Genomic DNA, 72,089 nt, shown 5'->3' with positions numbered 1-72,089 from the left:
ACCTGGTGGGCTAGTTGGCCCCTAGGGGACCTCTGGATTGAAGAGGAATGAATTCCCCAACTTAAAACGGGCCACAGGGCGTGTTTGCACTCATTTCACCTCAGGCCCCGCCCCCTACCTTCACCACTGTGCAAACGCGCCCCGTGGTGCGTTTTAAGTTGGGGGATTAAGTCCCCTTGAATCCTGAGGTCCCCTGGCGGCCAACTAGGCCACCAGGTACCTCCAATAAGCGCCACAGAGCTGTGTTGCAGAGAGGTGCAAAAAGGGGCACACCCCTCTGCAACGCAGCCCCCTGGCGCATACTGGAGGTTCCTGGTGGGCTGGTTGGCCCCCAGGGACCCCCAGTATTCAAGGGGAATTAGTTCCCCCTCAGCAAAGGTGCCAGGGAGCGCGTTTGCAGAGTGGTGTAAGAAGGGGGCATGGCCTGATCCCGTATTTCTTTTTTTTTTTTTAAGAAGGGGGCTGTGTAGCCCCCCTTCTTTTTCTAATTTATTGGCCCTGGGGACCCCATCCCCCAGGGCCTGCCCCCAATTTGTTTTAAAAAAAATCGGGAAGGGGGCTGCGTGGTCCCCCTCCCGAGGCCATAATTTGCCCTGGGGACGCCATGCCCCGGGGCATGGCCAACTTTTTAAAATCTTTTTATGGAGGGGGGCTGCGTAGCCCCCCCACTCCTCTGGCCACTTAAGGCCCCAGGGATCCCATCCCCCAGGGCCGGCCATTGATTTTTTTTTCATTAATGCGGAGGGGGACCGCGTGGCCCCCCTCCCAGGCCACACATGGCCCCGGGGACCCCAACCCCCGGGGCCTGGCCACCTCGTTGGGGACCGTGGGGGTCCCAATCCCCCCACGGTCCCAGCTGGCTCCCTGCCTCCTGCGTGAGCCGGCATTGCTTTTCCACATGGCTAGCAGCTAACATGCTGCTCCCCATGTGGAAAAGCAATCTGCTTTGCTTCATTGAAGCGAAAGCAGGTTTCCCTGCTCTCGCTTCAATGAAGCAAAGCAGTTTTCAATGGCAGGGTGGGAGCCATGAGGCTCTTGCCCTGCCATTGCAAACAGCAGTGTCCCGGGGGTGCGCACCCCGGGACACTGCAGGAGCCGGACCTGGGGGGTGGCAGTCCCCAGGGCCTGTACAAGGCTCCAGGAGGGGGGGCCACGCAGCCCCCCTCCCACATTTTAAAGTTGCCCCATGGGGTGGCGGTCCCCGGGGCGGGGGGGGCCTGAGAGTCCCCCCCACATTTTAAACAAGCCCCGGGGGGTGGTGGTCCCTGGGGCTGGGGGGGCCTGAGAGCCCCCCCACCTATTTTAAAGTTGCCCCGGGGGTGGCGGTCCCCAGGGCTAGGGGGGCCTGAGAGCCCTCCCACCCATTTTAAAGAAGCATTGGGGGAGTGGCGGTCCCCAGTGCTGTGGGGGGCCGTGAGCCCCCCGCCTATTTTATGTTAGTGCCCCGGGGGTGGCGGTCCCTGGGGCAGTGTGGGGGGGATTGGGACCCCCACACCTATTTTTTCAATATGCCACCGGGATTTGGCCCCCCGGGGGCAAATTAGCATATGTTGCAAATATGCTAATTTTTTTTTCTATCGGCAGGATGCGCGCATCCAGCAAGCATCCTCCCTGAGCAGGCCTAGGGGGTCAGGGTGTTTCTACCCTGCCCCCTTTTTGCGCCTTTTTGGGGGTTTCTTGTGCCTCTGTAGAACCGAGGCACAAGATGGCTGCCACCACTTCCTGATTCAGAGTGTTGGCAGCCAATTAAAATTCTGCTCGTGATCGGGAGGGTGCGCGCTGGGTGCGCATAGGGTGCGCGGATCCTCCGAGGCCATAGATATATATGTACTTTTAACTCTAATTGTCTCAGGAACTACTGAACGGATTTATACCATTTAAGCAAAAGGCACGAGTCTGAACTGAGGACTACCTCTTTGCCAAATTTGGTGCAATTCCGTTCAGCAGTTCGGGCTGTAGCTGCGGCTAAAGGTCCCATGGGAAAATGATTGGGGAAAACGTGTTTTGGGACCCCCCTTTTTTCTCTGCCCCCGCCTGACGAATCACCATGAAACTTTCAGGATAGGAGTGGACCGGAGCTGGCCAAATGTTTGGAAATTTTCGCGAAGATTCGTCAATTGGCGCCAAAGTTATTCCAAATAGAATGTTGCGGATTTCCTATGGAAAATAGGTCATAACTATATCTACCTACTATCGACCGCCAGTCGGTAATATATATATATATATATATATGTATTTACACTCTAAAAAGAAATCTAATCATTAAATGAGGAGTTGAGTACTTATGGGCAACATCAAGAATTAATTACCAAATATCGGGAGGAATCAAATTATGATTGAAGAAGCAATAGGATATCATTAAGGCCCGAAAGATACACACATTTGAACGAGACAAGGCAGATTATGAAACTGGCCACATTTTTACAGTTGCAAGAAGGTTTGATTCAATTGAAAGGCAATGGGCAGTGGAGAGTAATCAGGCCAAGCTGAATGATGGTTTAGGGTCTGTTACCTCAGCGAATGAATCCAATTCTGTGGTAGAGAGAGAAAGACTTTGAAGATGGAAGGGATTGCAGAGTTCAGTTTGATTCCAACAAGCCCTCTCTCATGACAAACCTTGCATCCAAGGGAACCGAGGACCAAAGGAGGGAAAGTTGAAACAAAAACCAGAGAGAACATAGGAAGTGCCGCAGGAGACACCTCATCAAAGAAACAGGTGTCCAAGAAAAATTGGTCAAGGAAATAACTGTGCCCTCTACTGCCAACAACAATACTGTCAATAATCTGTCCACTGTAACGCTTAATGAGGCAGAAAATCTATTTCTCTCTTTGGGACTCTCGTTTTGTCCAGAAAGTACTTTCAATTATGCTCAAATGAGAATTGATATTCTCACATTCATTCGCAAACTGAAATTGGCTAAGTTTCACCTCTTGAAAAACAAATAAATCCAATGCTTCAAACACCCCATCGGGACCTATTGAGAACTACAAGTTGGTGATTTGCAAGCACTAAGAGTTCTTAGTGAATTACAAATGTAAAGCTCCTCAGAAACTGTAGCCATGTCTACACAAACCATCATCAATGAACTATCGATTGACACCACCACCAAGAGACCTGCTACTCTTTTTAAGCCGCATTCCACCTTTATTCCAGTTATGCCTCATGATGCAATTGATGTCTTCAATGGCAAACTGGTAGAGGATGTGAGGATATTGAACTATAGCATACAAAGTAGACATAGGAAACATCATTACCAAAAGGTTCAATATCATAACCTCATTAAGAAACTTCAAAAACAAGACCAAGTTATTGTTTGCAAATCTGACAAAGGGGGTAATGTCCTTTGGTCCAGAACAGAATATTTAGAGGAAGCATACAATCAGTAGAATTATATGGCCTGTTATGAAAGGAGCAGTTGGGAGGTGGTACGTACAGTTGATCTAACGTACAGCGCACAATTAACCAGGTGGAGAGATCATGGATTTCTCAGTTATGCGGAATGGCAGTTTTTGAAGAATGATCATCCCAAATTGGCCAACTTGTATTTATTGCCAAAGGTGCATAAAACCTCTCTTTGATCACCAGGCAGACCTATTATTTCTGCACATCAGAGTACTTTTGAAAATACCTTACTTTATATAGATTTCTTTTTGCAGGATTTTGTTAAAAGCCTTCCATCGTTCAATTTGAACACTGGTGATTTTCTCAAACATATCTATGATCTCCCTTGGCATTCTTATTATTTTTTAATGACTTTTGATTTTCATCTTTGTATACGAGCATTCATCATCAGCATGGACTGTGGGCTATTGGATATTTGTTGAAACGTGGACCTAAGTGTATGCATAGTCATAATTGTATGCTATTATCTATGATACAATGGTGCCTGGACAGCAACAATTTTTATTTCAACAAGGAGGTGTTCCATCAAAAGCAGGATACCACTATGGGCACGTGCTTCGACCCCAGTTACGCGTGTTTACACACGGGCTGGTGGTAGGAGCATATACTCATGGCTGATTATGGTGATTGATGGGGGGAGCACATTATTTGTTGGCCTAGATGCATTGATGACCTGTTTGTTGTTTGGAAGGGGTTCTATTAATCAGCCAACAGGTTTGTTGAGATTATCAATAGCAATACTGTGACTCTCCACTTAGTGGCCCATATAAGCAACCAGAGCAACCAGGAGGTCGAGTTTTTGGACCTGAGATTTTACATCAGGGATAATATTATTGAAACCAGTTTACATAGAAAGTCTACGGTAGACAACACAACCCTACATGTGAGTAGCTTTCACCCCCAACAACTCACAGTATCCCATACGGAGAAATGCTCCAGTTGAGAAGGATCTGCAGTCATCCGGCTGATGTTGTTTAGATGCAAGATGATATGTCTGCTAGATTCTTAGAGAGAGGCTATACATGAACAGTTTTAGATAGGGCAATGCAGAAAGCTAATCTGAAGAGCAGGGAAGAATTATTGTTTAACCAGGGAAGAAGGCCCAAGAGTCTGTTATTAGACTCATTCCCACATTTAGTAAACGAGAGAAGGAACTACAGACCATATGTAAGAGACATTGGTCTCTAATTCAGGGGGATCCAGTCCTGGGGCCCATATTACCCAAGAGACCCTCCATTATTTTTCATTAAGCCCCCTCGACGAGGGATGCCTTGGTGAAGTCCAGTACTGAAGTGGTGAGTGTCAGTAGCTGGTTAAAGCCGAAGCATGGGTTTTACAAATGTTACTCCTGCAGGACTTGTAAATTTGGGAAAAACATATATCAAGTATATCATGAGTGTACAATTGCAGAACGGATTTGACGGTTTATGTGTTTGAATGTGATTGATTGCAAATTGCAATAGGTGGGGAGCACCAAACTACAAGTTCATAAAAGTGTGCTCCAACATTTGAGAGCCATTAGCAATAATTGCCGGGGCGCGAGTTATATTTAGCTCAGCTACTATAACTGTCGAATTTCTCTGGTTCTGTTCAAGTGAAATGTTAGCCTAACCATAACGTATCTGTAACCTTTGGTTTTTTCCTTTAATTTCTAAGGTTTCTTAAATTCTATTTCCTAACTATAATCTCCCTATAACCTTTTTTTTTCAATGAATTTATATGGTTTATTAACTAGTAGTGCTGTTTGCAGAATGGTGGAACAAGGGGGCTGGGCCTCCAACCAACCTTCAGGAATCCCACTCTGTTAGACCCACAGGAAGCACAAGGAGGGATTCTTGGCCCCTGAAGTCCCTCAGGAGTGAAGTGGTCTTCATCCCCCAACCAGTGGTGCACCACAAGCCGCATTTGCAGAGTGCTGGAGAAAGGGGGCATGGCCTCTGAAGATCTCTTAGTAATCCCCCTGTGTGGGACTTATTGGCACCTAAGACTCCTTAGGGGCCAACTACCCCTTCTATTACCTCCATTAAGTCCCACACAACAGGACTGCTAAGACCTGGTCGGAGACCATGCCCCCTTTCTCCACCACTCTGCAAACGCACCTCCTGGCAAACTGCTAGTTGGGGGATGAAGTCTCTTTGGCTCTTGTGAGTCCTTGCGGGCCAACTAGCCCTCCTGTTACCTCCAGTAAAACCAACACAGATAGATTGCTGAGAGGTGGTCAGAGGCCACACCCCCTTGTTCCACCACTCTGCAAATGCACCTCCTGGTACAATACTCATTGGGGAAGAAGTCCACTTCCCAGGCCGATTTCTGCCCCGGGGGAACTCAATCCCTGGGGCATGGCCATCTCTTTGTGGCCCGTGGGGATGCCTGAAGGCCCCTGCGGGCGGCCGGCATTGCTTTTTACCCCCAGGGAGCTGCTAAGATTCAGCTGGCTGGGTGTAAAAAGCAAAGTGCTCCACTTTAGACAAGCAAGAGCAAAATGCTCTCGCCTGTTCAAACCGGAGCACTTGTTTGCTATGGGATGGCGGGAGCAAACTGTAATGTCCCGGAGGTGCCCAACCCGGAACATTGCTGGAGCCGACCCTGGGGGGTGACGGTCCCCATGGACATTCAAGGCTCCAGGAGGAGGGCCACGTGGCCCCCCTCACATTTTTTAAAATAGCCCCGGGGAGGTGGTGGTCCCCGTGGCAGCGGAGGGGGCCTGTTACATTTTTCTATACTAGGTCCAGGGAGGTGGTGATCCCTGAGTCTGCGTGGGTGGGCCTAGAGCCCCCCCACACATCTTATTTCATTATAGCCCCAGGGAGGTGGCAGTCTCTGGGGCTGCATGCGTCTGTGTGGCCCCCCCCCATTTAAAAAATGCACAAAAAATTGGTACCTCCATTGCATGCAGATTTTTTTGTGTGCAGGAAAAGACACCTGCCATGTACAAAAACAATCCTAAAAGGAAAAACGAGGAGAAATAAACATATTTCTCTTCATTAGCCTTACCTCGGGAAATGTAGAGATTTGGCGCTTCCCCAGGTTTACATGATTTTTTTAAATCTGGGCCACTGTCAATATCCATAGGCGTTGTGTGAGAAAGCCCACTACATTGACCGCCTCCTGGCCACAGAGAAAGGTGACACAGCGATTTGCGCTGCATCACCCTACTTAAGATTTATGAAGCCCCTCAAAGCCGCGCATGGCTTCATAAATCGGATTGAGAGCCCTGCGTCAGGCACGCACCACTCATTGTGGTGCAAAGGTGACACAGGCTCTCATGAATAAGCCGCCGAGTCTTCAACTTGTGCACCAGGTCAAGTTTCCCTGCTCGGAATGAGTCTAAGCATGCTCCATTGGTAGTTGTGCATCTGCGAATGTTTTGCCTCTTTTTAGGCAAAAACAAAATCAGAACCGAAATGTTTCCATTGTATTAGAACCATACAAGTGCCGTTTCAGTAGCACAGTGTAGATATTGTGGTATTTTATGGTCACAACTCTCTTCCATGCGGAGATGCACTCGAGTGGACATATACGCTGGCCCACAAAAGCTGACTGAGTTTCGGTTGAATCAAAATTCAGCATTTTCATTTCACATTATTCACTTAATGTATTTTATAGAAAACCGCGAGTTTCCAATGATTACTTTCCTTGAGTTAAAACATACTAATGATTCAGTGAGTTTCTCTAAATGATCAGGCCCTAAACTATTATGGGCCCGGTGGTCAAATGTATGTTGTGGTCTCAAAGCCTTCGATTAAGAAACTTCCAGGGTTTGTGGCTGCAAAATACCTTCTTCCTATTTTAATAAGCCCTTTTACGAGTCGGAAATGTAAGGAATGTGTCAATAGCTTGGGCCACAATCTAATAATGCATGGGTCACATCGCAGATTTCTTTCCCATTTGGGAACTCGTCAGTGTGCAAATGTAACATTTGTGGTTTGCGAATGGAACTAGAACCTCAGAGCCTAAATGCTGCATTTGCAGAAATATGTGTATGTTTTAAACCATTAATCAAATGCTCAAATTATGATGATGTTTTCCGCTGGATATTTAACTAAAACATTAAAAATGTATATATCAAAGACGATTAAGTTGTGGTAAAAGACAGACAACCGCATGGCTTATTCTGTTCAGCTTGCTAGACCTAACTAGGAACACATGTCTAAAACTCTCATCCAAATGTATTTCCATTCATTTTACATTTCTTTTTCAAATACATTATATGTGCTTTTATTTATGGTAATAGGGGCAGATCATTTTGTTTCAGCTCAGCGGTGCATTTTCTAATTTCACTATTTGAAGTGGTTTTAACCACCATGCCCAGAGTAACTCATAAGTGGAATGAATACAATGAAAAAGAAGAACATCCTTGGTGATTGAAATGACACAATCACGTATCGTCATATTTTCCTATGATTTCCTCAGCATATTTTCCCTAGTTAAATCATGCTTTTTCTCTTTGACTATTGGCATGCACTCACAGAGTTTCATGCTGGCATGTGATCCTCTGCCACTGGGCTTCTCTGGGCAGAGCTCAAGGGCATTCACCCTCAGTGTCCGTGCAGTTGCGTGAGATATTGATGGAGATGGTCGGCCAGAGACACTTGGGACATACACATACCTTTCAGATGTTTAAATGCCTTCTTTATGATAAGATTTGGATCTGTCAAAGAATTGGCAAAAGAAGGGGAAGACAAAGGAAGAGTATAGTTGGTTTATGACTTTGGGAACTTGTGGCTTTCGACCGCAAACATGTTTTTACATAGGTACACAACACAAATTGTGATTCAGGAATATGTTACTAAATTGCAAGTTGTGTTTGCAATTCGGTATTTGGAAGGGGCGTGTTTAGGGTGTCCCTTCCAAATACCGAATCTGAATCTGATTTACTATGTTTTGCGACCAAAAACATTCATATTTTAGCAACTCCTGGAACGAGGTGCTAATCCATTCGCAAATGGGATGGGGTCCCCAGGGGACCCCCTTCCCCTTTGAGAATGGAAAAACAAATATTTTCTGAGATCAGGCAGAGGTTCAAAGAACCACTTCCCACTCTTAAAAAATGAAAATGAAAAGTGTCATTCTTTCTTTTTAAACGCATCCCATTTTCCTTTAAGCGCTGCATTTAAAAATAAATAAAAGATTGCTTTATGAAAAATAAATCACAGACATGGTGGTCTGCTGACCTCAGCAGCCCCCATCCCTGTGATAGCTGCGATTTCTAATGGGTCGCAAATGGCAATCTATTTAATTAATATGCATGAGGTAGGTCTATTTGCGACCCACTAGGAATCACTGATGAAGCTCAAAAGAGTTTCATAAATTAGGAATACCGATTTCCTTATTGTGATTCAGAGAGTATTTCAATTAGGAAATTGGTATTCCTAATTTTAGTACCTCTGGCTCATAGTCCATTAAACTATCCCATATGTAGAAATTAAACAAAAGCCTACGTCACAACATTAAAAAGGAACTAAATATATAATTTATGAAACATATGTTAAAATATGGATTATTAAACTCATCAAATATGTCAATTCCCACCCCAATTTACTTCCCAATTGCTTGTAAAAAATTTCCAACTGCAATTATTAGATCCACTGAGCTCATAGCAAATAAAATCTTTGAAGCTACATAAAATGCATAATATCGTGTTGGGCACTTTCATACCATACAATAACGGGTTAATGCCCAATCCGTATTTCAAGCAAGCGAGTGTTCGGTAGGCCTATACACAACCTCACTGCACTATAATTCCAATAAGTGGGCGACTGACATTTTTGTAGCTAGATACCTGTAGTTATCTTCTCTCAATAATGTCTTCATTTGCATATGCTTGTCCAAACTTGACATTTAAATGGGAATCCCACAGTGGGAGAGTCTAAGGAAAGCAAAGTAGAACATTTCTTTAAGAGTTTCCTAACATTAGATCACTATTTGGGAGCTCAGTTTTACAAAAGTGTGAAATTTTGTTCTCTCACTCCATTAAAAGTCTGTTCCAAAATGTTAAATAAAGTTTCATAGATGTATGGCACCAAGGGACAAGTTCAGGTTCTATCCTAATTGCTTTAACCATGGACGATTGAGGGAGACTTAGCAATCTTTTAAGCCATTGGCCTTCCAGCTTGTTCCAATCATAATATCCACTCATACAAAATATCTTTGTACCATAATGACATTTTGTTTGTACCATCCCCTTAAAAGCTTTCAGTGCTGGGGTCATGTCATGACCACTGAAGAACCAATAAAACTTGTGTAGCCCCAGGAAACAGGGATGCACTTGCTTCTAAATTTGACCCAATAAAGAGGCCAAGATACCTGTAAGAGGTAACTTTCTCTACCGTTGTCCCGTTAATGAGCCAGTTTGTCCTACTGTTGGCCAAACACCAATGTGTTAGTTTTGTCCATATTAATTACCAATCTTTTCTTATCACAGTATTCTGCAAAAGCTTCCAATTTGCTTTGTAGCCTGGTTGCAGTAACATCAATAATTACCAAATCGTCAGAGTATAGCAATCAAGGGATGTGGCGACCTCCGATTTAGGGAGAGAATGCTTGCACATTTGCCAAATATCACATAGCTCTGATATATAAAGGGCAAACAAAGTGGGCGCCAATACGCAACCCTTGTATAAGCCATTGCTAATCAATATTTATTGGGACAACAGGCCTTCATGATTTAGATTCACCCTTGGCCAATTTCTCTTATGAATTTCCTGCAGAATATTTACTATCCCTGCATTGATTTTTCAAATCTTCAAATGCTCCCACAATGTTTACCAAATTGAATGCAACCTTGAAGTCAACAAAGACAGTTACCCTCCCCTTCAATCGATTTTTTGGCTATTACTCACAAACTGAAACAATGATCAATGGTTGAATAGCCTTTCTTAAATCCCCCCTTTGTTTGAAGAACACCTTTAAACTCACATCGGAAAGGCTAATGAACCTATAACGTCTGGGGTCTTGCAGATCCCCCTTTTTAAGTATCGGTTTGACAACTGCCCCCTTCCAGCTTTCAGTCATAGTTCCAAAGGTTATCACTAAACTGAATATTTGATAGAATATTTAGGCCCACTAATCGCTATTAACCTTTATTGTCAAGGATGGCAAGTTATCTGGTCCCGCTGCCCTTGTGAACCTCAAGGTTGTGATTGTTTCAGTAATATTTTTTGTTGATATACTGTTAAGAAAGTCCTCATCATATGTGTACTCTGTTGTAAAATGATCAGTATACATATTACCATATCCCTGTTCAAGAAATTCTATCCACTCAATTTCGGGGGGACCACCCAATTTGCTTTTATAATATCCAATCCTGCACCATCTTGCAGTAGTATCAAGAACCTTTTAGCATTTTTAGACTTAATCACTTATATCATCTCTTGCCACTTCCTTACAAACAAATGTGCTTTTTGTCTCCTTAATTAATTACCTCTATTACTGTTTGACCCTACCAAACTCACTCTTCTAGTAACCATCTGAAGGACCATCTCTCCTCAGTCTAATCCTTCTCAATTTCCTCTTTAGTAGTTGGCATTGAAAGTTAAACCATGTTACTCCTTTCTTTTTATGGTAGGATTTTAAGCTATTTACCCAGTGTGCTTTCGCATATTCATCCTTCAAGCAGTCAACTAGTCTTATCATAAATTCTGTATACCAATTATAAACATTTTCTGTTGATAGTCTTAATCCATCAAGTAACGCTATTTTTTCTCCAAGACGAACTATGTATCAGGGCAGGGGATAGATAAACGCAAAGTCCCAGTGCATTTTCCATAGACCTCTTTAAAAAGCACTACTGCAAAAACTGCTAAATGGAATTAAACCAAATTTAGCAGGAAGCTAGATCTTGGCAGCAGATTGGGCTTTTTGTGATTTGGTGGAAATCCGTTCAGTAGTTTTTGAGCAATTAAGGTTTAAATATATTTGTGTATCTAAACGGTTAGGTTTTCCTCGGAGTATCTGTGCGCGGTACAAGTGTATATAACAGAACATAACATAACAAGAGAATCTTGTGAGAGTCCCTCAAACCCAATAATTTTTTTTTTAGCATTTTGATTGGCCCAGAGAGCTTTTCTTGATTGGGATATCTTGCTTCTGTGGGAGTCAGACTCTTGCCTTAGCGAGATCTTTGATTGGCTGTCAACAACTTAAGAAAACATTTTCTGGATGCTATTACAGGACTTCATATAATGGGGCAGGGTAGGGATATTCTGCCCCCTGTGCCCCATTGGGGTGACACCGAGGGACCCCCAACCCCCTGGGCCAAACTGTAAATAAAAAAGCAGTCTTTGATGCGATGTTGCAAAAAGAACCCAAAATGGCAACCCAGGGTCACTTTATTTAATTAAAGGGAGTTGGATGTGCATCCCCCCTCCTCAAGTCATTTTCATCCCCAGGGATCCCATCACCCAGGTCCTGTTTTAATAAATATTGGGAGGTTTTGTGTGGCCCCCCTTCCAAGCCTTTTTTAGCCCCAGGGACCTCATCCCCCCGGGTGCACAGTATTTTTAGAGGGGAAGGGGGCCGCTCGGCTACCCTCCCAGAGCTTCTGAAAGGACCTGGGGACCCCATCCCCTGAGGCTGGCTCGCATACGGTGTCTCGCAGAGCCCACCCCCGGGACACAGTAATTTCCCTGACTGCACTTGCTCAGGCAGGGAAACTTTTGTTTGCTCCCACCTGGTTGGAGCATTTCTCTATCTCCCGCCAAACAGGAGCAAACATAAAAGGGCCGATTACGATACGGCCTGTAAAGGCTCTGACCTGTGGTCGGAGCCTTTAGGGCTGCATCGTAATGTGACGGCCGGTTTACTTTCCGACCGCCTCATTATGTTGGAGGCGGTCGGAAAGTGAACTGGCCGGTCATTCCCGCTGGCTTCTGATGGGCTCAAAGAATCTGTCCGCCAGTCAGAAGCCGGCCTTTCTGCCATTGAGATTACAAGACACGGTTTCTGACATGGTTTCAATGCCGGCCTGTCTGACAAGGAAACCATGTTGAAAAGCATGTTTGGGTTCCCCCAGCAGAGCTCCCTTTGGTACACGGCCTCCGGTTGGGGGCCAAGGGGCATGTTGATCCCTCACCTTGTGGCAGGCACCTTTAGGTGCCTTTATACAGGACCGGCCAACAGGCCTTAAGGGTCGAGAGGTACTTCCACACAACATTAGTGGTTTACCGATACATCCTCCCAAGTAATATCCACAATCAATAAGTATCCTGCCCAAAAATGGAACTACAGTTTATTGTGTAGGCACAGTTCTCTATCAGAGGGGTAGTAATATGCTTTTACCACTGTTGGGAGCAATACCGCTTTGTATAGTAACCCTTACACACTCTAATAGTGTCATGCTTCATCATCGGGTTCACCCTGGCTCCTAAAGACCAGGGTGGGCTCAGCCGTATTTCAGGGAGCACTTATGAGAAAAGTCCAGGAGGGTTAAAGATTAAAAATTCACCACACACTCCAGGTATCCCTTTAATATGGAGAGATGATGGATGTTAAAATAACAAGAGTAGGGTGTTCCCAGGATACAATGGTCCTATGACCCTAGATCAATGCCAACATGTTTCAGCCAGTGAACGGCCCCATGGGTCCACGGCTTTCTTCAGGGCACAACTCAATGATAAATCCCTCCTTGGAATTATCAGCACAATACGTCAGTTTAAAAACCATTTAAACAACAAGAAACGCCGTATGGATATACTTATCCTTGAAGAGGCGTTCACTCTCAAGTTTGTCCAACTAGAATTCTGCGGACTGCACACTTCTCACGAGTGCAGAGTAACACGGGGCGATCCTCTAGTCCAACAGTCGTCATGGAGCCTGACCCCGTGGTGTGACCTAATTGGCTCTGCACCTCCTGCCATGGGGTGCAGGGATGACCGGCACCTCCCTTTATTAAATGGGAGCTTGTGTTGCGGCCAGTTTACAGCTGTAACACGAGCTCCCATTGAGGAAATGAACCATGCAACCAAACTGTGTTCAGTCGCATTGAAATCAGTCAAACGGGACTGCCAACTGGGTGCCAGTTGGTCCCATGGCCGAAATGGTGTCGGGCAGAAGTGATTCCGCCCAACATCATAATAAGCCCCAAAGTCTGCTGCCAACAGATTAGAGCTTTAAAAATGCTGCAGCCGGCTCAAAGCAAACTTGTATTCTATTTCCCTTCCCACACTGCTGTGGATAGTGAAACAGAACAAGATATTGCTTCTGCCCGGATGGAGCAGCATATATAGCTGCTCCCTCTAGGTGGGAGCAAGAATGGCTTCTGCAGCTATGACCCCCAGTGTGTGAATATTTGGTGTCCTGGGTGGACAACAGGGCACTCACCTTTAAATATTTCAGGCCCTGTGGGAAGGGATCCCTGGGGCCATAAAAGCCTTTGGGAGGGGTGCCACGCAGCCCCCTTCCCTTCGAAATAAAAAAATGTCCCTGAGGGATAGGGTCCCCAGGGTCTATTAGGGCTCGAGGAGGGGGGCTGCACAATCCAGTCTCCTTAGATTTAGCCCCTGGCGTTAGGGTCCCCAGGGCCCAAGAGCTTTTGGTTAGGGGGATCGCACTGCTCCCCTCCCATTTTTTATTGTCTTTGGCCCCAGGCGATTGGCTCTCCTGAGGCTATTAAGACTTGGGGAGAGGGGCTGCACACAGGGGACTGTTTAATTATATTTGGCCTCAAGGGATAGGGTCCCAGAGAACTTTTAAGGCTTAGGGAGGGAGGCCACATGGCCCGTTCCACTTTTTATTGAAAATGATCCCGGGGATAGGTTCCCCATCCCCAGGCCAATTAAGGGTCAGGGAGGGAGCTGCATGATCCTCCCCTTAATATATATATAAATATATTTTACCCCAGGGGTTGGGGGTCCCCGTGGCCCAAAGGCCAACCCTACCCTTCACAGGCTAAAATCTGTGTGTGGTATAGGGTCCGTAGCCTGATTAAGGTTTGGCCACAGGGCCTGAAGGCATGCCAAGCCCTGTGGCAAAAACCCCACTGCACACGGTCAAAGGCTCTGTGGCCAACCCATGCCATGAATGGGCAAAATCTCTGCGTGGCAGAGGGTGGCTTTACATATGGTAACAAATATTTATATATACACCCAAACATATACATAGATAGATAGATACAAAGATTCACTGAAAAATCAAAGGTTATAGGGAAGTTATTGTTTGGAAATAGAATTAAAAAAACTTAGAAATTCACTAAAATTCCAAAGGTTACAAGGACGTTATAGTAAGGTTCAGATTTTATACACCCAATATCATGGAAACTCGTGCCTTAACCTAACTATAACTCACACCCTCGCCATGCACTGCTAATTACCCCACATATTACATCAGTCATGACATCTTCTATAGCATCACTGATAATATCACTGTAACATTTGCAATAAAATTATTGATGAGAAAACTGTGCATGCTGGGGTACGAGTACTATTTACCATAGGGCATGAGTTATAGTTTCTTGAGATAGGCGATAAAGCTATTCGCCCAACAATAGAAAGAAGCAGAGACTTCCACTGTCTTAAAAGATTCTCAGCTTTAGAGAATGTTGATACATAATTAAGCTGAAAAAGTTGTGCAAATTAATATGAAATGAAAATTCCCAGATATCTGATTGAGCCCGTCTTGCAGACCTGAGTCCGGATATCTATAGGAAGAACTTGATCCAAACAATTAAACAATTATATTTAGGATTTTCACTGATTTATTCTTTACTGCACTAGATCTGAAAAAAGGTTTGATCTTACTAAAGGTTCTGACAATATTTTGTCCCTCGGCTGTCAAGTATTGAATTAGGTCATATGCAAACAGTTTAAGCTTGGGAGCCCCTAACAGTGGTGCCCTGATTTGGGAGTCTCAACGTAGCAGTGATGCTAATGGTTCTATCAAGAGTGCAAACTGCACTGAAGACATAGGGTACCCCTTCCGAGTTCCACATTTAATTTCTAGCAACCCTGCAGTATGGGAGTAAATTATAATTTTTGCTTTTACTTTGCTATATAGTTTCTGTAGAAGATTCACACATTTGAAAGGGAAGTTGAACCTCAGTAAATTAGCACACAAAATGTCCCACTGGACTAAATCAAAGGCTTTTTCAGCGGCGATCATCATAATTGCAGCTTCTACCTCGCTGTTTGTAAAATAATCGATCGCCTGAATTAAGAAATTAGTATTGTGCACCACTTCTTGTGCAAGTGGAAAAGTCTAGAGGCCATAATCTTAGTAAATAACTTATAGTAATTATTAAGTAGGCTAACTGTTCGTTAAGAGCCTGGCTCATTGGTAGTCTTGTCTTTTTGCAAGAAGCTTACTATAACTGCTTCTGAAAAGGATTTGAGAATCTGGCAACCCTCCAGGATTTAATTAAATAATTGCACTAGTAAACTAGCTAATTGAGGTTTGAACGTTTTATACAGTTCTATTGGCAATCCATTGCAACCATAAGCTTTCCCATTGGGGGGATTTTAATGGCCTCCTGAATTTCATTAATCATAATAATTTGAACCACTGCTTGGTCCTGTTAGTTGCTACTAAGTATAGGTAGATCTATTGTTCTGAGATAGTCCTTGATGGATTTGGAAAAAGTGGAAGATGGAGAAGTATATCGTTTTTTATAAAGTTTGAGAAATACCCTATTTATATCACCCATTTAGTCTACAGTTTGTCCCCTGTCTTCATTGTGAATGGACTTAATATTGGCATTATTACATCTTTTTTAACTGACCTGGCCAAAAATCTCCCAGCATGCAACGCTTTCCTCATAAATTTGTTAGAAGCATGTGCTCTGATTAACTATTGTCTGGGAGTCATATTGTTCCTTTAAGTTTTGTCTAGCTTTTCTCAATTTGGATTCAGTCACTTGAGAATAGTGAACTAGATGCATCTGGGTTGCTTGGTGTAGATCGCCCTGTAGTGCCATTATACTATCCTTCCTTAGTTAAGATATATTTATTTATTTTATTTGAAAAGTTTTCTAAAGTGCGAACAAGACCCTTATGGGTATCAGAGCACTGTACAGATTTGGCAGGAGCATGAGTATCTAAAACATAATGGTGCAGAGGGTATAGCTAAGTCATACATTGTCAATTAAAGGGGGGAAACCGACCCGGACAGCTTTAAAAGATATTGCCTCCCCCAGATAAAGGCCTTACAGGATTCCCAGACAGAAACATTTGTAGCTGATCCAATAATCTTTCAAGAAATTCATTGAGATTGGCTCTCATAATTGTGATCCACCCGTCCTCAGTTAGGAGGGTGCTGTCTAAAGGCCATCGAGGACTCTCAGCCTGAGTAGTCATAATTATTATTTCAGTCACTGGGACGGAGTGGTCCGAGAATGGATTTGAAAGGATGAAAGACTTCCCTCTGTCCCATTGGTAAGAGATTAAAAAAAATCTATCCTTGAGGTTAAGTTAATTCTCTTGGAGAAACAAGTATACTTCTGTGACAGTGGGTGTTAAACTCTCCAGAGATCAATTAACGCAAGATCTCAAATCAATATGGCCAGACTCCTGGCTGCTCTGGTTTTATTTTGCGCTCTGTTCTTACGAGACTAATCTAAATTTATATTCTCTAAAATGTTGAAATCCCCCCATGACTATATGGCCAGGAAGTAAGCGCAGCAGGCTCTCGAGCTCCTCAAGGATGACTATATCATCTTCTATTTGGCTGTAGAAGCTGGCTATCTGAAGGAGCTGGTTATCATCTTTTAAGCTTACTACTATCTATCTTGCTCTAGGATCTCTAATGACCTGCAAGACTCCAGAGCCCTACCCGTCAAGAGCTCACCCCCCCACCATCACCCCAACCCTTTGCCCACTACATCCCCCCTTCCCCCTAAGCGATTACCTTGGTATGGTACTCCGTGAGCTCTTTCCCGTGAGGAACAGTAAGATGGGCGTGGTATATTACACAACTTGTTTAACCCAATATTCAAAAATAAAAACTAGTATCTGTTGAATTCCACATGATTTTGATTTAGCAAATTTAGTTTGGTACTGCAATTATCATCGTATAGTGGAAAGACTCATCTCAGAAAATTACTGCCTCTGTGCCCCCCCCCCCACCTTATCTGAAAGTAGGAATTCTTTAGCCCGGTCAACTGACAAAAATATGTGCGACCGGCCTTCATAAAGAAATTTCAACTTGGGTTGGTGCATGTTTGAATTTTTCAATCAATTGGTGCATGTTTGAATTTGTCAATCAATCCAACAAATTCTCAACATCTTCGTGCAGTAGGATCGAGATGTCCGAGTAAATTCGAAATGTGAAGTTGTCCGATGTGGAGAAGGATTTCTTTCTAATTGCCTGAGTTAAAACCTGTTCTTTAATCCCAACATTGCCAAAATTTACCAGAATTGTTCGGGTGTGCTTGGCATTGGTGGGCCAGACTGCTGGAACCCTATGTGCCCGAGCAATGGTAAGAACCCCCCCCACTTCGGCTGCTCTTTCAGGAAGCGCATATTTGTGGCTCAGATCCATTATCAAGTTAGTGGAAGATTGGCCTGCCTCCTGGTCCTCATATGGCAACAAATCTTAAATTGGAGCGCCAAGCTCTGTTTTTGACATCGTCAATATTTAGTTGAAGATCTTCAAGCTCTGTTTGCATTCTTACATAAATTCCTTCCTGTTTGTTGCAGGTGTCTTTCAGAGTGGATACTTTCATTTCCACCTAGGTCATATGAGAGGCGAACTGTTCAATGTTTTTGTTGATTTGACCAAGCTGTTCATTGGTTTTGCTATGAGCGTTTTCTTGAGAGAGCTTCATTTTGCAAAGTTGACTTAAAATATGATTTAGAATTGTCTCAATTGAAAGAGGCTGAGAAGAGTTGGGAGTCGAGGAGCTGAGCATCCAAGGTGATTCAGACCCTTAGTTGCCAAAGATTCTTAATCCACGGCTATGAATAGTTCAGTTCTAACTTGTAGATCCACCCTTGTACAGCTCGGATCCAACCCATTTACTGCCTGAACCCCTTGGAGATCCAAATGGATATGCCTGTTTCCTTCCTCTGTAGTTAGCTTTCTGTATGGAGTGGTAATCCGGGTAGCTGGAGGATCTACTATAGCTGGGGTGGGAGGAGAAATGGCATCTGAGCTTTAGGTGGACTCCATTCTATCACCCACTTCTTGCGAGAGGTTGTGCCAAAATCTGTGGGGGGAGAGAGGCTGCAGGCTTGAGATATGTGGCCGGGTTTTGCTGGTCTGTTCTTTCACCTCCTGGCTGTGTTCCTTATCCCCTTTGAAGTTTTTTCTGGCCTTGTGAGGTTTCATTGAGGGGGTCCCTTGAAATGCGTTTCTTTGAAGTGCCAGGTATAGTACAATGTATACAGATGAGCACTTGAAATTTAGTTGTTGATTGGGGGACGCCAGATTTAATGCCAAGTAACCACAAGCCGCAATAGAGTGACACAGACCACCCTGCTGTCCCTCCACCTGAGACAAGACCTAACATCCCACCACAAGTTGCTTCAACCCCTCCTTACTTCCACTCTCTTAATCAAGAGCCCGTCTATCTTATTTTTAATTTTTCGTGGTTTGTCTATTAAAGATTTGGGCCAGCTATCCCACAAAGCACCATTCCTGGCTTACAGACGGCTATGTCTCTTCAGTAGGCGTTCCCTTAATTCAACTGTTGCCAATTGATATCAAACCTTTTTCCTTTTTAGAATCCTGCAAAAGGGAATACAGGAAGTCAATAGCAAGAGTTCTAATTTATTAAACAAGATACAGGGTGTAGCAGGGTGTTTATGCAGGATTGTGCTGGCCGGTAAGGAATGAAAACATCTGCGGTTTTCCAAGCGGGGCTATCTTGCCTTTTTCCGATCCACTTTCACCCCTTGGTCCCTGCGTTGTTTTAAACTAGTTGCTCTGGGCGAGTTGCTTTACAAATGTTTGGCATTAGACCTCTTCCACACCTCAGTAATTCCCAGTGTGCCCAGTGCGTAGAGCCAATGCATATGCTGAGCGTGAGCCAGAAAGAGCACTTCCAAGAAGACACGACTCACTGGGGAGGGCGATCTGAATTTGCCAGCACGAAGGTGCTGTTGTGCACTACGTCAAGCTTGACAGATTCTCCCTCATCTCAGCCTCCATAGTCTGCCACTAAGTCACTGAGCCGGTTACCGCTTGTCCTAATGTATTTGAGTAGCCTTTTCCAGGTCCATCTGCCATCATGCTGCCTCCAGAAATGAGCTTAGTCATGGAGCATGACGGGAGCTCTATGTGGCCACTGCTTATGACCTCGCATATTACATCACTCATGACATGGTCAGTGACATAAATGATAACATTTCAAATGCCATCACTCATGACCTCCATAGAACCACTCATTCACCCACTCACACCCCCATACAACCTTTTGTATGCTCACTTCCACTCCCACAGCCACACACCCACTCACATACAGATTCACAGACTCATAGCAGTACTCACAGACCCACTCACTCCTCCATAGAGCCCTTCACACACACACACACTCACTCACTCATACAGCTACTCATACAACCATTCAATCACCCATACAGCCACTCACACAACTATTCATGCACCCTTCACAGCCACTCACGCAGCCATACACTTACCCATACAGCTACTCACACACAGACTTATTCACCTATGCAGCCACTCTCATACCCACTTACACACCCATGTACCTGTTTTTTTGTGTGGGCAGGAGATGGAAGTATGTGTGAGTGTGTGTGTGTATACATATATATATACATACATATATATATATGCATACACACACACACACACACATATATATATATATATATATATTATCTACTGGCGGTCGCCAGTAGATAGTTATAGTTATTACTGTGTTTCCATAGGAAATCCGCAACATTCTATTTGGAATAACTTTGGCGCCGGTTGACGAATCCTCGCAAAATTTTCAAAATAGGTGGGGCGCTCCGCTCCTACCCTGAAAGTCTCGGGGGGGATTCGTCAAGCGGGGGCTGAGAAAAAAGGGGGGTCCCAAAACGCGTTTTCCCCATGCAATTTTCCATAGGGACCTTTAGTCCAAGGTGCAGCCCGAACGGCTGAACAGAATTACTTGAAATTTGGCAGAGAGGTAGTCCTCAGGTCAGGGATGTGCCTTTTGCAGGTCTGGTGTCAATCTGTTCAGTAGTTCCTGAGAAAATCAAAAGTAAAATCATATATATATGTGGGCGGAGCCTAACCACACATCTCATCCTGAGATCTGATTGGCTGTCAGCACTTCATCCAATAAGTGTTGGCAGCCATCTTGGGACCAATATACATGATAGCACCTCATTAAAAAGCATTGCAGTTAATAGAAGGTTTTAAGACTTTAGTTACATTATAAATCATTTGTTGATGGTACCATACTCATTTTAGGAATTGTGGTATGTTCTAAGGTGATTTCACCATGTGAAAAAGCCTTCTGCTGGGATATCATGATTGAGAGAAAAATATTTTCTCATGCTTTTCCCACAGAGGTTTGGAAGGTGATCTATAAGCTAAACTGAGAGCTTATTTTCTGTAAATTCACATTATCTTTCTCAGTCATGTGAGAATGAAGTCTGACATTCTCAGTAAAACATGTACATCCAACAAGGGCAGAGACAGTCAGTTGATTCCTTTGTGTTCTACTGCAGCTTCCCAGAGTGTTCCAAAGAACAACTAGAGCTCTAACAGTCCTACTTATGATAAACGTATGGCACACCTGAAGCCATCTTGCTTGGATTAAAGTGGTAACTCTTAAAACATTTAATTTAAAAAGGAACAAAATGAGGGGGTTCATTTTTCCATAAAAAGTATGATTAGTGCCGCAGAAAGAAAAATTAGGGCACATTTTGTGTGACTTCTCAAATCCTCTTCTATTTCATTAAAAAATTCTGACATGCAGACTGAAACATGCACTTTCAATACCAGCAGCAGTTTTCCCTGGTGAGCAGTAGCTTTACTACAGTGATCTAATGAGCAAAAAGAGTGCTAACATTCTGAATTTATGGCAAATGTGTGACACATCTGAATGCCTTTGGAATCAAAGTAAAAAACTGAAAGTATTTCCTACTGAGGAGACTGCAGTAAATGAGGAAATTAGGAAACTTCATAACAAATAAGTCTGCCAAGATGGCCACCAGAGACAAAAGAGCCCAAATGTAGCCCAAATATCACCCAGATGTAGCCCAAGTATAGCCCAATGACAGAATGTCCCAGAGTGTTCTTAAAAACAACTAGAGCGCTTACTGTCTTCATTATGACAAAAGTATGGCACACCTGAAGCCATCTTGATTGGAATAAACTGGTAACACCTAAAACATTTAATTTAAAAAGGAACACAATGAGGGGGTTCATTTTGCCATAGAAATTATGATTAATGCTTAAGAAAGAAAATGAGGGCACATTTTGAGTGACTTCTCAAATCCTCTTCTATTTCATTAAAAAATTCTGACATGCAGACTGAAACATGCACTTTTAATACCAGGAGCAGACTTCCATGGTGAACAGTAGTTTTACTACAGTGATCTAATGAGCAACTAGAGTGCTAACATTCAGAATTTATGGCAAATGTGTGACATATCTGAATACCTTCATGATGGAATCAAAGTAAAAAACTGAAAGCATTTCCTACTGAGGAGACTGCAGTACATGAGGAAATTAGGAAACTTCATAACAAATAAATCTCCCAAGATGGCCACCGGAGACAAAAGAGCCCAAATGTAGCTCAAAATCACCCAGATGTAGCCCAAATATAGCCCAATGACAGAAGTGTGCAAAACACTTATTATTTTGTGTTTTTGCAGTGTTATATAGTGCAGACTTATCAGGTATTGGAGTGCTTTACATGAGCATTGGTTACATCACACAAGAACAAATTCATTTTGGTTGTAGACATGGGGAGTCTAAGTGATTTGACCAGAATCACAGAATGTCGAGCTGAAGCAGAAACTCCAACCTGGTTCCCCAGTTGCAAAGTCTGCAGTTCTGGAAGTAACACCACATCCTCTCCCCTAAGTGCAACATTTAATCAAGTGGTCAACTGGATAAAAAAACATAAAGGTAACAAATAATTTAAAAGTGCTTTCTCGCTATTTGAAAACTCAGAAAATATGTCCTTATTTTAGTCTTTTAGAGCACTAACCATAATTTTGATGCCAATAAGACCCTCTCATATATGTAATTTCTAAAGGAAATGCTCTAGGTATTACAGTTTTGATTACATCAAGATGACGTCAGGCGTTCCACACTTTTGTAATAAATATAGAATGTTAGCAATCTAGTTGTTCATTAGGATACTGTTGAGAGGCAGAGGCCAGGGGCACGGACTCTGAAAATTGAAGGCAGGTAGGAGGGTGCAAAGGCAACAATTTAACCACACTGAGCAGGCCGGAAGGGCCGTGGCAGCACAACAGACTATGTTGGGCAGTGGAAAGGGGGGCAGGGGCAACAAACCAACAATACAGGACTTGCAAGAGAGGCTGTGGCAATGTAATAGACCATTGTGGGCAGAAGGAAGAGGCAATGGTAGTACAACCATACATGCCAACAGACCCGATTCAGCTAGGAAACGTCCAATGTTTTTAAGCTCAAATGGGCTTTATTTTATCTGTCTCCTGTCTACAATCTCCTCTTTTTCAATGTAACTCAAAGGGGAAAATCAATACCCCAGTTTTTTTTCAAAATCTCCCTCTTACCAAGTTCAAAATGTTCGCAAGTATGGTACATTGGATCATGGAAGGAAATGGGGTAGGGACATGGACTTGGATAACAGAGGACAGGAGGGACATGGAGAGGTGCACCAAACTGACCCTGCAGGGCAGGCATCAGGGTTTGCAGCAGCACAATACACCACACAGGGCATGCAGGACGGGAGTGCAGCACAACAATCCATAGAAAGCAAGAGGGAGGGGACAGGACCATGCACATGGACAACAGAGAACAGAGGGGCAAGAGGCAAGACCATAATGGACAGACAGGAGAGAAAGCTGCAGCATAACAGACCATAAAGGGCAGGAGGGACGGATCAGGGGCATTACAATGGAACAGACAAGCCAGGAGGGAGGGAGTAGGGGTCTGCACATGTAAACAGAGGGCTGGGGGCAAGGGGGCAGGGCAGGAGCAGCAAGATAGCCATGGAGGTCAGGCAGGATGGGCACTAGAAGCAAGACACACCATGAAGAGCAACAGTGAGACTGTGATGGCATACACACAGACCATGGAGGGAAGGTGGGAGGGGTTCAGGGGCAGCTAACTGACCACACAGGGAAGGTGGGAGGGGCCATGGCAGCACAGAAGACCATGCATGGCAAGTGGGAGGGTTAGTGGTAGCACAATGGCTATGATGGGCAAGAAGGAGGGTGCAGGGGCATGCACAAAGGACGATGGAGGATAGAAGGGAGGGTCAGGACCTGTGCACAGACAAGACCGCACGGGGCAGGCAGGAGGAGCAGTTGCAGCACAACAGACCAGGGAGGGCAGAAGGGTGTGGCAGTACAATGGACCATGTAGGACAGGACGAAGAGGATAGGGGCATGGCATGTGGGCAGGCAGGGTGGAGGTGGCAGGGACAGGTAACAGTCATCTGATAATGCTAGGCATGTGGGAGGGGAGTGGCAGCTCAACAGAACACTCAGAGTAGATAGGAGTGGCAGGTCCATGGAATATGGTGGGCAAAAAGGATGGAGCAGGGGCATGCACAAAGACATCGGACGGCAGGGGGGAGGAGAATAGGGGCAGCAAGCTAAGCACAGAGTTTAAGCAGGAGGTCAATGATGGGGCATAGAATTGGGCGATGGAGGGCAGGAGGAGTGGACTGGTACATCATACTAAATTGAGGGCAGTGGCAGCACATCAGACCATGCATGGCAGGAGGGAGGAGGCTAGTCCATGGATTCACACAACAGAGGATAGGGAGGAGGGGGATGGGGCAGCAAGCTAACTGTTTAGAGAAGGCGGGTATTAGGAACTTTATTGTTTTTAAAACGTGTGTCTGTGCGAACTACTTAAAATATGAACAAGTATGCAGCATAATCTCACTTTTATTCAGGAAGAAGAGGACGTTTGTGACTGTGACTCGGGGCTCACTTGGCAGAAACACCCCTTGACCCTCCACCCCCTCACATAAAATGTAATGCCCGTGAAAAGGGTAGGTGAACACAGTGTTATATAGAACATAGTCCTGAGAGCACGATTGAAAATGAAAACTAGATATAGTGTATGGTATAAACTATGCACCAAAAAGTGTGATATAAGATGAACCGGGCGTGAAATATAATATGCAATACATTGTGCGCAATGACAGATTCATTGGAGAGCGTGAGATAGCACAGGCACTGGCGCGTGCTATGCGATATGTGCCTTGGAGTGTAATATGCACAGGGCAGTGTTATGTAACCTAACTAGTCTCTAAAGTTGTAATATAAAATATGTGCTGGGGAGTGTAACGTTGCATATGCACTGTGACAAAGATATGGATCTCAGATTGTAATATGATGGCATAGCACTGTGTGTTATAACATAGGCATCGAGGAAGGCACGTTAGATGGGGCAATATAACCCGTGCGAAGACAAGTGTGGCATGACATATTCACGGGGTGGTGATACAGTGCACATGGGCTAGAGAGTGTCATAGCATCTGCACTAGCTAGTGGAATACAACACAGAGGTGTGTGGCACTCAGCAGGCAATGGTGGGTGTAACACAGCATTGGGCTCTGCCAGGAGCGCGCTGTGACTCTCAAGTGATGTTTGTCCCCTTTCCAGAGAGTAAAATAAAAAGTATTACACATCCGGCAGTGGATGTGTGTTTTATTAACCGTGAGGGGGGTTTCTTGCATAGTTTTGGTCGAACTTTTGTCGAATCCCCTTTGAATGTCTTGGTGAGCATGTGTATTAAATGTGCCCGTCAATAGCTACCCATGTTTGTATAAATAAACGACAAGGGTGTCCACCGGGATTAGGCACGGTAGGGCATCAGACATGTCAGAGCTTCACTAGTGGTGTAAATACATTCCACGTGGATTCATTGTATGCATAGTCGCCTTTTAATGAATATCACGCAAATCGTCATGGTGATAGGTACGTACGGTTTGTCCAGCATGTCCTAGGTGTGTCTATAAATATAATTTTTTTTTAAATAATAAAAAACAGTGGCCGGCCCTGGGGATTGGGGTAAAAAAAATATAATTAGGAGACAGGGCCTGGGGGATGGGGTCATCAGGGCCAATAAATTAGAATAAGAAGGGGAACCACACAGCCCCCCTTCTTAAAAAATTAAAATAAATAAAAGACTGGCATTGTGCCGGATGCCACGCCCCCTCCTTGCAGCCCTCTGCAAACGCGCCCCCTGGCGAGTTGTAAGTTGGGGAATTAATTCCTCTTCAATACTGAGGGTCCCTGAGGGCCAACTAGCCCAACAGGCATCTCCAGTATGCACCAGGGAGCTGCGCTGCAGACAGGTGTTCTGAGGCCAAGCCCCTTTTTACACCTCTCTGCAACGCAGCTCTGTGGCGCTTACTGGAGGTACCTAGTGGTCTAGTTTGACCCTAGGGACCCTTAGGATTCAAGGGGACTTAATCTCTCAACTTAGAACAGCCACAGGGCACGTTTACACAGGGGTGAAGGGAGCGGACGGGGCCTGAGGTGACGTGTGCAAACACGCACTATGGCACGTTTTAAATTGGGGATATCATTTTCCTATTTTCCTACAATACTGAGGGCCCCTGTGGGCTAACTAGCCCACCAAGTGCTTCCAGTAAGCGCCACTGAGCTGCATTGCAGAGAGGTGGTCCAGGCCGTGCCACTTTTTACACCTCTCTGCAACGCAGCTCTGTGGCACTTACTGGAGGTACGTAGTGGGCTAGTTGGACCCTAGGGACCCTCAGGATTCAAATGAACTTAATCTCCCAACTAAAAACGGACACAGGGCGTGTTTACACAGTGGTGAAGGGAGGGGACGGGGCCTGAGTTAACGTGTGCAAAAACGCCCTGTGGCCTGTTTTAAGAGGTAGTTTTAATCCCCCTGCCCTATGATATACTAGGGGCTTACAGAGGAGGTCATGCTAATCACAGGGGGACCCCAACGCATAATGTTCCCTAGTGTATGTAGGTGTTTTCACTGTATTCTAAGTGTCTTTTAACATAGCACTGGCTCTAGGACTGGTTAGTCAGACTCAGTTACCACCAGTATCCGTCTGAAAAAGTTGAGGGTACAGGATGATTTTGCAACAAGGCTTCTTTCTGCTCTTCTTTTTGTTCTTTCTGCACGTTATCCTTCTTCCTGCACTTTTCTTCGTCTTTGAGGACTTCTGTTGCTTCTTTCTGCACTTCTTTTTTTTCTTTCTGTGCATTTTTTCTTCTTTCTTCACATGTCCTATCTCTGTAGGCATAGTTAGAAATTAGCATTTAAAAAACCTTTGAAATTCACAGAAAAAACCATAGGTTTCAGGCACGTTATAGTTAGGAATTAGCATTTAAAAAACCTCAGAAATTCACTGAAAAAACCATAGGTTTCAGGGGTGTTATAGTTAGCTGGACTTTTCACTTCTACATAACCATTGAAATTCCCCCGTTATAGTTAGTTCAGCTAACTATAACTCGCGCGCCCGCAATGCACTGCTGATGACGTCACATATTACATCACTCATGACATGGTCAGTGACATCACTCATGACATCACTGATGACATCTCAAATGACATCACTGATGACATCATCCTTGTGATAGAGTGGCAGACTTCCTCTCACCCTAAAATAACCTTTGATACACACATTCAAAAATAGAGACTAAACTTTTCAAAACAATGGACATACCAATACCAGTTACAACAACCTCTTCAGTAATTCTAAGATCCACATACACATCCACTCATTCACCAACAGTCCTATACAGTCACTCATACATGTATTCACTCATCATATGTACTCATACACCTATACATCCTGTTACACAACGCCACTCATCCATAGAGTTACTCACACACATAGTCACTAATGCTAATAAAGAATCAAACATCCATTTATTTGCATATACAGTTATACACACACCACCACACTTACTTCTACGAAAACTTACACGTACTTAGTCTTTTAAACAATCACTTATAGAAACACATACTTATTCATACAGGAACTCTTTCAATCTCTCACTCTCACATATACTCACTTATATACACCAATAGTCACGTATACTAGTTTAAAAGATATGTAGTTACTCATAAAGACACTATTGAGACAGTCATTCACTCACTAACACACCCATACACACACTCATCCACCCATACAGTCCTGCACACATGCTGTCTTCAACACAGACAAAGAGTGAGTCACTCATTCATGCACCTATGCACTACGTAATACCCCCCACCGAACCATGCAGACACTCAGACTGATACTCAAAAAACCAACTAATAACCTATATAGACACCCATGTAGCTACTCACCAACCCATGCAGCCACTTATACACAAAGTGAGAGACTGATACAGATATTTACATATTTAAACATTACTCACTAAGCCATGTATTCATTATGATACACTTAATCAGTCAGTTACACAATCAATTTTTCAAAAACAAATCATCCATTTAGACACTTATATACCCATTTATTCTTCCATCGACGTTGAGATATACATATATAAAACATATTTAATTTTCAGAAAAACACACATTCACTGGATGATGTCATCAGTGATGTCATTTGAGATGTCATCAGTGATGTCACGAGTGATGTAATATGTGACGTCCTCAGCAGTGCATTGCGGGCGCGCGAGTTATAGTTAGCTGAACTAACTATAACGGGGGAATTTCAATGGTTTTGTAAAAGTGAAAAGTCCAGCTAACTATAAGACCCCTGAAACCTATGGTTTTTTCAGTGAATATATATATATATATATATATATTACCTACTGGCGGTCGCCAGTAGGTAGTTATAGTTAGGACCCCTTTTCCATAGGAAATCCGCAACATTCTATTTTGAATAACTTTGGCGCCGGTTGACGAATCCTCGCGAATTTCTCAAAATAGGTGGGGCGCTACGCTCCGCTCCTACCCTGAAAGTCTCGGGGGGATTCGTCAAGCGGGGGCTGAGATAAAAGGGGGGTCCCAAAACGCGTTTTCCCCATGCATTTTTCCATAGGACCTTTAGAACGAGCTACAGCCCGAACGGCTGAACAGAATTACTCGAAATTTGGCAGAGAGGTAGTCCCTAGGTCAAGGAAGTGCCTTTTGTAGGTTTGGTGTAAATCTGTTCAGTAGATTCTGAGAAAATAGCCTTTAAATCAATATATATATCTGAGCCCGCTTACGGTACGCTTACCGTACGCTTACCGTAAGCGTACGGTGGCGTGCGCGAGCGCGATTCTGATTGGCCCTTAGATCTTAGTAAACATTCGAATCGGCCGAAACCAGGAAGCGGCGGCCGCCATTTTGTGTATTTCACTCTGAAAAAAAAGAGTGAAAACAAGAAAAGGGGGCAATGAGGAGAGTTACAGACCCCCTAACATTTGTAAGGGGGTCAAAGAAGGACAGAAAAGTACAAAAAAACATTTATTGATTTTTAAAAAATCACGGGGTACGCGTACGGTAAGCGTACGGTAAAAAAAAAAAAAAAAAAAAAAAATGAAATGCAGAATTAAGAGTTTAGATATTAGGGAGCTCTAAAAAGAGCTGTTGTGTTTATGAAGTCATTTTTATAAGTGGTACTTACAAGTAAGTACCGATGCAGAGTCTAAGGTTCAAAAGGAAGACTCTGTTCCCTTCATCATTGAAGTGCACACCATCTCCTCTATAAATGTCTTGCATGTCATAACGCAAGTTGTTGTGGTAAATGGCACCCATACCATAGTCACGGAGGAAAGCAGAAACAGATTTGTTGACGTGCTTTCTTGCTTTGTCAATCTGCGGACAGAAATGATTGGACCAGTTCCATTTTTGCCTTTGGCATATGTTGGAAAACACAAAGGCAGTTTTAGGGAAAAGTGAAAACAGTTGTGCAAAGGTGTCCTTCATAAGCATTTCCAGACCTACCCCAGTCAAAGTGCCTAGGTCATTGCCACCACAGTGCACTATTATGAGGTCAGGGTGTTGGATTTGCATGAAGGATTTCACCAATGGCATCAATTGGTGCCACTTTAACCCTCTCTGACCAATCCATTTAATGTCTACATTTGGCAAAGCAAGGTCTCTCACCATATCTGTTTTCTCTGCAAACTTTTCACTCCAGAAGACATAGCTGTGCCCTACAATCCACACTGTGAACATCTTCAAAGGAGAACTGGATGCACTCAGGAGGTGTCTTTCAGTAGAATGGCAATATGAAAAGAAAGACAGTTTGGAAATGGAGGCATACATATTTTTTTCAAAACAAAAAGAACTGATTGGCTGTTTCATACCATTCTAGAATAAAAACTAGGCTGTATGTGTAAATTAATAGAAGCATGTTTTGTATTGGTACAGAAAAATGTGTTACCAAAGAACAGTACTATGGATTTGCTGTTAGGTTTGAAAAGTCAAGCACTCTTGCTCTGTGGAATTGAAACATTGTGTGGCGAACTTCTGACCTAACTCCACACAGCAGTGTTCCATGAGCTGTTGCTATGGTAGCAGGCAGAAGTCAAGTTGGGGGAAGGGTACTAGGCAGAAGTCAAGTTGGGGGCAGGGTACTTTTGGAAAAGGGTTGGTTTTCAACCAATAGAAATGTGTGATTACATTTGAAAAAAAGGGGGAAGCACTGAGATTTGAAACTTACATGTATATGTGTGGAAAAATAGAGGGAAAGTTTGCCATTATCTGGTTCTGCTGAGAGGAGAGAGGTGAACACAACAGAGATCCTGGCTCTGATAATCTGCTGTTTGAGTGCCACATTTCTTTCACAACTAACTAATTTTAAAGGTGAGTTATGAGTTTGAGAGGGGATGTATGTGGTAACTTAAGAAATGAATAATAGAAATGGAAATTCTTTTTGTTGAAGTTGCGTTTATCATTTTCTGTTTTGGGAGAAATTTAAATGTGAGGAACATGTAAAATAATATGGACTATGTTTTCACAATAAATTATGGTGTACTGGAAAAAAAAAGAATAGTTTAAGGGTTTGAGGTTGGACTCAGTAATGCAAATACATTCAGCATCACTAAGGCTGGTTGCCCTTGCTGGAATGTAGGCAGCCACCCAGGTTACACATGGTGGTGGTCTGAAAAAGCAGTTTGGACATGTGCATTTAAGAAAATCAAAAAAGTGGTTTCATAATGTGTCAGTCTGTAAAAGTGATTTTCACTTGCCAAAAAAAAAAGAGCAGTAAGTGTGCTTTCAAATTGGCAAAGAAATTTCGTTTTGTGACTAATGTGAAAACATGACTCTGTGTGCAAAGAGGAATTATAGGCAGAGATTTATTGCGTTTTTTTCTGGTGATTTCACAGTTGCATTAGTAGGAAAAAGGGGGAGCGATTTTTTGGGGGAAGAAGCAGACTCTTAGCACACACCCATCTGCTTGCCATGTATAATCATGCACAGTATTTACAAGCCAGTGGGGTTTTTAGGTTTCAGACTGTAATGCAAATACATTCAGCATCACTAAGGCTGGTTGCCCTTGCTGGAGTGTAGGCAGCCACCCAGGTTACACATGGTGGTGGTCTGAAAAAGAAGTTTGGACATGTGCATTTAAGAAAATCTAAAAAGTGGTTTCATAATGTGTCAGTCTGTAAAAGTGATTTTCACTTGCCCAAAAAAAAAGAGCAGTAAGTGTGCTTTCAAATTGGCAAAGAAATTTCGTTTTGTGACTAATGTGAAAACATGACTCTGTGTGCAAAGAGGAATTATAGGCAGAGATTTATTGCGTTTTTTTCTGGTGATTTCACAGTTGCATTAGTAGGAAAAAGGGGGAGCGATTTTTTGGGGGAAGAAGCAGACTCTTAGCACACACCCAGCTGCTTGCCATGTATAATCATGCACAGTATTTACAAGCGAGTGGGGATTTCAGGCAAAAATATTTTTTGAAAAATATATAAATATGTGTACTTTATTATAAAATGTTTTAAAAATATTAATACTTTTTTCTTTTTTTTCAGATTGATATAGAAAAATTTCGAAAACTAGAACCATTTTTAAAGCTATTTTTTTAAAAAACAAATGAATAAATATTTTTTTGAGTGGGTATGGTAAGTCAATAATAATAATTGTAGTCTCTCAAGGACCTTGTAATGTGATAATTGATTTTTAGTGTTTTTAAAAAAAAAAAAAAAAAAGTATGCGCACCGTACGCGTACGGTAAAAAAAAAAAAAAAGTTTTTAAAAACATATGTAAAAAAAAGATGAAAGATAAGGTTGGCTCTTAAAAGAACCGTTGTGTTCATGCAGGGACAGAGGAAAGAAAGCATGGGAAAATTATTCAAAGCGACAAATGTGCTGATCTATTTTGTTGTTCACTAGGGAAACACTGGTCTCCCTATGGCAAATTAGATCTTGACAAAAGGCGCATCGAATATCAACCCTTCGAAATCGAGGGTTCATTTCCAGAGGGCCAGCAAAAGGAGATTCTCCCCCCACAGATGAAGGGCTCACCTGACCTGCAGAAGAAGGAGTCAGCTCTGCAGATGATGGTCCAGGCTGAGCTGCTGTGGATGTACTTGCTTGTCTTTCTGAAGAGTTACCTCCAAAAAGATGACCATGTGTCCTTTTGTGTACATCCTTGAGGTGTCTCTTCATGGTGTGATTCCCAAAGGAATACTTCCTGTCAGGATTACCTCTAGAAAGTACACGCTGACACAGCCTGCAAGTTACTAAGGGTGCATTCACCTTTTGCTGGCCTTCAGGAAAAGTAAAATAATCCCATACATAAGAGGGCTTTTGTTTCCTCGATCTCTGCCTCAAGACAGTGCTGCTAGTGCTAGCCTCACTCTCAGAAGAGCTCTGCTGTTCTGCCATCGTATCCCAAAGACAAACCAGCTCCTTCTCCTAAGGGATCACAAGCAGAAATGAGGGGAATGGGTGTGGTGTAGGAGAGTTCTAGAACTGAAAGTAGTTTCAACCAATCAAAAGTTGTGTTTCATGATCACATGACCTACCGTACGCTTACGGTACGCTTACGGTACGCTTACGGCAGAAGTGCGCATGCGCGTAAAAAAGACACGCGCTTGCGCGCATGCGCATAACAGACACTACCCGACACTTCCGCGTAACGTGCGCGTGTAGCGTACACGCGTACGCGTCCCACGCGGAGTACGCGTGGCTACGCAAATTGCGTAACTATACGCAAGCAGCGTGGATAAATAACGGACGTAGCGTAAACCGTACGCTTACCGTGAGCTTACGGTACGCGTACTAAAAAAATATTTAAAAAAATAGAAAAAAAGTACTGCAAATAAATTTTACATGTCTATTTTAAAAAATATATTAAAAAAAACATATTAAAGAATTTTAAAAATTTAATCATAGTCTTTATAAAAGGTAAGAAAATTAAAATAAAAATATGTTAGAAAAAATAGAAGAAAAAAAAAAAATTAGCATTTAAAAAACCTTGCAAATTCACTGAAAAAACCATGGGTTTCACACACGTTATAGTTAGGACTTAGCATTTAAAAAACCTTAGAAATTCAGTGAAAAAACCATAGGTTTCACACACGTTATAGTTAGGAATTAGCATTTAAAAAACCTTAGAAATTCAGTGAAAAAAACCATAGGTTTCACACATGTTATAGTTAGCTGGACATTTTACTCGTAAAAAACCATTGAAATTGCCACGTTATAGTTAGTTCAGCTAACTATAACTCGCGCGCCCGCAATGCACTGCTGATGACGTCACATATTACATCACTCATGACATGGTCAGTGACATCACTCATGACATCACTGATGACATCTCAAATGACATCACTGATGACATCATCCTTGTGATAGAGTGGTAGACCTCCTCTCACCCTAATATAACCTTTGATACACACATACAAAAATAGAGACTAAAATTTACAAAAGAATGGACATACCAATAACAGTTACAACAACCTCTTCAGTAATTCTAAGATCCACATACACATCCATTCATTCACCAACAGTTCAATACAGTCACTCATACATGTACTCACTTATCATATGTACTCATACACCTATACATCCTGTTACACAATGCCACTTATCCATAGAGCTACTCACACACATAGTCACCCATGCTAATAAAGAATAAAACATACATTTACTTGCATATACAGTTATTCACACACCACCACACTTACTTCTACGGAAACTTACACATACTTAGTCTTTTAAACAATCACTTATAGAAACACATACTTATTCATACAAGAACTCTTCCAATGTCTCACTCTCACATATACTCACTTATTTACACCAATAGTCACATATACTAGTTTAAAACATATGTAGTTACTCATAAAGACACTATTGAGACAGTCATTCACTCACTAACACACCCATACACACACTCATCCACCCATACAGTCCTGCACACATGCTGTCTTCAACATATACAAAGAGTGAGCCACTCATTCATGCACCTATGCACCACGTAGTACCCGCCACCGAACCATGAAGACACTCAGACTGATACTCAAAAAACCAACTAATAACCCATATAGACACCCATGTAGCTACTCACCAACCCATGCAGCCACATATACACAAAGTGAGAGACTGATACAGATATTTCCATATTTAAACATTACTCACTAAGCCATGTATTCACTATGATACACTTAATCAGTCAGCTACAGAATCAATTTTTCAAAAACAAATCATCCATTTAGACACTTATATACCCATTTATTCTTCCATCGACCTTGAGATATACATAAATAAAACATATTTAATTTTCAGGAAAACACACATTCACTGGATGATGTCATCAGTGATGTCATTTGAGATGTCATCAGTGATGTCATGAGTGATGTCACTGACCATGTCATGAGTGATGTAATATGTGACGTCATCAGCAGTGCATTGCGGGCGCGCGAGTTATAGTTAGCTGAACTAACTATAACGTGGCAATTTCAATGGTTTTTTACGAGTAAAATGTCCAGCTAACTATAACATGTGTGAAACCTATGGTTTTTTTCACTGAATTTCTAAGGTTTTTTAAATGCTAATTCCTAACTATAACGTGTGTGAAACCTATGGTTTTTTCACTGAATTTCTAAGGTTTTTTAAATGCTAAGTCCTAACTATAACGTGTGTGAAACCCATGGTTTTTTCAGTGAATATATATATATATATATATATATATATATATATATATATATATATATATGATGCAACAATATCAATAGGGAGGGTTTTGCATGTGATAGCATTGCATGATAATTACCTACACTAAACATTGAACAAGGTGTACAACATTTTGAAGAAAAACTGAAATATTGTTATTTGTGACAATACCGCTTGTAATCACATTTTCCACAGCCCAAGGTAACATACTGTAAGAGGTAAGAGTAGATCATTACGGGACTGGCTGATGCAGAACATTATCATAGAGCCAAAAGGGAGACATATTGGTGATTTGGGCCTTAAAGGCTTCTTTATATGTGGCAAGCATATGGCCTGTAAAAATAGTAATAATATGAAAACCTTCTTTGTACCCTTTGGCATGGGCCAAAGTGAAATTGATAGTTATCGCTTGCCGTACAACATATGAAATCTATTTTCTTGTGTAATAAACTGCCTTTTGGTACTACCATTCACCCATTAGAACAACTGATACTCAAACACATGAGGGCATTGATAAAGTAGACACCCACTATCCTGTGGCCCATAATGTTTCCAAATTCTATTCTTCTGATCACAATTTGCTATGTTACTATGAGTTAGATAAAGTAGATCTGTGTATCCCGAGAGGTAACTGAGTCTTACAGTAAAAATTGAGAGATTCCAAATATATCATAGACCTGGAAACAAAGTCTCCTTGTGGCCTAAACTTGGACGAGTGCACTTAGGAGATTGAGTGTGGAGTGCAATGCATATGAATTTTGTTCTGCATGTGTCTGAGTAACATTAGCTCTAATTAGTGATAATACTACCTGTTCTTAATTTTAATGGGGTCTATTTGATTTTATTTTTAAGGAAACGAGGAAGGGATTCTCTTGTGAGAAGTGGTTGGCACCCCCTACCTTTGTCGTCAAGAGGCTCAAAGCTTCTGGTTGCAGAACAGGTACATTTATAAACATGTTGTTTCTATTGTTATTTGACTAGATAATTGTTTTGAGTACGGCCGTAGTAAGCCCACATGGGCGTGCCTTGGGGTCTGCGTTAGATCTTAGCAGGACCACCATCATTCCACCGCAGTGGCGGTTCCAAGTACTCCGTCGAGCTGATGGTGTTCCATCTACCATATTTAGATGTGGCAACAACTGCCTGCGGTCCGCAGTTTTGGCAATCTTCTCTGGTGGCTGACAGTATTCAATCACCATCAGGCCAGTGAGATTGCACTGAGTCGATTTAAATGTCCCTCCTATGCTGGCAGTGTCCTGGCTGCCAAGGCCATGGGGGTGTGGAGACAGGTAAGTACTATTTGTTATGGATCTGTCAATATGTACATGTAGGTAATGTGCAATGCACCTTTTATAAACATATAACATGGCACACCAACAACATGCACGCACTGTTGAATGTACACCCACAGATTCCGGTGACAACAGGGTGACTTAGAGTTGTGGCTAAGTAGTAGCAGTGCAGGAAGGACCTGCGAGATAGGGTTCAAAATGGAAACGGGAGTAGGAACGCCAAAAAAGTAAGTTTTCATCTCTTTATCTTCCATTCTGCCAACTCGAGTATGGAGGTATATCAGCTACAGTTGCTTCAACGGCAAGGCACATCGTAATCAGCGATGTTCTTGTCAGGACTCCCTCCCACAGCCTATGATGCTGTCAAGGCAGGAGGATGATTCTGGCGTAGTCAGCGGGACTCGGGCAGTCTTTTGCCCATAGACCTGACAACATCTAAATACGTCAGGTGAACCGCTTAGTCGGCGGGAGGGAAGACCGTAGAAAAAGCAACAGCAGGACCCAATCTGCCAAGATCTAAATCAGGCCTTTAGTGTTTGAAACTGTTTTGGTATGAGACTGTTCATAGAAACTGTATTTCATAACTGAATGCCATGAATCCTGGCTAAATGAATGAGAGAATTTCCTGTCACCAGAGGAAGGATATTGTTAGCTTTCTATCACTTTTAACTCACTGGGTTGTCATTGTGACTCACACCATATACGTAGTAGGGAGGATGAAATATGAGGTTCAAGTTACATTCATAAAATTAAGTAGATACCAGAGATTATGGGCCATGGAAAGGTCTCTAAATAATAAATAACAAATATTTGTGATAATGTATACTTTTGTTATGATGCATATGAGTTTATTTTCATATTTGAATAAGAGATTTCAATCTTTATTTATCCTTGGTACTTACTGTAATGGATTATTGTTATAATTCATTTTAGTTTTTTGCTTTACTTTTCACGTTTTTGTTATTATACATTGTTAACTTCAGTGACTTTGACCTGTTGCAAGATGGTGCTTATTGTGGAATTTGTTTTAGTCCATTTACTATGTTGATGAACATGGTGTTATGTAAATCTGTACATCACTATTGTTGATATGTGATCAAGGCCCTTTGAGGACGAACTGCATCATGGTGAAGAAAGAATGAACACTCTATTGCACCGCTACTCTCTCCATCCATATATATGTGGATTTATTACGCAGAGGCAGTCACCACTGGGCTGGGTAGTTATAGTTAGGACCCTCTTTCCATAGGAGATGGTTTTTTTGATTTTCTAATAACTTTGGTGCCATTCGTCTCAAACCTTTCAGAAAAAAGTACGTCCACCTCAGCTTCTCCCTGGAAAGTTTCAGAGTGATCTGTCAAGCAGGGTCGAGAATTAGTGGGGGTCCCAAAATGCATTTTCCCTCTACAATTTTTACTGCAAAAATGGCTGAATGGACTTCAACGAAATTTGGCAGAAAGCAAGATCTTGGTACAGAAAGTGTGCATTTAGTGAGATGGTGTACACCTGTTCAGTAGTTTTTGATATATTAAGTTCAAAATGGATGTATATATTACACTGCGGATGATCTGCAGATCTGACAGATCAACAAAGATGCAGCAGCAGCCATTTTAGGACATGAGGACTCAGTCCCCTGTTATATGAAAATTATTTAAAAGAAAACATTAAGGGGGCAGGAGAGGGATATCCTGCACTCTCAGGCCTGGTAGGGGGACACACTTAGAGATTCCCCCTGGGACCAAACATTTTTTGGGGGGACTGCTGTGGATCTATGGATCAGTGTGTCTGTGGTCCCTTGATGGTCACATGGTCACTTTTAATTCCCCTGGGTGGTTCGGTGTCAGAGCAGTTGTATTCAATTAGGACATCCCCCTAGCCATTAGGAACAACCAGTAACTGCCCCCTCCAGCTGCATCACATTAAAGGGAGGGGCCTATTCAAACTCCCTCCCAGTGCCATTTTGAGGCCTCGTGGACCACATTACCTGCGGCTGCACCATTATTTACCAGGGAGGGGGGATGGAGCCTCACTCCCCGGGAAATGTGTGACCCAAGGAAAGCCATCCTCTGGGATGCAATCTGTTGGAAATTGCATGGGTGTCCCAGTCCCATCTTGGACACCCACAGCAATTTCAACCTTTGGAGTCATGGGGGAGCCCCGGGGTCCCTGCGGCCCCTTCTGGCTCCCGTGCCTGCATCCATCAAACAGCAGTAAATGTGAAATGAGCAGAGTGCTCGCTCATTTTATATTTACTGCTTGAGCTACTGAGTGCCATTACATGCCCTGCAAGGATTTCTTTCCAATATTGTTTGATGCTGGTGGTGCCTCAAGAAAGGGCAGGGGCACCACCAAGCTTTTTGTAAATATTGTTGAGCACAGCAACCCCCTGTGACGTTATTGTTAGCTTTAGTAATAATATCTTACTTTACAATAAAAAAAATTTAAACTATATCTTATGACCTCACATCAATCAATCAATCAAGTGGCTTGTATAGTGCGACAACTCATCTGTCAGGGTCTCAAGGCACTGGGGGAGGCTGCTTGTCCGTCGAACGCGCTGTGGTTCAGTCAAAGAGCCCGGTCTTGAGTTCCTTCCTAAATTGAGAAGTGAAGGTGATTGCCTGACGTGGAGAGGGAGGGTGTTCCAGGTCTTTGCTCCGGCTGTGGTCTTGCAGATATGTGGGACGGTAGCCAGGGCCATTATGGCGGAGCACAGAGATGGAGAAACAAAACGTGTTTGCTGGGCTGATTGCAATTTGTTTGATACTATGATTGAATTAAGTTGGATTCTACTACACATGCAAGCCTCCCAGAAAATGTTTCTTCACTTGAACTGCCCACATGGGATACCCATTGATTTCTTAAGACATGGAATTTTGCAATGCTCTAATTGAGAAATATGTATGATTGATTCAACGCTCCTTTTCAACGGTTGTATTTGTTATTGGATTAATTGTGGCTCCTAAGCAGTGTGGTCACAAAAAGTTAAGTGTAGGCATACATATATTATTGAAATAATACACTGGTGCGACACCTAATAGGACTACACTGCTTTTGTTTAGTTCTCATCAATTATATCACTTGATATGTCATTAGTGATGTCATCAATTATGTCATTTAACTTGCCATGGGTGAGGTAATATGTGAGATCATAATCAGTGAATGGTAAGGTGAATGTTATAGTTTTGTGAGCACATTATAACTGGTGAATATCAGTGCTTTATTGTTTTTAATCATTAGTTTTTAGGTCAACCCTAGCGCAGCGTGCATGCACTGCTCTAGGAAAACGACCTCTTGTAATCACTCTGGACTTTCCACACGCTCGTGTGTGTGTGTTTATTTTAGCTTTGTTTCTATTGGGCTTTGCGTGCGAAAACAGCACGAAATTGGGCAAAGGCGGGTGCATGTCCCACCTTTCCCAGGAAATGTATCCGCCCACGGCCTATGGCTTGCGGTTACGAGAAGCGGCGAGCAGTGGCGCCATCTGTTTCGAATTATCGCGCCCGATCTTGTTTCCATTTGCCATGTCTCGCGGTTGCGTTAATTGTAAACAGATGGTGGGTGCGTTCACTTTTGCAGCTGTGCGTTTCCTGATCATTGTCATAGAGGTCTCCAACAACGATTGATACCGCACTTGTTTATAAAGTGGGGGTGTGGGAGCCCCGCAGCCCATTCTTAGGGAGAGAAGTGTTTTCTGAAGGTGACGCTCCTCCTTGTCATGTAAGTCCGACCAGCCTCCCCTTCGTGCACAATGAGGTCATCTCCACCCGACGACTTTACATCATGAGAATGTCATGTGTATATCAGTGCCCTTAACCTGCACTGCCCCCCCCCTGTGAACCCCATCTCTCACAATGCATGTGGGCACCAAGACAATTCCACTGTTCCCTGCCATGTGCACACCAGTGCCCTCAGCCTGCCCTGTTCCTCATAATACTCCTATTCCATCTACCTGCGAGCTTGCCCCTCCCACGCGTTTATCTTGCACGATGTGGGCACCTACACCCCTCCATACGCTGAACCTGACACTACTACGTAGACATCGGAGTCCTCTACTACCCTCCCCATGCTCGAATCTCACCTTCCTCAGAACATACCCTTGCACAACGTGCGCACGCACCTTCCAGCACCTCGGTCTTCCTATGCAGTGCGCTATAGTCCCCTCACACTGCTCAGGTACGCATGCTACCCTCCCACCTACAAGCACTTCCTCCCCTGAAAGTGCGCACATCCTCATCCCTCTGCTGTTCCCGGACACAGGCACCATCCACCCCTCCTCTTGCAACAATGTGCACACTATCCTAGCCCCTGATTAGAAATATCCTTCTGTTGATAGATGACGTGCCAGCATAGCGCCGCTCAGGGTGCCATCATCAGCTCCCCACACCACAGGCATATCAGCCCCACAGAACTCAAGCACGCCCATCATTCCCTTCCACTGCCTTAGCCTTCCTCTTCGCACATCAAGCAATCCCCATCCTCCATCCCTCTGCACAATGCTCACCTCACAGCCGGATGTCCTTTAGCAGCCCTCCACTCGCGAACAGCCCCTAACACAAGCAGCACAGGCCAGCAAAGGCCCTTTCACTCTCTCTCCAATAACTTAGCCTCCCTCCTCACCCGCCGCATGCTCTCCATCTTCCACACCCTCCCTTTCACACTGCCCATTTCATGTCTTGCTGTCCTTCGGCAGTCCTGTCCTCGCGAGGAGCATCGTCACTGTCTTCAGTCCCTAACACAAGCAGCACAGGCCAGCAAAGCCCCATTCACTCTCACAGCCCAACGCAACACTCACCTCATACCGAACCAACTCCACGTCCTTGTCCGTCCTCTCACCGAATCCATCGCACTCCTCAAATGATCTTCCTTCCATACTTACATTCATCCTCTGTCCTTTCACCCACAGCCCTTCACCCTCTCCATCCAATCTCCTTTCACTTGTCACCAAGAGCCCGGCGCTCTCCATTGCCCGTTTACCCAGAGCCCACGGCTCTCCGCTTCACCGGGTAGCTTCTCTCTCCTCTTCACTTTTCACACAAAAGACAATCCCTCTCACCCTGTCCCCTTTCTTTTCACGTTGATTACGCTGCTCTGCGCATCCTGAAATGTCACTGACAACACACCGCTCTCATCCTTTCATGCTGAGCCCTGGGCCTTTCTCGTCTTGATATTTCCCCGTGAACACATCACTCTCATCCATGCCATTTCTCGCAGGGCTCATCGATCAGCTCACTTTGTCGATCCTCCCGGACAGTGGGGGATAATGTACTGCAGGCGAGACCTATTGGCTATGCGAATGCTTGTTATCTTACTTCAACACCTAAAGACATAACTATAATCCCACTTTAAAGTTTGGCTTTTTCAATGAAGTTCTGCTTTTTTATCATATCCTGTCACCCCCCGCTGCGCACACCATTATGATTGTTTACCATCATGTAGAATACGAATACGTCTTCAGGCCTTAATTTGATAAGATTGGGATTTTGTACGGGATCCAGAAAGATTGCGATTTTGTATGGAATTTACAAAAATGACACACTCATGGAAATTTAAGCCAGTTGCATATATGAGTGACCCCACTGCCTCATACTGAGGCCTGAACATTGTCCTCAGGGAGTACAGTGTGCATGGATATATGCAACAGAAATGGCTATTTCTACATACAATTCAATTTTTCTTTATTTCTTTAATCCTCATTAAATATGCCTCTGTTCTCTTCCCTTTCACAACCTTAAAATTCTACTTTTACAGTACTTATTTCTTATGCTTTCTGGGTGGGAGACACAATGGAAAGCTTTTTGCGTACCTATGAAGTTCTGACTTTCTGAATGCTTTAAAGACTGCATGGCTTCCCTTCTTTTACAACCCCCTTCTCCCACTCCTGATGCAGTTTACTATTCTGGAAAATCCACAAACAAGTTGTTCTTTTTTTCAAATGTAAGTGGATTTACATCAATAGAAATCTTGAAATCCTGATTCTCTGGATCAGGATTTACATTTTATAAATAAAATTCCCTTTTTTGAACACCTAAGTTGTGCAACAAATGCATGACTTGAAGTCAGTACGCCCCCTCAGTTTTATTCTCCTATTTTTCGCAGACATGAATCAATCTTTCTCAGATTTGTATCGCATAATTGGTAAAACTAAAAGTGACTCTGATTTCCTCACTATGAGTAAAACATTTCCTCAGACCATTGCACAACTCACTTCTCTTTAATATTTGTTTTAGATACTCTTTTCACCATGATAACAGCTGTTGTCGAGACAGAAAAACGCTACTAAGAGAAGAGGGTGACTCACATCATCTGAACATTGAATACTGTGGCAAAATCTCTTACATGACGGATTATCACATTGTGCTGGGACTTCCTCTAACGTGAGTGACCTTTCCCCTGATCTTGTTCCGCCTTGCTGCAGCAGCTTCCATGATCTTAAATGTTGCACTTTTGGAACTTGATTTAGGGTTTGGTTTACAGATTAAATTATGGTGCACATTTTAATAGGACCATTTGCCAGAAGTCCTCACGATCGTAAAGAAAAACACGTGGCACACTTGCGGTCAGCATCAGAATCTGCATTATAGTCTTTAAAGTGAAGCAAATACAGCAGCCTCATAGGATGCCTCAGTGGGTTATACTGCTATTAAAAGCTATTACCCAAGTCAAAGGCAAGGGCCAATAACATAGGAGCAAGGCTTTAATGTGTACTATGTAGGAAACAATGGATGTTTGAACATAGGTGTTGTAATCTGGTCCCGTTCCCTCTTCCCGGTTTCCCCCCTCCCTCACCTCGCCTGATGGGTTTGCCCAGCTTTAGAATGTTGGAGCTGGAGCTCCTGTTAGAATGTTGGTATTACACAGCGAGGCTGAAGGATCCGCATCAATAAACCCACATCCCTCAATCTTGTGGAGTTTGGTGAATTCTTTACAACATTAATTTGGCGACGAGTCATCTTACCGTGCTGGGGACGGTTTGGATCCTTCCCCCAGAGTCTTTCCGCCTTTCGTTGGACTTTCCTGGCAGTGGTGTCTCCCCTTGCGCCATCATCCGTTTGGGTGTGTGACTGTTGAAGAGGGGGATCGTTCAAGCATCTCCGCGCAGCGCTGCTGACTTTGTGCTGGTGAGTCTTTGGCTGTCATGCCCCTCGGCGATGTTCCCTGACTTTGTTGTCTGCCCTGCTGGACGCTGGAACGCCTGCCGTTTGCACCATTGTCTCCCGCAGTTCGCCCCAGAGGAAGCGCTAGCGACTCCGTGCTGTGAGTCCCTGGTCGTTATGGTTTTCGACACTGTTCCCTAGTCACCGCCTGCCGCTGCTGCTCACTGGGACGCCTGCTTGTGCTTCCGTTGACGTTGCGGGCGGCCAGTGCTTGCACTCTGGGGAATATTCACCGCCAGTGGTCGTTTGTGAAGGAAGCTATTTGCCGGTGAGGTCTTTGTGTTCCTGTCAGCGCGGAGGCGACGTTGTTTCCTATTTTAAACGGAGGAAATCCGCTTCCTGGTGTTCCCGCCCCTCTCCTGACTGAATTCCACAGAGTCTGCCTCCTCAGTAAGACACTGCTCCCCGTTTTCTCCAGCGCTGCTCCACCTGCTGGATAACATTAACACTGCGCTTCAAACTCTCCTGCTTCGTATTTATCGCTGACAAGCTCAGCTTAGTGTCATTATCCAGTACTCCACCCACCTAGTTCCATTATACAGTGTGCCTAAGGAGTGGGATTACTGGTGCTTTACCATTATCTCCTTGTTTTCTGTTTCCAGGTATCGCCTTTCGTTTCTTTCTATTCCCCGCCTCATCTACCTTATCTTCTTTCCACTTACGCTTTGCTTACCTGTTTCCTGTCACATCTTCCTCTTTCACGCTTCTCCACCATGTCCGCATTCGCAATGTCTCAACCCCCTCCATTCCTGGACGAGAGTGGGGATCCTGTGATCCCATGGAAAAAATGGGTAAACCTGTTTGAATCTTACCTTATTGCCATTGGGGGTGACAGGTTTTCTGCAGTGCGTAAACAACATGTCCTACTGCATAATCTGGGAAAGCAAGGGAGGGATATTTTTGATGACCTGCCTGATTCTATTATTGAAAATGCAAATGAGGGAGCTGGGGGCGAGGGGGATGTCCAATATGACGTGTATCAGTTAACATTATTGAAACTGGAAGCTCAATTTGGTGACAAAATTAATATTGTGTTGGAACGCCACAAATTTGTTTTGCGCATTCAAGGGAAAAATAAAAAGGTGATAAATTACATTGCTGTTCTGGGGGGTTTAGCCTCTACGTGTGAGTTTGGTATGTTAACTGAGTCACTAATTAGAGATCAGCTAGTAAGATGTACCTGTAACAAGAAGATCAAAGAAAGACTTCTTGCAGAAGCCCCTGATTTAAAACGTGCTATTGATATTGCTAAGAGCATAGAGCATACAGCTTATTGTATGAACGAAATGAAGGAAGCCGTGGAGGTAAAACAAGTTGCGGAGAACAGTGTACACAAGATCTCCAGTAAAGACTACAAACACAAACCTTCACCTTCCAGTCCTGAAGTACATACTGCATCAGGGAACAAACTAAAATGTTACAGGTGCGGAAATCCTAATCATCTGGCCAACAGTGTAAGCTGTCCTGCAAGGGGCGTTGTATGCAGCAAGTGTAAGAAAAGGGTCCATTTCTCTAAAGTATGCCACAATGCAAAAAACAGTGTCACCCACATGATAGGCGGGATCTGGATCCACAACTCCCTAGCGAGGATATAGTTTTCCAAGTATCCAACTTTTCGGAATGCAACAGCACTTCCTACCCCAAGTGTGAAATATTTTTGGACAATGTTAAGTATGAGGTCTACGCAGATTCCTGTTCCCCATATACACTCGTGAATGAAGCTAAGTTTCTGGCTAATTCGGGGACAAGGGTGTATAGTCTCTTACCTCCAGACGTCAAACCGGGGGGTTATAATCAAGATCCCATACCACTGGTAGGAATGCTACTAATGAACATTAACTTTAAGGATAGATCGACCGTGGGAAAAGTCTACATCACAAGGAATGGTTCCAACCTACTAGGGCGGAAACACCAAAAGGATTTAGGAATCAAACTAGACCCCAACGCGCCGGAACCTGTGTACCTGATTGACAGGGCCAATATTGGGATGGAAATCTGCAATCGTTTCCCAGAGGTGTTTACAGACAAACTCGGACTCCTAAAAGGCTTCCTCCACAAAATCAAACTTAAATCCAATGCCAGACCTATCATCCACAAACCAAGGTCTATCCCACTGCTGATGAGGGAACCGCTTAAGAAGGAGCTGGACAGATTGGAAGAGTGCAAGATCATAGAGAGGATTGAGAGCTCTGAATGGTTGGCGCCCATCGTCGTAGCAGCCAAAGGTGGAAACAAGGGGATCCGTCTATGTGTTGACCTTAGGGACTTGAACTCTAACATTTGGGTGGACCGACACCCCCTCCCCAACATTAATGAAATGCTGTCTGCCATCCATGGAGCTAAAGTCTTTACAGTTCTAGACCTATCCTCGGCTTACCACCAAGTCGCTCTCCACCCAGATTCTAAGCCCCTCACTTCTTTTATAACCTCGCATGGGGCTTATCAGTTTTCCAGATTGCCTTTCGGCCTGGCATCTGCTGCGGCAGTGTTTCAACGCGTCATGCAACATATACTGCAAGGTCTGGGAAAAGTTCTCTGTTTCCAGGACGACATCCTGATTCACGGTTCATCAGCTGAAGAACACAATAAAACTCTGGAAGCAGTGTTGACCAGACTTAGTAAGGCAGGTTTCACCACTCAGAAAGACAAATGCAAAATCGGGGTGGAATCTGTAGTCTATCTCGGTCACACCATCTCAAGCGAGGGAATCAAACCCAAATCCAGTCTGGTGGACTCCGTTAAACTAGCCCCTGCACCCACCAACAAGGATGAACTCAAATCGTTCCTGGGGCTGGCGGAATACATGTCCAAGTTCGTCAAAAACTTTGCGGATCAGGTGCGTCCCCTCAGAGAGTTGCTGAAGAAGGGGTCTGAATTTGATTGGAAGCAAGATCACCAATCAGCTTTCCAACTCATCAAGGAGGCCATCGTTGATGCACCTATCCTGAGTGCTTTCGATCCCAATGCTAAAACCACCCTCACCACAGACGCTAGCGCGAAGGGGTTGGGAGCTTCACTTACGCAGAGGACGAACGGTCAAGAGACAGTAATTGCCTTCGCTTCTAGAACTTTGAGAGATGCCGAGCTGAACTACTCGACAATAGAAAAAGAAGCTTTGGCGTGCTACTGGGCCATAAACCACTTTAAGTATTTCTTGTGGGGCATCCCGTGTGTTGAGAACGGACCACAAACCCTTACTACCGTTATTCTCCACTAAACGCCTAGAAAATACCACTCCACGAATATCTAAATGGGTGCTGAGTCTACAAGGGTTCAACTACACCATGATATACGTCCCAGGAAGTGAGAATAGGGTAGCGGACTGTCTCTCCAGACTACCAATGACCAATGGGAACCCGATGCAAAACCCACCGGAGGAGACAATTCTTTTGGTTGAAATTCCGGCCATCAATCGTGAGGAGTGGGAGAAATCCATAAGAGATGACAGTGATTTCGCTACATTAAGAAATATGATTCGCAGTGGTTGGCCTGTTAACAAGCAGGAGGTGCCGGATTCTATTCGCCATTTCTGGCCGGTGCAAGATGAATTATCCATTGTTGCGAACCAAATTTGTAGCGGAAGTAAGATCATTCCTCCGAAAAACATGTATGAAAGAATAATACAGATTACCCATGAGGGCCACCCGGGGAGGAGCATGACGAAAAGCAAAACCAGGCAGCACTATTGGTTCCCCGGGATGGATTCGCGAGTGGAGGATCAAGTAAAGAATTGCGCAGCCTGCGGCTCCTGTGACAAAACCAAAGTTGTCCGTAAGTCACCGCTATTCCCGGTGGAGGTCCCCACCGTACCCTGGGAAAAGTTGGGATTGGATATAATTGGTCCCCTAAACCTACTGAACCAATCTCATAGGTTCATGTTTGTTCTTATAGACTACCACTCTCATTGTATTGTAACGAGAATGGTATCTTCCATCACTACCGCGTCGCTATTGAATTTTTTGAGAGACACCTTTTCTAAGGAGGGTATACCAGGTGTCATAATAACTGACAACCGAGTCCAATTCGCTTCAGAGGAAATGAAGCAGTTTATGTCCACGCTGTCCATCACACATCTCAAGTCCCCACTCTACTGTCCCAAAGCCAATAGACTGGTGGAAAGGGCGAACAGGATGTTAAAGGACACCATCCAGCTTGCATTAAGCTCCCAGGTTCCGGAGGAGGAAGCCATTAGGAAAATGCTGTGGTCATATCATACATCGCCCAACGCTGTCTCAGGAGTGTCACCGTTTGTTTCTCTCAAAGGTAGGAACCCTGGTTCCAAACTTACCCCTAACTGGCTGAATGGAGGAACCCCTGTGTGGGTGGACAGGGACGCTATGAGGGAGAAAACTCAGAAACATCAACAAGAGTACAAGCTCAGGTACGACAGTCGTTGGGGAGCATCAAAAAAAGGTGGAGAGAAGGCCAGTGGGTAGTCGTTAAGAGGCCTTCCCTGTCTAAATCTAAGACCTCCTCATTTTCCAAACCACTGAGGATAACTCGGGTTAACAACAATTCAGTAGTGCTGGAAGATGGTGGCACGTGGAGCATGGACAACATAGCCAATTGCCCAAGCACTGCGTTTTCTAAACCCGCCTGTGAGAAAGATCAAAGTCCGGAAACGCCCAGTGGTGGGGAACTCAGGGTGGCTAGGTTACGTAAACCCCCAAGTTGGCAGGCTGACTACAAAATGGGACCCTAACCTATCTTGTTTCTCGTATTCTCCCCATCCACTGGTGTTAGAGAGTGTTACTAGTGTAGGAAATGTTGTGTAATTGCATTTTCATGTTCTTCTCAATTCAACTGTAGACTTGGGGGAATGTTTTCCATTTGTGCACTGTCGGCGGGAAAAATGTAAATTCTTAGGTGGTTCTCCTATTGCTTTGTCTTGGGAAATGTTTATCTGAGCAGTTATGTAACTTTGTAAAATTCTCTGTTGTGCAGGGAGATGTGTTGTAATCTGGTCCCATTCCCTCTTCTCGGTTTCCCCCCTCCCTCACCTCGCCTGATGGGTTTGCCCAGCTTTAGAATGTTGGAGCTGGAGCTCCTGTTAGAATGTTGGTATTACACAGCGAGGCTGAAGGATCCGCATCAATAAACCCACATCCCTCAATCTTGTGGAGTTTGGTGAATTCTTTACAACAATAGGTTCTGAAAAAAGGGGTCTATTTGAGTGGCAAATATATACCTGACAACCTCTTGATCTAAAATTGTGGCTCGTGTGAAATCTTGAACAGGGTAACCCTATTAAATTAAGGTGAACAGAAAAAGGTCCAGAGGATTAGCATGTTGAATTACTTAAAGCTGTGTGAGATGGTGTCACAATGACTGGATGATATCATCAGTGATGTCATCAATTATATCACTGGGGATGTCATTGGTGATGTCATCAATTATGTCATTTAACTTGTCATGAGTGAGGTAGTATGTGACAAATGCAAAAAGAACAATTGATGGACAGAATGCAGAACAAAATCATACATTCACCCCAGTACAGAGATCTCGGCCTAAATCCATCGTTTTTTTGCTCACCATGCCATTCTAGTTTGGATCCAGCCATATTCAAATCAGTCTTGACCCTGAACAGTCCAGCCCAAACTGCCAGGCCAGGTCCTCCCTGGAGTGGAAACAAGCATCCTAGGACCAGTTTTGGGCTATCAGCCCTCATCAGCCAGGAGAGCTTGACTCCAGTGGCATAAAGAGCACTGACCCACGTCTGGGCATACCCATCCCACGCGGGAGAGGATGTAGCCTTATGGCTAGAGCGTCGACCTCGAAGCTGGGGACCCGGTTCGAGTCTCGGCAACAACGCTAAAACATCTTGCGATTCTGGGCAAACCACTTAATCTCCCTGTGCTTTACAAAAAAAATGAATGTGTTCTTCTGTAACGAAACTGGTGCTTGTGTAAAGCACTCTGATACCCGATTTCTCGGGTCTAGTTCGCACTATATAAAACTCTAAAAAATCTTTTTTTTTTAAAAAAGAACAATTGATGGACAGAATGCAGAACAATGTAATACATTCAACCCATAGCAGCTATCTGGGTCTAAATCCATCGTTTTTTTGCTCACCATGCCATTCCAGTTTGGACCCAGCCATATGCAAATCAGTCTTGACTCTGCGCCCAATGGGAACAGTCCAGCCCGAACTGCCAGGCCAGGTCCTCCCTGGAGTGGAAACAAGCATCCTAGGACTGGTTTCGGGCTTTCAGCCCTCATCGGCCACGATAGCTTAACTCCAGTGGCATGGAGAGCACGGGACCCACGTCTGGGCATACCCGTCCCACTCAGGGTGACAAATGCAAAAAGAACAATTGATGGACAGAATACACAACAATGTCATACATTCACCCCAGTACAGAGATCTGGGACTAAATCCATCGTTTTTTTGCTCACCATGCCATTCCAGTTTGGACCCAGCCATATGCAAATCAGTCTTGACCCTGAACAGTCCAGCCCGAACTGCCAGGCCAGGTCCTTCCTGGAGTGGAAACAAGCATCCTAGGACCGGTTTCGGGCTAGTATGTGACGCCATAAGCAGTGAATTGCGAGTTGCATGTTATAGTTTTCTCAGCAAATTAGAACTGGTGAATTCCAGTGCTTTTTTGTTTTTAAAATTGTTTTTTATCTTATTTCAACACCTAAACACCTAGCTATGGCTTTTTCAATTAACTTCTGTTTTTTAGCATAGTCTGTCAACCCCCCGATGCGCACATCCTTGACTGTATGCCATCATGTAGAATACTAATACGTTTTTCAAGCCTTAATTTGATACGATTGGTATTTTGTATGGGATCCAGAAAGATTGGGATTTTGTCTTGGATTGACAAAATGACACACTTATGAAAAGTTAAGGAAGTTGCATATATGAATGACCCCACTGCCCCATACTCAGTCCTGAACATTGTCCTCAGGGAATACAATGTGCATGGATATATACAACAGAAATGGCCTTTTCTACATACAATTCCATTTGTCTTTGTTTCTTTAATCCTCATTAAATATGGGTCTGTTCTTTTCCCTTTCATTTCCTTAAAATGCTACTTTTACAGTACTTATTTCTTATGCTTTCTTGGTAGGAAACACGATGGAAAGCTTTTTGCGTACCTATGAAGGTCTGACTTTCTGAGTGTTTTAATGACTGCATGCCTTCTCTCCTTTTACAGTCTCCCTTCTCCCACTCCTGATGCAGTTTACTATTCTGGAAAATTCGCCAACAAGTTGTGCTTTTCTTCAAGAGTAAGTAGATTTACATGAATAGATATGCTAAAATCCCGATCTCTAGATCAGGATTTACATTTTTATGAATAAAATTCCCATTTTTGAACACCTAAGTTGTGCTGAAAATGCACGACTTAAAGTCAGTGCACCCCCTCAGTTGTATTTCCCTATTTTTCGCAGACATGAATCATTCTTTCTCAGATTTGTATCGCATAATTGGCAAAACTAAAAGTGACTCTGATTTCCTCGCTATGATTAGAACATTTCCTCAGACCATTGCACAACTCACTTCTCTTTAATATCTGTTTTCGATACTCTTTTCACCATGATAACAGCTGTTGTCGAGACAGAAAAAAGCTACTAAGAGAAGAGGGTAACTCCCATCATCTGAACATTGATTACTGTGGCAAAATCTCTTCCATGACGGATTATCACATTGTGCTGGGACTTCCTCTAACGTGAGTGACCTTTCCCCTGATCTTGTTACCCTTTGCTGCAGCAGCTTCCATGATCTTAAATGTTGCACTTTTGGAATTTGATTTAGGGATTGGTTTACAGATTAAATTATGGTGCACGTTTTAATAGGACCATTTGCCAGAAGTCCTCATGATCGTAAAGAATAACACGTGGCAGACTTGAATTCAGCATCAGCATCTGCATTAGAGTCTTTAAACTGAAGCAAATACAGCAGCCTCATAGGATGCCTCAGTGGGCTATACTGCTATTAAAAACATTACCCAAGTCAAAGGCAAGGGCCAATAACATAGGAGCAGGGCTTTAATGTGTAATATGTAGTAAACAATGGATGGTTGTACATAGGACCTGAAAATAGGGGTCTATTAGAGTGGCAAATATATAACTGACAACCTCTTGATCTAAAATTGTGGATCGTGTGAAGTCTTGAACAGGGTAACCTTATTAAGGTGAACAGAAAATGGTCCAAAGATGTGGCGTGTTACAACACAATGGTAACTAAAAACAAAAAAATGTCTTTCAGAATGTATTTTTTTTTGTTTTGTGAATGTAAAATTGAGATGAATAATGTTTTTCAACGTAGACAATTATTATGTTACAAAAACAAAACCATCATGACAATGTATGATTACAAGTTCCATAGTTCAGCAGTTCAGGTTGCCTTGCCAAACAAATGTTGGTATTTTCAACAAAGTCAAAGACGTTGTTAGCCTAATACTCATCCTTTAATCTTTGTAATCCTTCTTAAGACATGTCCTTCTGTCATCTGCTGGGGCACTGGAAAGTCATTGATGGATACGTTGGAATGTTGCACAGATATTAGTTTGCAATATCGGCTGCTACAGGACTTGGGTGGTGGGGCAAGAGCAAGGGCAGGGGCTGTGGGGGTGTGAGGGGCAAAGAAAACTTTAAAAAAACCTCTTACCTGTGATGGCCAGTGGGTAGGTGGGCCACCACCTCTCCTCCATCCTTTTCTTCCTGCTCCAGTCTTGCAGCAGGATACAGTAAGCAGCAGGATAGCCAATCATAACGCTGCAGGTCTGAGCACCATGGATTGGCACTCAGCCAGGGAATGGGGGCCTGGGCATGTTCTCCATGCAGGCTTCATTACAGCCTACATGGAGAACATGGGAAGTGCGCATGACTATTTTGGGTTGCCAGAGAGGGCTGACCAAACAGTCATGTGCACTTAGGAGTGGGCAAACTACTACTCCCCTGCACCTCTGGCCTCGGAGCATCCCTGCCCGCCCCGCCCTGCCCAGAATGCTGCTGCAGCAGAAATCTGCCACAGAAGAAAGAAACATAAAATGATAATAACAAGTAATTATCATTTTATCTTTCCTGCTGCGGAACAGTGGGGCGACGCTACTTCGCCTTTTAAGAAGAGCGGCCACTGTTAGTTTGTTACCTGACCATTGTTGGAATGGTGGTGATTCACTTTGCGGTACACTGCCTCTCAATCATGGAGTATTACTAATGTACATTTTCATCAAAGGAGTCAGATCTACACTTACTAATGTTGTGTATTCTCTGCAAGATCTGTATTTAGACAAATGTACTTTAACATTGCTGATGTGTCCTTCTCCTTTGCTGGGCTTTTGGATATCCACAGCATGTTAACTAACTGCTTTAATTACCAACAAAATTATTACTATCATTGTGGTCATGAAATGCCTATTGTCTGCTTAGACTACATGATTGAGAAACATTCATTTTGATGGGAAGTATTTTCGGAATGTGTCAAAATATATTTTTTGCCACATGAATTCAAAGAAGGGGGTTGCTTACAGACATTATTTGAATTCAGAATTGATGTTATTAATATTCAAATACATAAATTTGAAAACAGTTTGAAGCTTAGCAGCTGTAAGATTCTTAAAAAAATAAGGTAACATGCATAGTAGGATGAGAAAATTAGGATTAGACAACAGTTGTTTAGAGTCCTTTTCCTGATAACAGTACATGACCAGATGCGAAATGGGTGGCCATTAAGTTGATAAAGAGAATACTCCTGACGCTCACAACTGGACAATACTTTTTGTCTTTTGATGGTAGGTTTCTTGGTATAGTCTTCAACTGGGCCTTATGATCAACTCCTCCTAAAGACCTCTAAAACAGCCTCAGTGTGAACAGGGGGATTGTGATGGGGCCTTTGCAGGCAGCGGTGTCCCACTTTCTGGGGTGCTGCCACCTGGAGATATTTAATTGACAGAGCTTGCAGCATAGCGTGGTTGACCACAGAAAGCAGCAGCTAAATAGGGCACTACCGTAGTCAGTCTTTTGAAACCATCATGCACCACTCCAGAGCATTTGTATACTCAGGTGATGCTCTAGGATATCATTCTGAGCCCTTAAGAGTTCAGTATTCTGACCCAACTGATCCTCCTGCTGCGTAGCAGTACCCATCATGTCTCTATTCATAGTGCTAATATTGGTGACCGCAACCTGAGCCTTCCTACTCACAAGCCCTTTACAAACAACTCTCTGAGTTTGACTCTTTGGCCACATACGTAGTGTTTCCTGACTGCACACATATGGCCGTGGTTGTTGCTGGAGTTAGGAGAGGGTTGAACACAGTTGTTGGGGGGCAGAGGAGACTTATGGGAGCACTCCCCAACCACACGGGAGGAGGCCTCACCATTGCCCACAAGAGCACCCTCCGCCTCACCACCTCCAGCCTCCACCTCAAGCAAAACCTTCCCCTCCGCCGAACACCTGCACTTCCAGATCCAGACCAGCCCAAATGCCACACTACGAGGAACCCTTGTCTACAGACCCACCGGCCCCCTGACACCCTTCACCACCACCATCACAGACATCATTGCACCCCATGCCATTGCATCACTGAACTCGTAGGAGACCTGAACTTCCACCTCGACAACCCCAATGACCCCAACTCCACTATCCTTCATGACTATCTCGCCATCATCGGTCTTAAACAACTCGTCACATCACGCCTACCCACAGAGTGGGACACACCCTCAACCCCATCTTCGCTGCAGGAAACAGCGTTCACTTCAGCCACACAACGCAACCATCATGGACCGACCACCTCAGCGTACACTTCACCGTCTACAAACCCAAGGCACCTATACCAGCCCCACGTCCACCATGAAGAAACTGGATCAAGGTTACTGACAAGCAACTTAATTCCACCCTTACCTGAGACAACTACACCTGGGCATCCGTCGCAAACATCACAGCCAGAGAACTCCACACTTGGATTTCCAACTACGCAGACGAGCTCGCACCACTACGCAACCCCAACAAACAACGCCCCAGGAAAGCTGCCTGGTTCATCGCCGATCTCCAAGAAGCCAGACACACCTGCAGACACCTGGAGAAGAACTGGAGAAATACCAAGACAACTGAAAACGACTCCATCTACAAGAACGCCATGATGGACTACCAAAACAAAATCAGAACCACCAACAGGAACTTCATCCACAACAAAATCATTGCCAACACAGACATCACCCTCTCCTAAGACCTCTGCAACAAGCTTGGAACCTACTTCCACCTCAAGATCAAAACCCTCTACGACAACTTCATTGACCATCCACCAGACGCCACAGCCAGTCCACCGCCCTCCGAAGGCACCAGCCAGCCCACCATCTCCTGGACACCGACCGAAGACACCGTCTCAACCATGAAAGGCACCCACTCAGGAGCCCCCACCTACCCCTACCCCCTCACATCTACTACAGAGCCGCAACCGCCATCGCACCCAAACTCCAATGCACCATCGACACCACCTTCAAAACAGGCACCTTCCTCGACAACTGGAAGCACCGACCTCAAAAACTACCGGCCCATCTCGCTCCTCCCCTTCACAGTCAAAGTTGCAGAGAAAACAGTCAACAGGGAACTAACTCAAAGAGAGCGCCGTCCTCAACCCATCCCAATCCGGATCCTGAAGCAACCACAGCACCGAGACTGCCCTACTCGCTACCACAGACGACATCCGCACCTTCCTGGACCAAGGCCACCCCGCAGCCCTCATCCCCCTCGACCTGTCAGCGGCCTTTGACACCGTCTCCCACCATACACTATTCGCCAGACTTCAAGATGACGGCTTACAAGGAACAGCCCTGGACTGGATCTAATCTTTCCTCACCGGAAGAAGCCAAAGAATCAGACTGCCACCCTTCCTCTCCACAGTGGTCATCCCTGAGCCCGACCCTCTTCAACATCTACATGGCCCCCTCAACAGCCATCGTCCGACAACACGGTTTCAACATCGTATCCTACGCTGACGACACCCAGCTCATCCTCTCCCTCACCAGAGAGCCAACCACCACCAAACTCAACTTCTAGAAAGGAATGCAAGACATTGCAGTCTGGATGACCAATAGCTGCCTGAAGCACAACACTGAGAAGACAGAAGTCCTCATCCTTGGAACCACCCCTTCAGCATCGGAAAACACCTGGTGGCTGACAGCCCTCGGAAGCCCACTTACCCCCTCAGACTGTCGTGTAGTTCCTATAGTACCCATGCAGGACCTGCACGTTTGGATAACATAAACTGTGGGATTGGTGGCAGACTGGTTCCGTCTCCCCCTCCGAGAAATGTTAGCCTGTTTGCATTTAAGCTAGCTCACAGTGCCACTAGTGTCTCCTCTTATCGGGGAGAGATTTGTTTCTGGCAACATTAGAACATGACAACTCTGATCCCTCAGGATCATGGAAACAATGTACTACTTTTCGCTCAGTCACTCGTGCTCTTTTAGTTTATCTCAGAGATGCACAGAATAAATATTCTGGGCATTTCAATAAGGGTTTATTGAACAGTTGTTATTCTCGTGTTAAATATATGAGCTGCAACAACCATTAGACAGTAGCAGATATATATGATTAGCAGTGCCGTGAATATAAAAGGCTAGTGCAGTTCTACAATCTTGCAAAAAGCATGAATAAATACATGAATATAAAATACATGATACAAGTGCTCGCACTCCTACGATGCCTATCTAGATGTACCTGAGTGTACCTAGCATGTGAGTGGGTGTGAAGCCAAGAATCCCTCTAGGATTTAGTCGATCCCCATTACCTGAAGTGTGAGAAATGTGGGAGCCCCTCTTGGTCTCGAGTTGGACACCCCATGAGGGATGTTCAGACCACTGTCAGATGGAGCGTCTGCATGCAGGAGCCTCAGCGTCTCTGGTCAGTGTGTCACATTGGAAGTCTTGGGTCCCTCTAACTAACACTAGCAAGAGGTGCTATATTTATACAGAAAGTATCTAGGGCTCCTTTGTCCCTTTTTGCTGACATTAGTCATTGTAGGAGTTGAGGATGATGTATGGGATGAACTTTGTACGTAGATATGGGGAGGAAGGTGGTGCAGCCCCAGCCTGGTTTCTAGGAACATTCATAATGTATGAGTCTATTGAGGTTATAGGACTCTATTGTTTAGGAGAAACCTTCCTTTTGCACCCAGGACTAGAACTAGGTAAAAGGTTAAATCCTAAAAAGGCTCATTACAGTGTAGTGTAGGGGAGGTAATGTAGGTGAAGGGCTATGATGTTACCTGGGCCTATATTAGATTGCCTATATGAAACATAACAAGACCACGCCAAAACGCCTGGCATCATACTAGACTCATCACTCACCATGAACTGACAGATCAACACCGTCACCTCCAGCTGCTTCACCACCCTCCACATCCTTTGCAAGACCTTCAAAGGATCCCCCTGGAGTCAAAGAAGACAGTCACCCACGCACTCACACCAGCAGACTGGACTACGGAAACGCCCTCTACGCTGGCATCAACAAGTCCCTACTCTGCAACCCCAGACTATACAGAACACCGCTGCCAGACTCGTCCTCGGCATACCACAGCACAAACACATCAGCCAACTCCTACGTAGACTCCACTGGCTCCCCGTGGAGAAAAGAGTCACCTTCAAAATCCTCACTCACACCTACAAATGCCTACACAACCACAGACCCAAATACCTAAACGACAGAATCAACTTCCAGGTACCCAAAATAAACCTCCGATCTGCCAACCTTGCACTGGCCGAAACCCCGTACATCCATAGGGCCAGAGCAGGCAGAAGATCCTTCTCTCACATTGCAGCCAGACGCAACCCCTCCCTGAACACCTTCATGAAGGCTCTCAAGACCTGGCTCTTCGGCTAACAGATCTGTGGACCCCCCTCCCCCTTTCAGTGCCCTGAGACCCTCACAGGTGAGTAGCGCGCTTACAATGCCCCTGATTGATTGATTGATTGAGCACTGATGTTGGTATTAAGGACAGGACTCTTCTGGATGTTCCCCGGTCTTGTAACCTCAGGTATAGGGAGAGGATTTGGACACCTGCGAGTCAAAACTAATGAGCCAGGCTTGTCACCCACATCTTTTTTAATTGGGAAGAGTCCTGTTCCCACTGAAGGCTAGTGATCTTGTATCCGAAAGCAGAGTGGATAATGCTGTTAAGGCAGATGACTGTGATCTTGGTGTGTCACCTTAATAAAAAGAGGTCATACATATTGTAAAATTATAGTTGTTTTTATATACGTTCATATGATATGAGTATTTACCCTTTTATTGATGTTTGTATATTCAGGTACCTCATCATTAATTTTCTTCTCCCTGCTGATGTAATGTAGGGTCCTGGTTTTATTTGAAGTAATATACATAGAATGGCCTATTGATACAGAGTGAAGGCTTGTGAATGATTGTCCCTTACAATATCTCTTTATTCTTTGTAGAAGGACATGCAGTCAGTGTGATATGGAGTTTGGAGATATTATGTTAATCCAAATTTGTTCTCACTTACATGTTCATTCAAGGTTTAACTGAGTAGTTGAGATTGGCTAACATTTTTTATTTGATTTGTCCTGATAGTGATTTTATAAATCTATCAGTTGTGTAATTTCCTGATGTTTATTTTTAGCATATTTCTAGGGCACATGTGTTTCTTTTTTACCAGAAAAGAATTTTGGTTACACATCGATAGTGGCCTATTGTGCTCCATACATTTACTGACCTACGTGTGCATGTTGTGTTACAACAAGTATGGCCAACTGATTCTCAGGGACCTTCCACTAATGTGTTTATGAAGCCAATTTCTTAGGCACATAAACTTTAATACATTTATACTTTTCTATATTTTTTATTAAGTTGATATGTGTTATTAGTTGCTTGAATTTGTCAAAGAAATCCTCTTGTAACTGTTTTGATAAAGCTTATTTATGTTGATTGCAACATTACACATACGTCACAGCTTTTTGTGTTTCGTATTGTAATATGGCATTTGGGGGTAACCACAAGGAAGGCCTGGGCTACTGGGCCTCAGCTGTGGGCTCAATGGGTGTTTGACTCTCATGTGCCAAGGCCAATCCTACTGTGTCTTATCAGAGGTGTGCCAAGTCCAAACAACCAGTGCTTGAATATCAGTGGTAGTGATGGTGAACAATCATGGTATTGCCACAAAGGTTCGTGTTGGCATACTCAGAACACTTAGATCACAACTAACAGCCAAGAGTGGATAAAAAATTGTGCATTCGTTTCAGCACAGCAAATACTTTATGCTAACCACGCAACAATAGAAAGTGTCTGTTACATGTCAAACTGAGCCTAATTTAATGTGCATTTGCTTTAGAGGATTCACTTTTAAAGTAACCAATGTACATTTTAATCAACATAGAAAATTTGAACATGTTGGGATGGAAAGATTCTCTGCAGGGTAAGAGATGTGTACCGGTGCCATGAGTGCCCTATTGTACTGTTGTCTGGATCTCTATTGCGGATTTGGTTTGTCATAGGGGAACACAGATCATGTGTGTGTGCCATGAAGTATGCCTGTCTCACAGATTCCGGTCTTGTTGGACTGGGAGGGATGCCCAAAGTGCTACCCTCATAATGGTGGAAGGCAACTGCCTTCACCAGCACAAGTGCGGTGGTGACAGCATACTGTGTAGTGATCAGGAGTAGTGAACAGAACCATTTCACGCTGTGTCAATGGGGTGAGGCCTACATGCTCCCTCACAGGCTAACTCGCCTTTTTTAAACTTCCACTGCTGTGTGCTTAACAAACCCTCGGCCTATATCAGTTTGATGTAAAGTGTTGCACAGGAGTGGTGACTCTACATAAGGTAGATCTGTGGAACTGCATAGTGCAGGGCTAGTGACTGTGATGAATGTATGTGTGCTTGAGAAGGGTACAGTAGAGGGATAGAGCATGTGTCAATGATGCATGCACCAAGTGTATATATGTTTGAGAAGAATATATTACAGGAAAGATGGAGTGCTGTGCAGTACATGCGCAGGGTCCACATGCTCTGGATGTATGTGTGCTTGGGTGAAGTACAAAACATGAAGGGTGAAGAGTTATGCTACGTGCAATAGTGCGTGTGTGTGTTGGTAGTGTGTTTTGAAATAAGACACCCTAAAGCTTCAGTGAGGAACTGTGCGCACAGACTGAGTGAAAGTGCTGAATGCATGTGTACATATGAGGGTACAATGCATACAGGCATTAGTGCTCAACAGAAAGTGTGCCAGGAATGTGCACTGTGTGAGTGTACCTGCAATGGTACAGTGTATGGAGGAACCTGGGTTCCATTTTGAGAAACCCAGGCCTGCCATGAGGAGGAGAGGAATCCTGCCAGACAGATTTGTATATTGCTGCATTCCTGTGAACTGAGTGAGGTCACATTGGAGAAAAGGAACAGACTCCCTTTACATCTCAAAAGACTGCTTTTTGATTCAGTGATAAATCACAAGAAAGGGGCCTTGACACATCTCAGGAAGGGAGATGGAGCGGATAAGTGAATCATAAAGAGTAGGCCTGGAGGTCTGAGATTCACCTTTTGATGCACATATCTATGTGCCTGACATCTGGGTGTAACATCTGGCCACTTCCATTAATTATGTTGCTAATAATCAGCTTCAGAGTCATGCCTGCTGTGACAGACCTCTTTCACGAAGGAAGATTGAAATATGTGCCCACTTAAAAAGAAGCAGAACCCCAACATAAAACTTCAAAGACTCAGACCCTGAAATACATTCGGTGTCTGGAAAAGGACTGTAAGAAGGGGAGTTTGAGTCCCCAAATATTTTTCATCTGCCAAGTAGTCCGATGGGCTGTGTGATGAGGGGAAGCTCTACAAGACTTCTTCCTGTGACCAGGACTTGGGGCAAGGACTGCTAGTCTCCTTGCTTGGTGAGGGGACATTAACCAGGGACATTAAGACCACCTGCCTTGAAGCCTGAAGCACCATTGGCTGCCTACTTGCCAAGACTCGTGTGCCCTATGAGGAAGAGGAGAGTGTTGGAGGGAGCGAGGTCAAATGGGGAGCCTGCTTAGAGGAATACATGAGTAAGGTGTGAGGAGAGTGGCTGCATGCTGATCGGATCATTGCCCATGTGCAGGAACTGTCTGGCGACCCCTGTGTGCCAGAAGAGGGCCTCCATGATCTGAGCCTTGTGAAGTGCAATGTGTAGGAAGCACCAGGCCTGCACCGCTGTGCTGGGTTGCGTTGGCCCCATATGCCAAAAGGGGCCACCGGCATGTAAGACTCTTTTAGGGTGGCCATCCCAAAGAGTCTGCGCCCAAGAGCGAGCCACGCTGCAACACCTTATGCCAGAAAGGGCTGCTAGCTTCGCTATTGCCAGCTATTCAGGCCATGGCCCAGCCAAAAGGATTACTGCTGTGACCTGCAGGTCTAGCCCACCAACTGCTCCTGACTGTTTACTTGAGGATTGCACCCTCACCGGACCTCTAGTCGTGAGCCCAAAAACTCCCCTCTCCTTTTTGCTAAGGGAAGAACCACTTACCTTTTGTATCCACCAAGTGAGAGCAGCTCCAATCGCTCCAAGCAAAAGGGCAGTGCTGCTGCATGCAACCATGTCCATTGCAAGCGGCCTGACTTTGCCGTACAGGATCCGGACTTGGGAGCTCATGAGGAGAGAGCACTTGCTGCACCACTGAGCACTGTCATACCGCTGGAGCGGGTAAGACTGGCCCCACGCCTTTGGGACTTTGGGGCATTCATTTATGAGGGTGCTGTGGCCCCATAGGCAGTTCGGGCTGGACTATTCCCATGGGGAGCAGGGTCAAGACTAACTTGCATATGGCTGGGTCTAAACTGGAATGCCATTGTGTGCAAAAAAAAAGATGGATTTAGTCCCAGTTCTCTGTATTGGGGTGGTGAAGGTTTGACATTGTCTCAACATTCTGTCCATCAACGGTTCTTTTTGCATTGTTGCCCTAAGTGGGAAGGGAATGCCCGACGTGGGTCCGGTGCTCACCATGCCACTGGAGCCAAGCTAGCCTGGCTAAAGAAGGGCGATACCATGAAACTGGTCCCAGGACGTTTCCAATCCAGGGAGGACCTGGCCAGGCAGTTCGGGCTGGACTGTTCCCATGGGGAGCAGGGTCAAGACTGATTTGCATATGGCTGGGTCTAAACTGGAATGGCATGGTTTGCAAATAAATTATGGATTTAGGGCCAAATCTCTGTACTGGGGGCAAATGCTTAATGTTGTTTCAGCATTCTGTCCATCAATCGTTCTTTTTGCACTTTTAGAAAGTTGCCATTTTCTTGGTCCTAACCATTTAGTGCGGGTTGCCTGTGTCCTGGGTCACATGGCTGGGTGTAGTTGGCAGTTGGCCTTTGTGTATAAATCCCAGAGAGTGAGACAAAGGGGAATTAATTGTTGGCAGGATGAGTCATTGTGCCAAGATGGGAGTGGCAGAGATGTGCTCTGCCCGACTTACATTCCAAAGAACTGCTTCCAGCACTTTCACAAAGAATTTGACACCAGTCTTTTGTCACTCTAGACCTCTTGGAGCCTGGGCAAGATAAGGGGTGAAATTCCAGCATGTAGAGAGCGAGTACTTCAAAGACGGGCTCCAAGAATAAATATTGGACCCTCAGGCCAACTCTTCAGTACACTCCTGGACCTGTTGAAGACTTCAGAAATACTACCCTTATACTTCAGAGGACTGCTCTGCTGCTTGAGGTCTGCCTTGTGTTCAGTGGACTGCCCTACTGCTACTAGTCCACTGAAGACTGCCTTGTTCTTCGGTGGACTGCCTTGGTCCTTGAGGCCTGCCTTGTTGCTTGAAGGAGTGAAGATCATTTCCTGGAACCCAAGACTAACAGAGTGACTTCCAAGGGTAAGTTTGCTGCTCTTCTGTTCTGAACTACAGGGAGCAACAAGCTCCAGAGGCCTCACTCCAACTGCCCAACTTGCATGTTGTACAGACCTGCCTGAGGTCTGCTGCCCTCTTCTAGAGTGAGTCCATGATCCCCAAGAGGTGCCTCCCTAGGTCCTGAACCCTTGGCTGGCATCAGTATCAGAATGCACTCCTCTGGACAGAAAAGGAGAAATCCTGAAGCTTTGGGCACTTGGGATCTTGCCACACGTGACAACCACCAACGCGAAGCTCCTGTGAACCCAACTCTTTGCACTACCAACAGCACCGAGTAGCAACACAAGATCTGCACTGCATGCTACAGCAGCACCAGCCTGCAGTGACTGCCAATGTGAAGCTCCAGTCATGACTGTCAAAGACACCGAAGAGGATCTTCAAGCAACAGCAACAACCGTTCACGACACCTGGCCTGATCTTCATGCTATAGTGACAACCATCCGGGGCGCTTCCCTGCTCCATGCGGCCTACTCCACCGCAAACTGGACTCTTCATGCCAGACTTTGAGAAGCTAACTTTTTGAGTGGGATTAAGCTGGTCCCTGTATCTAGCCCGTGCTCCATCGCTGTTGGCTTGCACTTGTGACTTTACCCCGGTCTAGTAGAACCAGATGACTGCATGTGGCACAGGGTGCTTTTAGGCGCTATACTTACCTAAATCTTTGAAATTTAATGTCTCCTGTTCTACGGATTATATTTTTGCTGTTTTGGTTTCAATTTATTTGTTAAATTGTACTCTATTGCTCTAAATTGGTGTGGGAATTATATTGCGTTGTATTTTCACTTTACGAACATGGGCGTGCTGCATATATACTTTACACTTCCTTTAAGTTAAGACTGACTGCTTCGTAGCAAGCTGCCAAAAGGTTCAGCATATGATCATTTAGTGACACCCCTCTCAGCCAATAGCACAATATCTCACAGAGAGCAGTCCGGTTTTTTAAGGCATTTCTCAAATGCAGCACAGTAGGTTTCGCGAGGGAGAAAGTGGAGGAGCATTCCATCATTTTGCAGTGGCTATTGAAAGGCATGGCCTCATATCATAATGCAATGGGACATAGGAATTACTAGCAAATGGGCAGTTTTTGATTTTAAATTCACACCTCGAATTATACAACAGGGAATTTCACATGGTGACTATGCAAACACATCTATTTAAAGACAATGCGCTGCTTTATAGGCACCCAATGCAGAGCCGGGATAACCAAATAAAACCGCCTTAGGTTGCAGAACATCCTAGCTGCTGTGTTTTCGACCAGCTGTAACTTTTTAATGTGCTAAGCTAGTAGAGCAAGATTTATCCTACACCAGTAGTCTAGTCTGTTTGCCACAAAGGCATTCACAATCTGGATGTTTTGAGAGAAGGAGAGCGGATAGAGTATTCTCCACAACAAGCTTAGCTGAATAAACAAGAAACAACTCCTGCTTTAATTTGTAAAGACATATTTAACTGAGTAGCACATTTGAAACCAACGTTTTTAACATACTACACTGCAGTAAGCTTTTCTCCCAGACTAGAAAGCCCAAAAGACAGGTTTTTGGCAGAAGCAAGCTTAAATGGAGCCAGCATTTTATTTTTTCCTTTTAATCTAAGTTGGTTTTCTATTCCATACAGACCTCTGAATAAGTTGTCAACATTTTTGACTTGTAGTCTTATATTCCCATCCATCTTGCCAAAAGACTGGATGTCATCAGAATACATAAAAGTTAGATCATACGATGGATAAGGAAATCCTGTAGAACCATTTAAAAACAATTGAGGCGACAAAATTGAACCCTAAGGAACATCACAGTCAATGGCTTTGGGATCTAACAGACATCAATCAAGTTTAACTGTAAAAGACCTGTTAAACAAAAAAGATGAATGCCAGTGATGTTCCCTTTATCCTGGCATCTTCCAGTTTCCACAGTAGAACAGAATGGTCCACGGTATCGAAAACTATGGACAGGGCCAACAAAATAAAGGAGGCTGAGATGTGTTGGGCCCCTATCATACACAAGGCGCCCTGTCCCAGTTTGTGCCAGGGTGCACCTTTAAACAGTTGCGCCAAGTGCATACAGGGACAGCCCTATTACAATTCATGCGCTGGTCTCAGGAAAGCCATGAACACAATCCTGCCCTGGGGGTAGCACATTTTGTGAACATGCAGCTCTGCATTTCACAGTACTGGTGGCAGCCTGCATGCAGTTGAAAGAGGTTACAGATATCCCCTCTGAAGGCAGGTACACTGAGTGACTGCATCCCCCTCGAGAGAGATGCCTTAAAAAAACGCACTGACACTGAATCACGTTTTTGTGGCACATGTTCAGTGTGCCTCCTAAGGGTCTGTTTGCCTCTGCACCTGTGCCCATAGTGTGGCATGGGTGCAGAGGCAAAACGATTCCGTCTTTTGCTTAGGCCCAAGTCCCCATGCAAATGAAGGAATATCCTCTCAAGAAGGTGCTGGCACCTCATGTGTGCCAGCACTATCAGTATTAGCGAAAGGGCCACACAAGTGTCTGCAGCCCCTTCTCTAATTCCATGGTACCATAGGGGCGCACAAAGTGGGTGCTCTCATCCATCGAGCCCAGGGGCACTATGGGGCCTATTTATGAGCTGTTTTGCGTCGCTTTTGCACCACGCAATATGGTGCAAGAGCGACGCAAACCTTAAGTCCTATTTTTGAAGCAATGCAAGGCCACTTTGGTCCTGAGTGGCTCCATAAATCTAGAGTAAAGCAATACGGTGCAAATCGCTGTGTAGCCTTATTCTGTGCAAGGGAGTCATTCCATGGGCGTTGCTTGGGTGTTACCATGCAACTTGCTGCGCTGTGTTGCATTGTATGACAAGTTGTTCATAAATCTATGGAAAGTATACTATGACCCCAGGTCTGCACAGATAGTCTAATAGGGCCAGCTCTTTGGTTTCAGTGCTACATTCATGCCTGAAATAAGCCAGGAGAAGGTATAATACATTGCTGAAATCAATATGAACTGACTATTGATTCAATACTGTAAATTCAAGTATCTTGCCAATGAGCGGAAGCTGAGAAATGGACCTATAGTTCTCATGCTTCTATGGAAGATTTATCAAAAGAGGAATGGTCTGAGCATTTTTCAAGATGGTAGGCACAAGCTCTAGGCAAGTAAAGCTCAATTATTTGAAAACGCTATGCTTTTAAAAAGCAACTTAACCAATGCGCTCATAAACAACATTGCTTCAAAACACAGGCACGGCCCGTGCAGGTAAGAGTGGTGGGCTGCAGGGAATTCAACATACAACAACGAGGGAACCTTAAATTAAAATAAAAGAAAACCATAGGTTTCTTTTTTTAATTTAAGTTTCCACTGTTGCCGAATGTTGAAACGCCCCCACCGTATCCCCAGCCCTCACCGCTCTTGCCTACACGGGCCGTGCCTGCCTAAACATGTGACATAGCTTTATGCATTATTAAGGATGGATTAATATATGTGTAAAGGGCAACGCATTTAAATACCAACTTAAATGATGCATTTCATTAGTTTTGACGTTGTCTTTGTGTAGGTGTAGTAAGTTATGCATTCGAATGTTTGCAAAAAAAATCTTTATTTAACATATATAATTATTTTTCTGCATAGCAGCATTCTGCTGCAGACTTTGCAGTTTTGTAGCACTGTAAATATTCTGTAGTGAAAGCCATTTATCAATTTCAGGATGATGAACCCCTGAGATGTGCCTGTTGGAATTCAAACCCATTTCCTGTGGGTTTTAGATATTTGAAGAAGGCACATATGCTTACCTATGTAGGGATGCATATATTGTTGCATGCTTCCCAATTACCTTTATATGGAGCTTAATATCTCTATATTTTTTAAGTAGAACGACGACAGAACATTCTTCATTTAGCCAGATGTCAATGAACCTAAATATATTTAACACTTACGTAGCGTTTTATGTTATGAGTCGTCTGACAATACTGAGGGGCCGATTCCGATCTGGGTCGGAAAGCACTCCGACCGAGCTGGATCCGGGGTGTTTTCCGACCGAGCCGGACCCCTACAGTCCGACCGAGCGAGTACGATGCGCACGTATGCTGTCGGACTCGGTTCGGTCAGACTCCCATAGAAGTCAATGGGAGCCTGTTGTACGACGTGTACATGCGCTCCCATTGACTGAATGGGTACATCTCAAACAAGTGCGCCCCCTACAGTGGGTACGCATCGGTGCCATCCGCACCGTACATGCCTGTGTTGGGGAGACCCATAGGTCTCCCCCTGTGTCCGAGTCGTAGGGCTGCGGGAGTCAGGGGGTCCGACGTGGACCGCCGAAGTCTGACTCCGGGAGCTTTTGCGAGCCGGACACTGTGGCTCGCACAGGCTGTTCGATGCGTGCATCGTACTGGCTCGGTTGTAAATCGCATCCATTGCACTCCACGGTTAGCTTCCGACCGAGACGTACGGAGCGGTTCAGACCCGGAAACGACTCGGTAGGTGAATCTCACGTAGCTCGCATCGTACTTGCTCGCTCGTACAGCTGTACGAGTCGGCCGGAAACCACGCTTACGGCTCGTAGTTTTTCCGGCCGGATCGCGTTCGGTGCCCTTCCGACCCGGATCGGAATTGGCCCCTAAGAAGTTACAATAAACTCCCACTAATATTTATGTGATGAAGTCATGTACAGCTAATTTCAAATCTTGTTCCCTTAGACGGCATCATTCTTAAGGCATATCGCTCTCTGTCTTTTAAATGCCACGTGAGGAGAGTTTCCTGCCTTTTATTGCACGAACCATTGGAGGGTACCCTGCTGGGTATTTGTGGATAGGCCTGGAACTTGTAGCAGCTTTTGTCTCTGGCACTGCTTTCACACCTGTGCCCGTGTCTCTGCTTGTGATTTTTCACTAAAGGGAAACCATCATGCAGAGTTGGGTAGCCGGCCGGAACTTATGATGTTCTGAAAGAAATACAAACCAAATGACTGATGGTCCATCTTTAATGTCCTAAGGAAGATATGAGAAATACTTTAATGTGGCTGTCATGTAAGTTACTCTGACAGCCCCAATTCAGAAACTCCAGCCTTTGAAGCGCAATGGGCCAGAGGGCTGTAGTCCTCTTAGCCCAATAGGTATTGCTGAACTGGCTGAGAGGCTAGGATGCTTAAGCAGGCAAAACCAGTAAATGGTTCATGACATGTCACGATGCACCTCAAACTACTTCAACATCTCTTATCCTGGATTCACAATTAGCTTTCAGAAATTGGAAGCCAATTTTAAAATACTGATTCTATGGGCTATGAACGAATTCAGGGGCTTTTTCTCTTTGTAGGCAGAAGAGCGTCGCCCCACTGGCTGCGAGCACAGCAGTAAACACAGAATAATAAAATGGTCATTACCATTTTATTATTCTGTGTGCCGCTGGACATAGCGAGTGGATGGTGGGGGCAGGGCAGATTCCTGCAGATTGCTGGATGATGTTGTACGTGCTCAAGTACACATGTCAGATTGGCTGGCTGAAAAGTTTCAGTGCTTAATCCATCATCTTATTGTGTTTGCTTGTTTGTCCTAAGTTGGCAGGGTATGCCCAGATGTGGGTCCCTGGCTCAATTTGCCACTGGATTCAAGCTAGTCTCGCTGATGAGGGGTGTTGACCCAAAACCGGTCCCAGGGTGCTTGTTTCTGGTCCAGGGAAGACCTGGCTTGGCGGTTCAGGCTGGACTGTTCCCAAGAGGAAGATGGTCAAGACTGATTTGCATATGGCTGGGTCTGAACTGGGGTGGCGAAGTGAGTAAAAGAACGATGATGGATTCAACCTAGATCTAATAGTGACTGGGGATGAGTGTCTGAAAATTTTCAGTGCTCTGTCCATCATCTTATTGTGTTTGCTTGTTTGCCCTAAGTTGGCAGGGTATGCCCAGATGTGGGTCCCTTGCTCACTTTTCCACTGGATTCATACTAGCCTGGCTGATGAGGGGTGTTACCCAAAAAAAGGTCACAGGATGATTGTTTCCGTTCCAGGGAAAACCTGTCTTGGCAATTTGGGTTGGACTGTTCCCATGAGGAACAAGATCAAGACTGATTTGCATATGGCTGGGTCTGAACTGCGGCTCCGAAGTGAGCAAAAAACAATGATGTATTCAACCCAGATCTACTAGTGACTAGTCATGAGTGTCTGAAAAGTTTCAGTGCTCCGTCCATCATCTTATTGTGTTCGCATGTGCACTTCAAAACCAGCAATCCCAGCACTATAAAACAGCCGAGGGATTGCTGGCACAGGCCCCCAGCCTCAAAATGAGCACAGGTTTAGCCTGATCCAACCAATCCTGGATCTGCTCTACAGTTCCAGGATTGGGTGGATTCGCCATGCACAATGAGGGAAGTTTTTCCCTTTGCTTTTTGCTTCTCATCACCGCCAGGATCAGCGTGGGGAAAAGAGCATCTGTTTGGAGTGCCAGATGGCCAGCAGCATTTATGGTGAGTGCTCAACCATTAATTAATGTTGCCAGCCACCACTGATTATTCTATCTGGGGTTTTATTGGACCCTGTGTACTCCTTTCCTTGAGAAGTCCAAGACAAAATGTTTAGCTGCAACTCAGCAAAGCTAACCTACCTTCTTGGTGGGTGCACTTGTGAGATGTCATTGTGCACTGTAGTGAAACTGAAAAACGTAATTTTTGGGTCCACCTTTGGGTTCACCAAACACATCTGTGACCCATGCATGATTCATTAAAGATTACAGGGAGACTTTGCATGTATCATGAGCTTCCCCGTGCCTTGAAAATGTGGGGGAAGAGGAAGCAGCCTGTTTCTCCCTAGATCTTAGCAGGTTTGTAATCACATAACATGTATGTGAGTCTGGTATGAGACATCACCCGCGCAACACATGCTCAGGCACCGATTTATGAAGCAATTGTGTGGCCTTGCATGGCTTTGTAAAAAAACTTTACGCAATCTAGCTGCTTAATCTGCTTTACATTGCATTTCAATTTGGGAGGCATTCCATGGGTGGAGCATGACGTTCCCATGTATCGATTCATACATTGTGGAGCACTCCTAAATTTACTAAAGCTAGTAACCCTGGAAATGTGTCAGAATGGTGTGTCTCCCAGACCCAGGCTTAATGAGTAGAATTATCTTTATTTCTCCTTGTAACTTCATTTTTCTATGTGTGATGCATTTCTCATAACACATAGAAAAAGGATAATACCTTTAATGATTGTTTTTGTACAGGAAGGTATCCCTTCCTGCACAAAAACAATCCTGCTTCTATCGCATGCACCCTTGCAGCAAGGTACAAGGGTGCCTGCAGTGGGTCTAGGCTGCACGCAGTGTGCATGTGTAAGAAGGGAGCAGAGGTGCGCCATATCTTAGTACATATGGCACATTTCTGCTCTCTCCATTTCATGCAACACAGCGCAGCAACATTACTTGCTGTCCTGCGTTGTGTGGAGTCTTAGTAAATCTGCCCCACTCAGGGGCCTATTTACGAGTGGTCTGCATTGCGTTTACACTACGCAATGTGGTACATGCACGACGCAAACCTTAAGTTAGATTTGTGAATCCATGCAAAGGCACTTTTTGTGGCCCTGAGTGACTCCATAAATCTGGAGTAAAGCATTGCAGCACAAATAGCCGTGTTGCCTTACTCTGCACAAGGCTTTGCATGGGCATTGCATTGGTGTTCCCACACAACTCCCATGGTTTTCAACACATTCACAGGCTTACCAGACTGGTAGACCTGGAAATGCGCCAAAAAGATATGTCTTCCCAGCAGAAGCATAACGAGGAGAAATATCTTTATTTTTCCTTGTTACTTCCTCTTTCTACGTGTGCTGCATTCTGCTCCATGGTGCAGGGGTGCCTGCATAGGATTTAGACCGCCAAAAGGACGCTAGCGTTGGGGAAAAAGCAGGAATGCATCATATTTCCTTAAATACGGTACATTCCTGCCCTTTCCTTGTTGCAGGGATTCTGCCCAAGAACAGAACTATGCGCAGGATTATAGGACCTTGTTTTATAGGGACTGAGTCATCCTACCACCTTAGTACCCATAACCCCAAGACCGCCTAGCTATAGTGTCTCACTTGCTCTCCTACTCACTCACAGAGAAACAAATGATTAGACACCCCAGAACACTACACTCCCAGATCTCTCAGGAATCGGGGTAGCGAGACTCACCCTTTCGCTCACACTCTTGTACCTGTCCACAATAAGATCTGAAAAAGACAAGAAACAGTTTAAAATATTTATTTTAACTAACGTGCCCTAACATGCAGTATACATGCCACAACAAGCAGGAAAATGCATAGTACAAATACAGTCAGCATAGCAGCTAGTCCATAAAACATGAAGGGGGATGTCATCATGGACAGACAATAGAGCCTAACCTCCCTCACCTTGCTAAGAAGCAATATTATTATATAGTAGAAGATCTCTGAGGTTTGTCATCAGACCCCATACCTTAGCCTATAGATGGTAGATCTACATCATAGGTGCTCTTCTCCCTGGAAAGGTCCCTCTCCAAGTGTGTGTTACCTATTCATGTATCCCACAAAAAAAACAAAGTACGTTGTCCAAACAACAGCTGCATCGGTATGTTTTGTCTAAGGGATAAGGTCTGGCCAGAACAAAATAACAAGGGGCATTGTTGTTCGACCTTGCACATGATGTTCAGTCAAAATACTAGGAACATGCAGAGAGTGAACACAGCGATTATTTCTCATGTGAAAGAAACTGTGGCAAATATTGCAAAAAATAAAGACATATAGTAACGTGTACAAAGCAGCAAGCAGTCTGCAACGTGCTCATGCTAACTTAGTGATGATGGCAATATCCCCATGGGCCAAGTAACAACCTGTCACGTAGTACAGCACAGCAAGGTGACTTGCTGCACTACACTGGATGACTTTTTCGTAAATAGGCCCCTTAGGGGCCGATTCTGATCTGGGTCGGAAAGCTCTCCCACTGAGCCGGATCCAGAGTGTTTTCCGACCGAGCCGGAGTCCTGCAGTCCGACCGAGCGAGTACGATGTGGCCGTATGCTGCCGGACTCAGTTCGGTCGGACTCCCATAGAAGTCAATGGGAGCCGGTCGTACGACACGTACATGGGCTCCCATTGACTGAATGGGTACATCTCGCACAAGGGTGCCCCCTACAGTGGGGACGCGTCGGTGCCATCCGCACCGTACATGCCTGTGTTGGAGGGACCCTTGGATCTCCCCCTGTGTCCGAGTCATAGGGCTGTGGGTGACAGGGGGTCCGACGCGGACCCTCAAAGGCAACTTCCCGGACGTTTTGCGAGTCAGACACCCCAGCTCGCACCGGCTGTCCGATGCGTGCATCGTACTGGCTCGGTCGTAAATCGCATCCATTGCATGCCGTGGATAGCTTACGGCCAAGACGTACAGAGCGGTTCGGACCCGAAAACGACTTGGTTAGTGAATTTCACATAGCTCGCATCGTACTTGCTCGCTCGTACAGCTGTACGAGTCGGGTGGAAAACACGCATACGGCTCGTAGTTTTTCCGGCCGGATCGCGTTCGGTGCCCTTTCGACCCGGATCGGAATCGGCCCCTTAGTGTTTAAAAATACATGAATGTTCATTTTAGTAGTAGGATGGATTCAGGACAATGGTAGCGTTGAATTAAAGAAACCATCCACCCTGTGAGCATGCTGCTTGTGTATTCCCCTCCTTCTCTTCATTGATGTAGCAACCCATATAGCATTTCTTCTACATAACATTAACATTTTGTATTGTAGATAGACTTCAAAATATTAGAAATTCAAGAGTTTCTTTACTAATTAAAAGCTCATTTGATTGAAGTGCTATGACATTTTCTTGAATTCATTGATTTACTATGATAACTTTGTGGCCAAGAGCCTTACTCAGGAGCAGAGCTTAATTTCATTGTGAAAATACTGATTTCATATATATTCTTTTTGCTGATCCACTGGGCAGATAGACCATTTCCATTGTTAGATCTCCGGAAGCTAACCTCCAATGTACAATATGAAGGAAGTGAACACTGGATCATCTACCTTTCACCATTGGCTTCAGTGCCATTTCTAGACCTTGCATTTACAGACTCTGTAAACAATCTTGCAGGGATTCGAAAAAGCAAGAGCCACTTGTTTACATCCCACTAACAGCAATAGGAGCAAAGCTTGGGACTGGAGGCAGATATTTGTGAAAATAGTATCTAATTTGATACTTCAAAATAGATTCTCAAAAGACAATGCTTACTTTTAGTTTTGCTGCCTAA

This window comes from Triturus cristatus, chromosome 2_1 (assembly GCF_964204655.1).
Source record: "Triturus cristatus chromosome 2_1, aTriCri1.1, whole genome shotgun sequence".
Lineage (NCBI taxonomy): Eukaryota > Metazoa > Chordata > Amphibia > Caudata > Salamandridae > Triturus > Triturus cristatus.
Note: the sequence above shows the minus strand (reverse complement) of the source record.